The sequence below is a fragment of the Mesoplodon mirus genome, assembly GCF_964341445.2.
Source record: "Mesoplodon mirus genome assembly, chromosome: 15".
Taxonomy (NCBI): Eukaryota; Metazoa; Chordata; class Mammalia; order Artiodactyla; family Ziphiidae; genus Mesoplodon; species Mesoplodon mirus.
In genome coordinates, this window is record NC_138991.1 from 62,931,221 (window position 1) to 62,983,390 (window position 52,170).

General features: G+C 42.9%; 1 protein-coding gene across 5 annotated transcripts; it reads right to left on the minus strand.

Moving 5' to 3' along the window:
* Positions 1-5,460: 5,460 nt before the first annotated feature.
* Positions 5,461-49,550, minus strand: CLUAP1 (clusterin associated protein 1). 5 transcript variants are annotated; one of them, XM_082644230.1, is made up of 14 exons: positions 49,416-49,550; positions 46,952-47,063; positions 45,974-46,058; positions 43,185-43,364; positions 40,471-40,566; positions 38,217-38,300; positions 33,902-34,035; positions 26,892-27,033; positions 24,774-24,846; positions 23,600-23,677; positions 12,576-12,683; positions 9,833-9,888; positions 9,493-9,549; positions 6,285-6,525 (listed from the first exon to the last, which is right to left on the minus strand). In XM_082644230.1, exons 1-14 carry the CDS (start codon positions 49,435-49,437, stop codon positions 6,379-6,381), a joined length of 1,374 nt encoding a protein of 457 aa, XP_082500356.1. In that variant the 5' UTR covers positions 49,438-49,550; the 3' UTR covers positions 6,285-6,378. The 5 variants fall into 5 exon arrangements, with proteins under 5 accessions (XP_082500360.1, XP_082500356.1, XP_082500358.1 ...); XM_082644232.1 differs by lacking the exon at positions 23,600-23,677; XM_082644231.1 differs by lacking the exon at positions 9,493-9,549.
* Between the last annotated feature and the right edge of the window lie 2,620 nt (positions 49,551-52,170).

Genomic DNA, 52,170 nt, shown 5'->3' on the forward strand with positions numbered 1-52,170 from the left:
ACAAAAAAAGTTCTCAAGGTTTTTGCCATCTTTTATCCATTACAAAATCTCTGATTTTGTCTGCTATATGTCATTTGGAATCTGGTATAGTGGTTATCAATAGCACATTAAATGTCAATGCCATAATATATATTAGGCTTCCCAAAGCACTACTGTGGCTACAGCTTCCCTGTAAAGGCAAGAAACCCGAGCTTCCATGTGGCATAAATTCCCTCAGATGTCTGTCCGTGTTGAAAGGAAAAATATTCCAAATGGACATCACAGCTCTCATCGACTAAATAACCAAGGAAAATGCTTATGAAAATTATAAAGTAATTATCACTTTTAAATTTGAATAGGAACTATGTTCCAAATGTTCCTTTAAAAATTAGTATTTGGGCAAGAATCATCATTGGATGATAAAACCATGGATGAAAGCCTATTAAGGAAGAAAATCACACAGTCTCAAAGTATCACCCCACAGAGGGGTATTTACAAAGGTTCCTTAAAAATGGAGACATTTTGGTACTTCCCTGGTGGCACAGTGGCTAAGAATCTGCCTGCAAATGCAAGGGACACAGGTTCCCCTGTGTCCCTTCCTCTGGCCGGGGAAGATCCCACATGCCACGGAGTAACTAAGCCCGTGTGCCACACCTACCGAGCCTGAGCTCTAGAGCCTGCGAGCCACAACTACTGAGCCCACATGCCACAACTACTGAAGCCCACATGCCTAGAGCCTGTGCTCCGCAACAAGAGAAGCCACTGCAATGAGAAGCCCGTGCACCGCAACGAAGAGTAGCCCCTGCTCGCTATAACTAGAGAAAGCCTGCGTGCAGCAATGAAGACCCAACACAGCCAAAAATAAATAAATTAATAAAAAAAAGGAGACATTATGCAAGTGCTGCCTTAGCAAAGTGATCGAACTTAACATCACAGATAATGGGACAAATGGACATCATGTGCTCCCATTGTGATGCGCGGAGGAGGACACATCACTGATGTATTTTATTCTTGCCAAAAATGTCTACTTGAATCTAATCATGAATGAACAGTCAGACAAAATCCAAATGGAGGGGCATTCTGGGGGAAAAAAAGGAAAAACTAGCCGCACCTCTTAAAAAAACGTCAACATCATGAACAATACAAAAGGCTGGGGACTATTTTAAATGAAAGGATATTATTAAAGAGTCATAACAACTTAAGATCTTTGACTGGATCCTAGACTAGAGGGAAAAAATCAGCTATAAAGAACATTATTTGGAGGTTGGGGACATTTGAACATAGGTCTAGTTATAGTCTTCACTGGACTACTGGTTTTGAAAGATATTTTTGCTGGGTATAGAATTCCAGGGTGACAGTTTTTTCTTTCAGCACTTTCAAGATGTTGCTATACTGTCTTCTGGTTTGCACTGTTTCTGGCTAAGTTGAGAATGTGACAGACAGTAGTTGCAGTAGCCAAATGCTAGAGAAAGCTGTGCCTTTGCAGGAACCTAGCACTGGAGAAAACTCAGGGGCCAAAGCAGTGGAGAAAAAAGTGTGCTCTCCAGGAACTTCGAAAGCCAGCCACACTGGGAATTGGAAGTAAAGGCCCCTCTTCTCTCCTTCAAAGTCTCTCTAGCACCCTACTGACGAGGTTTAACATCTTGCTGACTAGCAAAGGAGAGATATTTAAAACGAATAGCTCCACTATCACAGAGCAGGCCAAAAGGTGAATTTGGAGCTGAGGCAATAAACTGATAATCAACACAATGGGATTTTGGGGGTCTTTTTTGTATTCCATTTTGGACAAACATGCCCTGTGTCTTCAGGATCAGTAATGTTTTCTTCTGCAGTGTCTAATCTGATCTTAATCTCAGCTTGCACAGTTGTCCTCTCATTTTTTAAAATCTCTAGCAGTACTGTGTGAGACTTTCTTTCCATCTTCCATATCTCACAACCTGCTCATGCTTTTCTCTACCATCTGAATATATGGAATACAGTTATAACTGTTTGAATGTCCCTTTCTACTAATTCTATCAACTGTCATTTTTGCGTCATTTCTTGGTCTGTTTCTTGACTTTTCTTATTATACCTGGTAATTTTTGATTTGATCCCAGACACTGAAAATTTTATCTTGTTGGGTATTGACTATTTTCATATTCCTTAAAATATTCTTGAGCTTTATTCTGGGACACAATTACCTAGAAACAGTGGATCCTTTCAAAACTTGCTTTGAAGATTTCCTAGTCAGGATCAGCCATCCTTTAGTCTAGGGCTACTTTGACTCAACTTCTAAGGCAATGTCTCAGTATTCTGGGTACTCTACCTGATGCCCAAGTCAAGAGAACTGTTTTGGGCCATATCTACAATAGACACTATAGAAATCCAGGTGTAAAAGACCATGAAATCAGCCTTAGCCTTCTTACCCCAAATAGCAGCACCAACCCAAATGGTTATCTGGTGTATATGTTTTCAATATACAATACATATTTAAGCAGAATGGCTCCTAATGCAAACTTTGCTTCATCATTACACACACAGTCACTCCCTCCCTCTCTCTCTCCCATAGACTCAACCCCTCTCATTCCACAAGCTAGTTCCCTTCAGTTAAAAAGCCATGTTCATTTTCCTCTCTGCCCCTCCAAAATGTTCAAAATGTTCTTTGATCCCACATTTCCCTGGCTCTGCCTTCTCTTTTCACTTATGACCACCCACTTTCTAAATAGTCATCAATACTCACTTCGAATCCCAACCTCTCTTCAACCCTCACCTGCTATCTTGCTTTTCCTTGTTGAGGTCACCAGAGATTTCCTAACTGTCCATTTCAGAGACTTCTCTGACTCAAGCTCACTTACAGCAAGGACCTCACATTGTTCACCTCTCCCTTCTTGGGAAATTCTCCCCTGCCCTGGATTCCATAACATTACCATCTTCCAATCCGTCCACCTTCTCATTACCACTCTTTGAAAAACTAAACATATTTCTCCTGATTATTAAAGGAAAAATACATTCACTTTAGAAAATCTAGAAAATACTTTCCCAGTCTCTCCTGGCTCCTTGTGGACTCTCCCCCTAGACACAGGCGTTTCTCAGGCTTCCACCCTTAGCTCTCTTCTCATCCCACATGTTCTCCCCTGAGGAATCTTATACACAAATGATTCTCAAACCTGAATCTCTAGCCCTCACCCCTTTCCTGCCTGTACATTTATCTTTTTAAAAAATTCATTTTCTGAAACTGAGCTATTTGTAATGAGGTGGATAGACCTAGAGTCTGTCATACAGAGTGAAGTAAGTCAGAAAGAGAAAGACAAATACCGTATGCTAACACATATATACGGAATTTAAAAAAAAAAATGTCATGAAGAACCTAGGGGTAAAACGGGAATAAAGACACAGACCTACTTGAGAATGGACTTGAGGATATGGGGAGGGGGAAGGGTAAGCTGTGACAAAGCGAAAGAGAGGCATGGACATATGTACACTACCAAACATAGGGTAGATAGATAGTGGGAAGCAGCCGCAGAGCACAGGGAGATCAGCTCGGTGCTTTGTGACCGCCTGGAGGGGTGGGATGGGGAGGGTGGGAGGGAGGGAGATGCATGAGGGAAGGGATGTGGGAACAGATGTATATGTATGACTGATTCACTTTGTTATAAAGCAGAAACTAATAAAAAGAAAAAAAAAAAAAAAAAAGAAGGCAGACCAAAAAAAAAAAAAAAAAAAAAATTCATTTTCATCAGGACAAAATGTGTAGTAATACACAGTTTAAAAAGTCGGAGTACTAGGCTTATTATGGGAAAGAACAATCTCCTGTCCTATTCCTCCCCTTCTTGAATACCTCTCCACCCAAAGCTAAATGTCATACATACACTAGTTTTTGTTTTATCATTTTAGAGATTATCTACTAACTTTCTATTATGGGAAATGGCACTTGTACGTATATCACCACTTTCTGTTTCTCCATCCTTCCAATACAGTTACAGCATGATTCTTGGGTAAATCATTATTTAGTGTTTATTTTATGATTTCATTAGTTCTGATGATCACTGCTGAGCCATTTTCTTCCTATATAATTTATTGTTCTTTCTAGAATTAAAAGTTGCATCATTTTAAACTTTCTATGTCACTACTGCTTAATTTTTCCAAACTATCTAATAGAAAAGTAAAATCTGAATACTGTTTCCTACAGACATATCGGTTATCCTGTCAGTTCCATTTTCCCCTAATGACATTACTTCTTGAGCCCTTTGTCTTCCTGCTCCAGTTGCATCCTTATAGAAAGGACTTCTGTTCTGGGTAGGAGACAGAAGCTTTTAGTTCACTTCCAATTCAGCCAGTCCTGTGTTCTAGCACACATGAGTCCCCTGGGCCAATCTAATAGTTGTGATATTTACGCAGTATGCTGCTAACCTAAAGGGACACACCTTCCTTTCAGACATTTGACACTGATGTTACAGTTTAAAATACTAGTGAAAGAGATCTTGTATTTCTTCTTCCTGCCCCAGATAAAAGGGAAACAGTTCTTTAGAATTCCCAACGGACATCCTTGATGGTTATCACCACCAATAAAAACTGAGGACTTAAAAAGTTCCTATACATTTTCTGCCAATACACGTTTTTTAAAGCATTTTAAGAGGTCCTTTGATTACAGAGCAAAACGAAAACAAAAACAAAAACAAAAAAAACAAAAAAAGCTGTCAGAAATGATCTAAAAGCTAGTTTTTCATTGACCTAATCACACAATCTTCTCTGGGGCCTGAGTGTGCTCTGCTGCTTGACCAAAACCAAATGACACCAAATCATAAGGCACCTGCACACATCTGACTCCCGGATCTGTCAGAGCAACAGAAGTACATTAATAATTACGATCCATACTTGAAGCTCCTTTGTTGAAAGACGCTGCTCAAGTAAGGAAACATCAGACCACGCAAGACTCTGCACAAAGTCAGTTAATCAAGGGATGAGGGATGACAAGAAGCAGGTGAGACAATGACTGGCCGCTGCAGCTCTTGCCTCCACCTGTGGACGTGGTTTGGGTTGGGCTCCCATGTTAATGCCCGTTAGAAGAAAGCATCACATAAGGGAAACAGAAATACAGTTTTTGTTTTTTAAAATAAAAGTCAGGTCAACTCAGGTAAACCAAAGCTATGTCATCCAAGGAGATGCAATGGCTCTCTTGTGCCTTAAAAGCCACGGCATCTGAGGGGGTAACGTGGCTCCTGATACACCTCTTCCCTGTTAGCTTATAGTTTCAAAGATGGCACATCTCAAATTACTGGTGAATTAACTGAATGCTGAATGCTTTTTTTAAAAAAGGGGGTAATCTCTTATGTAAAATTGAGGGAAAGACAGAGAAAAAAGCAAAGATAGAAATAACTGTCACATAGTCTCCTGAAATTCACATGTAATATAATAACCCATTAACTCTTCTTAAATAAGTATTTATATGTTATGGTACAAATACATAATTATACTTTCAAATAAAACAATAATATAAAAATATGGTATTAAATAAGTTTATTGAGAGAACTTCACAAGTCTTCTGACTTTATAATTGAAAATAAATGAAAACTCCTCTGTGCTTTCCATATTAACAAGACAAAACCAAACTCCACCTATCTGTCACTTCTCCTTTCACAGAAGGGAAATTCTTCTAGTGCTATTCTATCAAATTCAATTCTGGTTTATTTTTTTAGGTCAGAAACATGAATCCGTACCAAAACTTTTTCCTTAATTTGCTCCTTCCTAAGGAGGAATGTCAGCCTTCTGAGAGAAAATGGAGTATGTATGATCTGGAGCATCTCTCTGTTGCCTGATTTTCAAGGAAAGCTAGTTTTCATCCGAGTTAGCTGATTTTCCTTCAGAAAAGTTTAGTTAGTAAAATACATTTAAAGCTTGGTATTGTGAGCATGCAGAAGAAAGAAAATAAAGGCTAGAATCAAAAGTTGATCTAAAATAAACATTCTGAACTGTATGTGATGAATAGCCAGACACTCCCCCACAACTCCTGAAATGAGTCCTGTGCCCAGTTCTAGCCCCAGGTCTGGACTCAAAGGTCCGGCTGACTTTTAGAGGAAAAGTGTGACAAAAATAACAGGCAAGACTTACACAGCATTGGCTGTGATTTCTCAAGGTTTTGTCCTGTGGATGTGAATCACTAACAACACATGCAGTTCCCAAGTTTTAGGAGATAGATAAGGGAAAAAAAAAATCATCTTTGGGGCTTGCTCCGGTTCTTGTTTAAGCTTTGGAGTGTGTAGAGTAACACACGGGAGGCTAAAGCGGAAACAGGTTTTGCTTCATTAACAATGAGTCCTGCTGCCTTATCCAACAAAATGCCTATTTCCTTCTGACCCTTTAATTTCCCCTTTACCTACAAATCTGAGGGTTTTAATCTGCCTGGATCCCTTGGCAAGAAGGTCAGAAGTCATTGTCACTCTCATCCAGGGGCTCAGGTTTCCGGACTCTTTGACTGGGCTTAGCTGGTGAGAGAGCAATGCTCTCGTCCTCCAAATCGTCGTCGTCTGCATCATCCTCCATGTCAATCTCACTGTCCTCTGAGTCTTCCTACAGGAGAAGACAGCACATACAGCTGAGGGTCCCGCCCCGCTACTGACATCATGTCAGCAGAGACCCTGCCTTGCTTTTTGACTAGCTCAGTAACCAGCAACACCCACATGAAGGAAGAGCTGGCCAGAGCAGCAGTCAGGCTGTGGGGGCATGAGAACGGGGCCAGTGTCTGTATATTGCTGGCTGAAATACATATATAAATGTGTCTTCCAACCAGGAACCCTCAAACACCAACGGGCAAGCCAAGGCTGGAGCTGTAAGGTGGCTTTCCCGCCGACGTCTCAGGAGCACCACTGGATGTGCACGGAGGCTCACTGGAGGCCCAGAGACCCACCAGTAGACAGCAAGAAGGGCAGGGGCTTGGTGGGGGTTGCTTATTTGGGCTTTTGGATGGAAAGCCGCTCAGGAACTGGGTGTAAGGAGCAAAATAAAAGACATTCTTTCATCATCTAGATCAGGGTGACCAACTCAACCAGCTTTTTCATACTGCAAGTCCTGTATCCCCAGTAAACCAGGATGGTCAGTCACTCTATATAGACCATTCCCACCGGCACACATACATGCTGCAATCTCCTTCTTCTTAAAAACACAAAATAAAAAACCCTAAAATGTAACCCCACCTTCCTCTGCAGCTACTCTGCCCTGTTCTCCTGTGGCCTCACAGCAAACCCCCTGAACGAGCTTGCACTCACGCTATCCCTGCTGGCTCCCCTCTCGCTGCCCTCTAAGCGCCCACTAGCCAGGCTCTCACTCCCCCGACAAGTTCCCCAAGACTGAAACATTCAATGGATTCAGATCCTATGGGTAATTCTCCGTTCTCCTGTTTGACCCATGGCTGCATCTGACACAGGACTGCTCCTCCTCCCCCGGAACCCCCTTCCTGTGCTCCAGGCCCCCTCCTCTCAGGTGCTCGCCCCACCTCACTTTCTTGTCTTCTCGGTAGAGCTTGCCTGACCTGCTTCCTCGCCCTGACCTCTGCAATACAGGGTCGGCCTTGGGCCTCCTCTCTTCCCTTTCTACTCTCTCTCCCCGAGCAATCACATCTATCCTCGTGGTGGTCTTTGGGTGGCTCCCCCAAATTCAATCTCCAGCTGAGATCTGACCCTTGAAGTCCTCAACACCAGCATGTGGACATCTAGCAGGCAGCTCACACTGAGAATGTCCAAAACCAGACTCTTGATCTGCTCTCAAGTCCCCTCCTCAGGTCTGCCCCCCTCAGGAAATGAAAACTATGCTTTCAGCCAATTAAGCCACAACCAGGGCATTTCTCTCTTTCTCTAACATCTCATGTCCAATTAACAAAACCTAATGGTTCTCACCTTAGAAACATCCAGAATCTGACCACATCTCACCAGTCTGCTGCTACCGCCACCCTTGCTTCTGAACTAGACCCCTGCAAATGCCCCCCACCTGGTTCCTCTGAAACTCAGGTCAGCTCTCCTGGGTCTCCAGCACCTCCCCGCTACACTCAGAGAGCACAAGCCCTCGTCACATCCTGCAAAGCTGTGCGTGGCCCCTGCTGCCTCTCCTGCTGCTCCTGCCCCAGTTCACTCACTCCCAGTCACGCTGCCGCCTCCGGCCCTTGAATTCAGGAACCACGTTTCCTAGGCCTCACTGCCCCACTGCAGCATCACCTTCCTCTTACCACTCAGCCCCCTGCCCAATGTCACCTCATCAGAGACCTTCCCCGACCAATCAGAAGACATCGACCTCCTCCCTCATCCCTGTCACTCTGTCCCCTGAACCTGCTTTATTTTTCTTATCACCATGACCTCTGATGTATCTGCTTGATGACCGTTGGAATGTAAGCGTCAAGAAGGCAGGGGCTTTGTTCTGTTCACTGCTGTATTCCCCTAACCCCTAACGGTGCCTGGTACGTAACAGGCACTCAACAAGCACCTGGCAAGTGAATGAGTGAACAGCTGAAGGACAAGCCCCTATGCTCGGGGGGATGTGTGGAAACAGCCTCCTTGAGATAAATAAGTGGCAACAGGCACAGAGGAGATTTTAAGCTACAAATAAGGCATTTACTCAGAAAAGTAGAAAGCTATACAAATGATCAAGCAAATCATAAGAAAAGAGGCCAGTGTCATGAGTTTCCACACCAGACTTTCCCTAATTCTGTCTCAGATGGGTAAGATGGATGGATAGAAGCTATTTAGCCATCCATCCCCTAACTTGTTAAAAAAATTTGGAGGTAGTCTCTCTGCTTCTCTACAGACTGTCTTCTATGAATTAAAGGCCCTATCTTCTCTGTGCATCTTGCCCAGCAAATCTGAGTGACCTCTCCCCTCCTGTGAATTTCTCTAAAAGTATTCACCATTGGTACCTAATAAACAGAACTGTTGTACAAGAATATCAGCCCATGCTACGTGCATGCACTAGTGCTGTGCTCCAGACACGCATGGCATTCAGCCTGATGCGAGGTCTGCGATCTCCATCAGTCCAGTCACCTTTGCCTCTTGGGCCTCACAGCCCTTCCAGGGACTCAACAAAGAAGGCACGCCCAGAGCGATGGATGGTGCAGCCCCAATAACCGGACCCCAGCAAGGATGCCTTGATTCCCCATTCCATTGGTTTCCCAGTCAGTTATCCACTCAACAGTGCTCAAGGCATCAGCAACTTCATGTCACACTCTGGGCCCTGGTCTCGAGAGAGCCTGCCTTTCAGGTTCCCTCCCCAGAATGGAGCTGAAGAAAAGCCTGGTCTTGACCCCGGCCCTCAGCAGAATCCCTTCTCTTCTAGGTTACAGTTCAGGGGCCTGATAACCTTCCTTGTCTCTTGGCTCAGTGTTCACCCCGCCTCCTCATTAGCACAGGGACCTCTAGGTAACTTCACCACTCACTGTGGAACCCATCTGAGTGGCTTCTTGCCCCAGACACAAGGCATCACTCTTGGGGAAGGCTCTCTGCTGACCGTAAGTGGCTCACACACACACACATGGAGGTGAAAAAGAAAACCAACCTGTTTCCTGGAGCTGGAAGTCTTGCATTTACCTAAGAGAGCTGGTGCTGCTTCCATCTTTGGAAAGCGAGAATGGAAAGAACAATGAGAAGAAAAAAAAAAAAAGTAGGGCAAGCACGTTCATTTGAAAAGAAAAGAAATGAGCCAACAACTAGCAAAGAAGAGAGTCTAGCTCCTTGGGAGGTTGAACTCCGCCACAAACCCAGCGAAGGGCTGGGCTGAGAAGCAGCACATTGTGCTAAACTGGTCAGATACACTTAGCTTCTCGGCCAAACTAGCCTACGAGGCTGGCCCAAGACAGCCAAGACCAGGATAGCTCAGGGAGCTGGTCGGGACTCACATCGTCGTCCGAGTCTCCACCTTGCATTGTGCCCACGACACGTTTGCTGGGTCGTCCTGAGGAGAACAAAAGCATGAAGAGAGTATGAAAACCTTGTAGGATACAGGACAGGAAATGGCCTTCAAGATTTGCTTTCCTTTAGAAAACTGGGAAAAAGAAGAACCACATTAAAAAACTGACTTAAGAAAAAAAAAAAACTGACTTAAGTAGGTACTTCCCTGGTGGGCCAGTGGTCAAGGCTCCACGCTCCCAATGCAGGGGGCCTGGGTTCGATCCCTGGTCAGGGAACTAGATCCCACATGCATGCCAAAACTAAAGATCCTGGGCTTCCCTGGTGGCTCAGTGGTTGAGAATCTGCCTGTCAATGCAGGGGACACGGGTTCGTGCCCCGGTCCGGGAAGATCCCGCATGCCACAGACCGGCTGGGCCCGTGAGCCATGGCCGCTGAGCCTGTGCATCCGGAGCCTGTGCTCCGCAACAGGAGAGGCCACAACAGTGAGAGGCCCGCGTACCACACACACACAAAAAAACTAAAGATCCTGCATGCCACAAATAAAGATCCCACACGAGGCAACGATGATGCCACATGTTGCAACTAAGACCCGGCACAGCCAAATACATAAAAGAAGTAAATAAATACTTTAAAAAAATAAAAATAAAAAACTGACTTAAGTAGCATCCAGCTAATCAGAACCGTGATAGTAATAGATTTTCTGCATTTCCACTTTTAAAAAGAGGAAAAAGGCATTAAAATATAAGCACAAATCATAAATCAGAAAAATAAATATGCATCCTGTAAATATTTTAGGGAAAAATCACTGAATCCCATTATTAGTATACATGCAATAGAACAGATGTGCTCTCTGTTGAAAAAATAAATATATTCTCCTTTTATGGGCCAGTGTCACTTGTACTTGGATCTATGTCTGAGCTCCAAAAAGTAAAAAAATTTAAGTATCACATTAATTTATCCTTCAAAACACCATCATTATCTAAGTGATTCTCCCCTCCTCCTCTGGAAGTCAATGTTGTCTAGATGTGACTTCTGCAAAAACTCAGGAGCCATCCTTGCTGGGTGAAGGCAGAGAGCTGCACATACCCGAAGGCTGAAAAACGGCCACCGGTGATGCCAGGGCCAGGCCTCAGAAGAAAGGCAGTGAAGGCAGCTCAGAGGAGCTCACTCAGGGCAGGCCTGGAGATGGCCATCAAGAGCTGTTTATGGACACACTCCCTTGGTCAGATAAAATGCAACTCTTGTGTTGTATGAAGAACTTATTTATAGTTTTTGGAAATGAACCCTGTGATTTTACTTCTGCAGGCTGAGTGGTCAGCAGGAGAATTTAGGAAACCAGTGCCCTTACTATGTTTTATTGAGCCAATTCCATACCTTTTTAGAGCCTTGGCCCCCATCTGCAGAATGGGAGTCATAACCTCTAACCTCTATTTATATCATGAAGCTCTTAAAAAATAAAAGGAAGAGAAAGGAATCAGAGCATCTAATTATCCTATAAAAAAATGAAATGTAATAAATAAAAATAGCTAAGCCTATAAGAGAAAGCAGTTAATATAGAAGTTAATATAAAACAATAAAGATGATTTACAACTTAGAAGTATTATATACATAAAAATGCAATTTTGTTCCAAAAATTAACAGAAATGCTTTATAGGCAAATATAGGGCAAATATAGATACTAAATGTATCTACCAAAATAACAATTTATATAACCTTTGACCTAAGAATTCCATTTTTAATGATGCAACCTAAAAAAACACTTGCACATATGCGGAAAGATGTACATACAAAGGAAAGAGTGGAAATACTTAAATATCTATCAATATGGAATGCCCAAATAAATTATGGGTACAGCCACAGGATGGAATACTATGCAGCTGTCAGAAAGAATGAAGCAGATTTATATTTTACTGACATGGAAAAGGTTCCAGTATATTTAATAATAATTTTAAAAAGCAAGTACAGAACCACACACAATCTGGTCCCATTTAGGTTAAAAAATGTTTCAGGTGATCTTTGTGTCCACATCTGAGTGTGTGTGTGTGCGCTCGTGAGTGGACATGTGTAAATGTGTGGAAAGGTAATTTGGAAGGACACACCCCAAGCCACGGGCCATGACCCCTGCAGGTGAGGGAGTGGGACATGAGGAAGACCCCAGGGGAGCACCCACATTCGCTCCACATATGTTATTGCTTGAATCTTTTGCAGTAAGAAGGTAGAAACTAGAACTTTTTTTTTTTTTTGGCCACACCTCACAGCATGGGGGATCTTAGTTCCTTGGCCAGGGATCAAACCTGTGCCCCCTGCAGTGGGAGCATAGAGTCCTAACTACTGGACCGCCAGGGAATTCCCAGAAGAACTTTTTTTTAACAGCACAGATGCTCACATAAGTCTCTTATTTGTGCATTAATTCTCTGACCATAAGGGATGTAACTGCACTGAGAGCAGTTTGGACCCAAAAAGGGCAGAATTCAGCTGATCAGCAGAGGCAGTGTGTTATGTGGCCTCTGTGAGAAGTACCAAACCATAAATAAGACTGGCTATTCTTGGGGCCAAATGTAAGAGTATTAGCAGCAAAGATGACCACTGACCAGTTTAAGAGCCAAATCCTGATAAACAACAGGGCAGTGTGCTTACGGGCCTCGAAACCAAGCAGCCTTGACCCAATCCCGGCCGTCATTTCCTGTGACAGGGCGTGGGGCGGAGGCCAAGCAAGAGCCACCGTGGTACCTTGCAAGAGCGCCTCCATGGCTGTCCGTGGCTTGGACAGCCGTCTCTCTTCTAGTTCACTGTCGGATTCATCGTCCTCCTGGATGTCAATGTCGGAGTCATCATTACCTGGCAGTGACACAAGTAGGCAAAACAAAAGGGCAGCTCCGTCATTGCCTCTAAAACAGCTTCTGTCCAGTAAGGCTCTTGTCAAAAGCCATCTGTGCTTCTGAGCCTTTCTTTTGATGCATTTGATTTTACAATGTTCTTGGGAGTTGCTTGTAGATACTTAGTGAAGAGTTAATGCAAACAACCATAGGCTAGTTTTTTTATAAACAATTTTCCAAAGCAAGAAAAAAGTGGGTCAGTTATATCAGTTAGAAACATTATTCCAGTATGTAAAACTAAAAAACTGAGTAGCCAGCTGTCAAGGTAGCTGGGAGTTCTTTGTTAGTTGGGGGGAAAAAAACATCTCTGTTCAGTCTTAGGCCATGTCACCAGAACTCAAACTCCTTGAGGATAACACGAGGGCAGTGGAGCCCACTGAAATGGTCAACAACTGCACCAGAACAAGCCTGGAGCAAGAGGGAGATGGGCCAGGAAGGGCCTGATTGGGCTGCCTGGGAAAGATGGCTACCTGGTGACTGGCAATGAAAATTGGTGCTCGTGATATTCCTTACTGGAGAAAATTCATTATAAAGGTAAACAAAGGTCATTCTCAATGCAACGGCCTTTTACAGTAATTTCTTAAATACTCCTCTGGAGTCTTCTGCAGGTTGAACATTTCCTAATGTAAACCTACAGAAGGAGAGTTTCCACAGTGGGGAGAAAAAACTTTCACTGCCCAGCTCAACTGCTCTGTGCCCAAAGAGTGACAGAGGTTTTAGAAGGATGGAACTGGAAGAATGCAGTTGCTGTTCTGTTCACTGACTCTTAAGACAGTTTGGAAGTAGAGTAACTGTTCATCTACAGAAATGCTTTGCGTAACTCCTGCTGTAAGAGAGTAATGAAATGGAAGCTGCATCTAGCTGGGCACTGAGGGAAAGTTTCCTGCTTCCTTTAGCCCTGGAGAGAAGAACTGTACTCTACAGCATGAAGGGGCAAAGCTGGGAGCTGGAGAAAGTGTCAATAACGGCATCCCGTAAGGACTTCAGTATAATCGATCCAACAACTACCACCTTATAAAAGCTGTTACAGAGAATGTGATTAGATATTAACTAGATATTAACACAAATTAATGACCACAAAGTGAAATCACTCTTCAGGTTAGTTCACTTTTTACTTCCTCCAGGAAAATTATGACATTAAATCCTCACCCCATGCAATATAAAGCAAATGATATCATGAATTTTAAACCAACATTAATACAGGTAACTTGGGCTCAGTACGACTTCTTCTGACAAGTCACAGCAATAGATTGAGGACCAAGCACGTAAACTAAAGTTAATACATGCTGACACTGAAATCACCGAGTTGTCAGTGACACGTTAAAATGAGTATGGCCAACTAGGGTGCCGGGATGATTCAACAGGAAAATAATAGACTTTCCAAAAAGTAGTGCTGGGACAAATAGACAGCCACACACAAAAGAATGAGGTTGGCCCCCTACCTCACACCATATACAAGAATTAACTAAAAATGGGTCAGAGACCTAAATGTAAGAGTTAAAACTATAAAACTCCTAGAAGGAAACAGAGGGGTAAACCTTGGTGACCTTGAATTCAGCAGTTTCTTAAATATGACACTAAAAGCACAAGCAACAAAGAAAAAAACTGATAAACTGTACTTCCTTAAAACTTGTAAAGCAAAGGACAGCATCAAGAAAGTGAAAAGACAGTCCAGAGAATGACAGAAAATATTTGCAAATCAGAAATCACATAAGGGTCTAGTATCTAGAATATATAAGTCAACAATAAAAGGAAAACCCAATTTAAAAATCTGCAAAGGGCTTGAATAGATCTCTCCAAAGAAGATATACAGACAGCCAATAAGCAGATAAAAAGATGCTCCATTTCATCGGCTATCAGAGAAATTCAAATCAAAACCACAATGAAATATACTTCATATACACTTAAACTGTAAGCAGTTCCTTTGTAAGTTTCTCCTTTTAGATCAACACTGTCCAATAGAAATATGCCAGCCCCAGATGCAATCTAAAATTTTCTAGTAACTACATTAAAGCAAAAAGAAACAGGTGAATTAATTTTAATAATGTTTTATTTAACCCAATATATGTAAAATGTCATTTTAATAAGTAACCAATAGGAGACTGGTTCAAGATGGCAGAGTAGAAGGAGGTGCTCTCACTCCCTCCTGCAAGAGTACCGGAATCACAACTAACTGCCGAACAATCATTGACAGGAAGACACTGGAACTCACCAAAAAAGATCCCCCCCATCCAAAGACAAAGCAGAAGCCACAGTGAAATGGTAGGAGGGACGCATTCAAAATAAAATCAGGGTGGGCTTCCCTGGTGGCACAGTTGTTGAGAGTCCACCTGCGGATGCAGGGGACACGGGTTCGTGCCCCGGTCTGGGAGGATCCCACATGCCGCGGAGCGGCTGGGCCCGTGAGCCATGGCCACTGGGCCTGCGCGTCCGGAGCCTGTGCTCTGCAGCGGGAGAGGCCACAGCACTGAGAGGCCCATGTACCACAAAAAATAATAATAATAATAAAATAAAATAAAATAAAATCAGGGGCTTCCCTGGCGGCACAGTGGTTAGGAACCCACCTGCCAAGGCAGGGGACACGGGTTCGAGCCCTGGTCCGGGAAGATCCCACATGCCACAGAGCAACTAAGCCCGTGTGCCACAACCACTGAGCCTGCGCTGTAGAGCCCACGAGCCACAACTGCTGAGCCCATGCACCTAGAGCCCGTGCTCCGCGACAAGAGAGGCCACTGCAATGAGAAGCCTGCGCACCGCAATGAAGAGTAGCCCCCTGCTCATCGCAACTAGAGAAAGCCCGTGCGCAGCAACAAAGACCCAACGGAGCCAAAAATAAAATAAATAAACTTACAAAATAAAATCAAATCCCATAATTGCTGGGTGGCTGACTCACAAACTGGAGAACACGGATACCACAGAAGTCCACCCACTGGAGTGAAGGTTCTGAGCCCCACGTCAGGCTTCCCAACCTGTGGGTACAGCAACGGGAGGAGGAATTCCCAGAGAATCAGACTTTGAAGGCAAGCAGGATTTGATTGCAGGACTTCGACAGGACTGGGGGAAACAAAGACTCCACTCTTGGAGGGCACACACAAAGTAGTGTGCACATCGGGACTCACGGGAAGGAGCAGTGACCCCATAGGAGACTGAACCAGACCTACCTGCTAGTGTTGGAGGGTCTCCTGCAGAGGTGGGGGGTGGCTGTATCTCTCCGTGAGGACAAGGACACTGGCAGCAGAAGTTCTGGGAAGTACTCCTTGGTATCAGCCCTCCCAGAGTCTGACATTAGCCCCACCAAAGAGCCAAGGTAGGCTCCAGGGTCGGGGTGTCTCAGGCCAAACAACCAACAGGGAGGGAACCCAGCCCCACCCATCAGCAGACAAGTGGATTAAAGTTTTACTGAGCTCTGCCCACCAGAGCAACAGCCAGCTCTACCCACCACCAGTCCCTCCCATCAAGACTCTTAGATAGCCTCATCCACCAGAGGGCAGACAGCAGAAGCAAGAAGAACTACAATCCTGCAGCCTGTGGAACAAAAACCACATTCACAGAAGACAGACAAGATGAAAAGGCAGAGGGCTATGTACCAGATGAAGGAACAAGACAAAACCCTAGAAAAACAACTAAATGAAGTGGAGATAGGCAACCTTCCAGAAAAAGAATTCAGAATAATGACAGTAGGATCCAGGACCTTGGAAACAGAATGGAGGCAAAGACTGAGAAGATGCAAGAAATGTTTAACAAAGACCTAGAAGAATTAAAGAACAAACAAACAGAGATGAAAAATACAATAACTGAAATGAAAACTACACTAGAAGGAATCAATAGCAGAATAACTGAGGCAGAAGAACGGATAAGTGACCTGAAGACAGAATGGTGGAATTCACTGCTGCGGAACAGAATAAAGAAAAAAGAAGGAAAAGAAATGAAGACAACCTAAGAGGCCTCTGTGACAACATTAAACACAACATTCGCATTATAGGGGTCCCAGAAGGAGAAGAGAGAGAGAGAGGACCAGAGGAAATATTTAAAGAGATTATAGTCGAAAACTTCCCTAACATGGGAAAGGAAATAGCCACCCAAGTCCAGGAAGCACAGCGAGTCCCAAACAGGATAAACCTAAGGAGAAACATGCTGAGACACACAGTAATCAAATTGGCAAAAATTAAAGACACAGAAAAATTATTGAAAGCAGCAAGGAAAAAACGACAAATAACATACAAGGGAACTCCCATAAGGTTAACAGCTGATTTCTCAGCAGAAACTCTACAAGCCAGAAGGGAGTGGCATGATATACTCAAAGTGATGAAAGGGAAGAACCTACAACCAAGATTACTCTACCCAGCGAGGATCTCATTCAGATTCGATGGAGAAATCAAAAGCTTTACAGACAACCAAAAGCTAAGAGAATTCAGCACCACCAAACCAGCTCTACAACAAACGCTAAAGAAACTTCTCTAAGTGGGAAACACAAGAGAAGAAAAGGACCTACAAAAACAAATGCAAAACAATTAAGAAAATGGTCATAGGAACATACATATCGATAATTACCTTAAACGTGAATGGATTAAATGCTCCAACCAAAAGACACAGGCTTGATGAATGGATACAAAAACAAGACCCACATATATGCTGTCTACAAGAGACCCACTTCAGACCTAGGGACACATACACACTGAAAGTGAGGGGATGGAAAAAGATACTCCATGCAAATGGAAATCAAAAGAAAGCTGGAGGGCTTCCCCAGTGGCGCAGTCATTGAGAGTCCGCCTGCTGATGTAGGCGACACAGGTTAGTGCCCCAGTCTGGGAAGATCCCACATGCCGCGGAGTGGCTAGGCCCGCAAGCCATGGCCGCTGAGCCTGTGCGTCTGGAGCCTGTGCTCCACAACGGGAGAGACCACAACAGTGAGAGGCCCGCGTACCGCAAAAAAAAAGAAAGCTGGAGTAGCAATACTCATATCAGGTAAAATAAACTTTAAAATAAAGAATGTTACAAGAGACAAGGAAGGACACTACGTAATGATCAAGACATCAATCCAAGAAGAAGATATAACAATTATAAATATATATGCACATAACATAGGAGCACCTCAATATATAAGGAAACTGCTAACAGCTGTAAAAGACGAAATCGACAGTAACACAGTAATAGTGGGGGACTTTTAACACCTCACTTACACCAATGGACAGATCATCCAAACAGAAAATATTTAAGGAAACACAAGCTTTAAATGACACAACACACCAGATAGATTTAATTAATATTTATAGGACAGTCCATCCAAAAACAGCAGATTATACTTTCTTTTCAAGGGTGCGTGGAACATTCTCCAGGATAGATCACATCTTGAGTCACACACCAAGCCTTAGTAAATTTAAGAAAACTGAAATCATATCAAGCATCTTTTCTGACCACAACTCTATGAGATTAGAAATGAATTACATGTAAAAAAATGTAAAAAACACAACACATGGAGGCTAAACAATACATTACTAAATAACCAAGAGATCACTGAAGAAATCAAAGAGGAAATCAAAAAATACCTAGAAACAAAGGACAAGGAAAACACAACAATCCAAAACCTATGGTATGCAGCAAAAGCAGTTCTAAGAGGGAAGTTTATAGCAATACAATCCTACCTCAAGAAACAGCAAACATCTCAAATAAACAATCTAACCTTACACCTAAAGGAATTAGAGAAAGAAGAACAAACAAAACCCAAAGTTAGCAGAAGGAAAGAAATCATAAAGATCAGATCAGAAATAAATGAAAAAGAAATGAAGGAAACGATAGCAAAGATCAATAAAACTAAAAGCTGGTTCTTTGAGAAGATAAACAAAATTGATAAACCATTAGCCAGACTCATCAAGAAAAAGAGGGAGGGCCTCCCTGGTGGCGCAGTCGTTGAGAGTCCGCCTGCCGATGCAGGGGATACGGGTTCGTGCCCCGGTCTGGGAGGATCCCATATGCCGCGGAGCGGCTGGGCCCGTGAGCCATGGCCGCTGGGCCTGCGCGTCCGGAGCCTGTGCTCCGCAACGGGAGAGGCCACAACAGTGAGAGGCCCGCATACCGCAAAAAAAAAAAAAAAAAAAAAAAAAAAAAAGAAAAAGAGGGAGAGGACTCAAATCAATAAAATTAGAAATGAAAAAGGAGAAGTTACAACAGACACCGCAGAAATACAAAGCATCCTAAGAGACTACTACAAGCAACTCTACACCAATAAAATGGACAACCTGGAAGAAATGGACAAATTCTTAGAAAGGTATAACTTTCCAAGACTGAACCAGGAAGAAATAGAAAATATGAACAGACCAATCACAAGTAATGAAATTGAAACTGTGATTAAAAATCTTCCAACAAACAAAAGCCCTGGACCAGATGGCTTCATAGGTGAATTCTATCAAACATTTAGAGAAGAGCTAATACCTATCCTTCTCAAACTCTTCCAAAAAATTGCGTAGGAAGGAACACTCCCAAACTCATTCTATGAGGCCACCATCACCCTGATACCAAAACCAGACAAAGATACTACAAAAAAAGAAAATTACAGACCAATATCACTCATGAATATAGATGCAAAAATCCTCAACAAAATACTAGCAAGCAGAATCCAACAACACATTAAAAGGATCATACACCATGATCAAGTGGGATTTATCCCAGGGATGCAAGGATTCTTCAATATATGCAAATCAATCAATGTGATATACCATATTAACAAACTGAAGAAGAAATACCATATGATCATCTCAATAGATGCAGAAAAAGCTTTTGATAAAATTCAACACCCATTTATGATAAAAACTCTCCAGAAAGTGGGCATAGAGGGAACCTACCTCAACATAATAAAGGCCATATACGACAAACCCACAGCAAACATCATTCTCAATGGTGAAAAACTGAAAGCATTTACTCTAAGATCAGAAACAAGACAAGGATGTCCACTCTCACCACTATTATTCAACAGTTTTGGAAGTCCTAGCCACAGCAATCAGAGAAGAAAAAGAAATAAAAGGAATACAAATTGGAGAACAAGAAGTAAAACTGTCACTGTTTGCAGATGACATGATACTATACATAGAGAATCCTAAAGATGCCACCAGAATACTACTAGAGCTAATCAATGAATTTGGTAAAGTTGCAGGATACAAAATTAATGCACAGAAATCTCTTGCATTCCTATACACTAATGATGAAAAATCTGAAAGAGAAATTAAGGAAACACTCCCATTTACCATTGCAACAAAAAGAATAAAATACCTAGGAATAAACCTACCTAGGGAGACAAAACACCTGTATGCAGAAAACTGTAAGATGCTGATGAAAGGAATTAAAGATGATACCAACAGCTGGAGAGATATACCATGTTCTTGTATTGGAAGAATCAATATTGTGAAAATGACTCTACTACCCAAAGCAATCTACAGATTCAATACAATCCCTATCAAATTACCAATGGCATTTTTTTACAGAACCAGAACAAAATATGTTAAAATTTGTATGGAGACACAAAAGACCCCAAATAGCCAAAGCAGTCTTGAAGGAAAAAAACGGAGCTGGAGGAATCAGACTCCCTGACTTCAGACTATACTACAAAGCTACAGTAATCAAGACAATATGGTACTGGCACAAAAACAGAAATATAGATCAATGGAACAGGACAGAAAGCCCAGAGATAAACCCACACACCTATGGTCAACTAATCTATGACAAAGGAGGCAAGGATATACAATGGAGAAAAGACAGTCTCTTCAATAAGTGGTGCTGGGAAAACTGGACAGCTACATGTAAAAGAATGAAATTAGAACACTCCCTAACACCATACATAAAAATAAACTCAAAAAGGATTAGAGACCTAAATGTAAGACCGGAGACTATAAAACTCTTAGAGGAAAACATAGGAAGAACACTCTTTGACATAAAACACGGCAAGATCTTTTTTGATCCACCTCCTAGAGTGATGGAAATAAAAACAAAAATAAACAAATGGGACCTAATGAAACTTAAAAACTTTTGCACAGGAAAGGAAACTACAAACGAGATGAAAAGACAACCCTCAGAATGGGAGAAAATATTTGCAAACCAATCAATGGACAAAGGATTAATCTCCAAAATATATAAACAGTTCATGCAGCTCAGTATTACAAAAAAACAAACAACCCAATCCAAAAATGGGCAGAAGACCTAAATAGACATTTCTCCAAAGAAGACATACAGATGGCCAAGAAGCACATGAAAAGCTGCTCAACATCACTATTTATTAGAGATATGCAAATCAAAACTACAATGAGGTATCACCTCACACCAGTTAGATTGGGCATCATCAGAAAATCTACAAACAACAAATGCTGGAGAGCGTGTGGAGAATAGGGAACTCTCTTGCACTGTTGGTGGGAATGTAAATTGATACAGCCACTATGGAGAACAGTATGGAGGTTCCTTAAAAAACTAAAAATAGAATTACCATATAACCCAGCAATCCCACTACTGGGCATATACCCAGAGAAAACCATAATTCAAAAGGACACATGCACCCCAATGTTCACTGCAGCACTATTTACAATAGCCAGGACATGGAAGCAACCTAAATGCCCATCGACAGATGAAGGGATAAAGAAGATGTGGTACATATATACAATGGAATATTACTCAGCCATAAAAAGGAACGAAATTGAGTCATTTGTAGAGACGTGGATGGATCTAGAGACTGTCATACAGAGTGAATATATGTGGAACCTAGAAAAGTGGTGCAGATGAACCAGTTTTCAGGGCAGAGATTGAGACACAGATGTAGAGAACAAATGTATGGACACCAAGGGGGGAACGTGGCGGGTGGGAGGGGTGGTGGTATGATGAACTGGGATATTGGGATTGACATATGTACACTAATATGTATAAAATGGATAACTAATAAGAACCTGCTGGGGCTTCCCTGGTGGCACAGTGGTTGAGAGTCTGCCTGCTAGTGCAGGGGACGTGGGTTCGAGCCCTGGTCTGGGAGGATCCCACATGCCGCGGAGCAGCTGGGCCCGTGAGCCACAACTGCTGAGCCTGCGCGTCTGGAGCCTGTGCTCCGCAACGGGAGAGGCCACGATAGTGAGAGGCCCGTGCACCGTGATGAGGAGTGGCCCCCACTTGCCACAACTAGAGAAAGCCCTCGCACATAAACGAAGACCCAACACAGCAAAAATAAATAAATGAATTAATAAACTCCTACCCCAACATCTTAAAAAAAAAAAAAAGAACCTGCTGTATAAAAATAAAATAAAATTCAAAAAAAGTAACCAATTTTTAAAAGTATTAATGAGTAATTTTACTCTACTTTTATAGTAAATCTTCAAAATCTGGTGTATATTCTCCACAAACAGCACATCTCGATTCGGACTAGCCACGTTTCAAGTGCTCCAAGAACACCAGCTCATGGCCGGGTACCGATGGTGCAATTCTAGACGTGGAGATCCCTGAGTGCCTTTTCCATCACTGTGCACTGGCACAACACCCGTCACACAGTAGGCATGTGGTAAATGTGCATGACATGCATGAACATCTGCTCTCCACTACACCATAAAAATGGAACCACAGCAAGGTTACTCAGTTGCTTTCTAGAAATTCCTGGTCATTTTATAAATTCAGAGGATTCTTTAAGTTCCTAATGCTACAGTGCTTGAATCCTACCGAGGATAGAGTTATAAATTTACCCCCAGCAACAAGGTTTAAAAGGATGGTGGGAAGATGAAGAGTCGCCCTTGAATTTTATTACAGGGCATCCCAGCAGAGCACTTTGCCTTTTTAATCTCTGGGGCCTGTGGCACTCTCCCATCTCTAATTACTCAAACTTTCTCTTCCTCAAACCTCTTACTCCAAATCCCAAAGCCAAATCTGAGATGACTTTACCTCCTGCTTAACAGGGAAGACAGTCTCCATCAAATGTGAGCCCCTCAAGCACACGGCCCACCTTCCAGCTCATCTCATCTGCCTCAGCTCCAGCCCCATGTGTTCATACTTTTCCTCACTCAGCGAAACTCACTGAGTCTCTCACAGAAAGGCTGGGACTTTCCCCATCTGATGGCTCCCTTCTCCCCAGCTCTACTGATTTAGCCTTTGCTTAAACAGCATCTCCTGGTGAGGTCTACCCTGACTCCTCTTTAAAACTGCAATTCTATTACACCTTCCCTATGCCCCTTACCTGCTCCACATTTTCCCCCATGGCATTTTTCACCTTCCACAAACAGCTTGCTTATTGTTTGTCCCCCAGCATGTCATTAGCACATCAAATCGTTTAAGGCAAGGAACCCTGTCTGCTGTCCACTGCTATGTCCTTAGCACCCAGAACAGATACTCAATAATGCTTTGCTGGGTTGAATCAGCTACCTGCAGAGTGGCCTGAACAAGATGCTCTCTTCCAGCTTTTGGATTTTGCTAATTCTTGCCCCGATTCACATCTATGTACTATTAGATTTTTCTGTTCAGAGGAGTCTTTCACAGATGGAGAAAAGTTCAGGTCTTCCTTTATATCCCAATACTCTGGGCAATGTTCCCACATGTGCAGAAAAGCAAAGAAAGACAGGGCATCTTAAGAAGCTTAGGATGAATAGAACTGAGAATGGTCCTTTGTAAATATTTCCCTAACTTCTTTGCTCAAAAATTACTAAATTAAGCACTTTCCTTCATTAAGTTGGTTTAAACTGGAACTTATTTTTCCAAAAAAACTAAATCACACATACTCATGAGAATCTCTGTCCTTCATGAGATCCTAAACCTATGGATCACAAAATTAAAGTCTGAGTTCAGAAGAATAAAGCAAGATCACTGAGAAAGGTCTTAATGTGCTGGTCCAGGGCAGAGCAGGATGCAGCCAACCAACCGGGCTCTTACCTGTGCTGGGCCTCTCGGAAGGGGATAAATTCCATGCAGGCTTATCACTTAGGGCTGCTTCAGGCACTCCTGGCCGACCTGGAACCATAAAGGTGAGGGGCTGCTTTCGCTAGAAAGGCCCTTGGAATTTTCTAAACTTGCCCCTAGAGAATTTCACAGCAGTCCCTACTCTTCTTCCAGAGTTTCCTGACATTCAGGAGAGAGAGGCATAGAACAAGTATGACAGGAAAGAGATACAAAGGGAAAAGGCAGAGAGAGCACACCTGCTGGGACAGGTACACTTCCCGCCAGCCTGAGAGAAAAAACCATCACAGGAAGAGAAACAAGCAAGAGAAGTAACTCTGTGAGACAAAGCCATCAATTCCGCGTGAAGATCATGTGCTGCTACTGCTCCCAAGGCTGACTTGACACCTTGGTGAAGTTCATGGATGAAGTGTGCTACCCAGACATGGGGAACATTTCTTCCCAGAATCTAGGTCTCACAAGTTGGTAACCCCCATTTCTCTACAGTTGAGAGCCTAGATGAACGACTTTGGATTACTGGGGGACATATGACAGGTGTGTGTGAAGTGGGGGGACTACCTTCAAGTAAGTACACTTGTACTGCGTCACAATACTTGCTTTCCCTCAGTTTGCCTTAAAATAAGGAACCCTACAAGACCTCTAAGAGAAAATTTTCTTGTATAATTATATGCAACTCAAACTAATTGTATCATTTAAACAGGGGAAAACAGTATTTCAGTTGGCACGAAAACCAAATGTACTTTAAATGCTATGTAATTTAAAACATTCTCTTGAGCTCCTGAGTGAATTAAAATGGTACCTGATATAAAAGTTGTGAGAAAATTGCCTTTTGAAAATAAATAAAATACGCGTGTAAGTTTTCCGAGGCTAAAAACTCTAGTCCAGAGTAAGCACGTCCATTTAAAAAGTGTGGGCTTGGGCCTCCCTGGTGGCGCAGTGGTTGAGAGTCCGCCTGCCGATGCAGGGGATACGGGTTCGTGCCCCGGTCCAGGAGGATCCCACGTGCCGCAGAGCGGCTGGGCCCGTGAGCCATGGACGCTGAGCCTGCGCATCCGGAGCCTGTGCTCCGCAACGGGAGAGGCCGCAACAGTGAGAGGCCCGCATACCGCAAAAAAAAAAAAAAAAAAAAAAAAAAAAAGTGTGGGCTTACTTCTGCTCTTGAGCAATCGCTTTTCTTCCTCCTTTAGCTTGTTCTGCATCAGACGGAGAGTGTTTTCAGCTTCCTATGGAGCAGGAAAAACAAGATCCAGAAGAAATGACACTTTCTGTACTGTTTTATTATTCTTTACCATGTAAGTACTGCTAAATTTGTGATATAGAAGCAAAAAAGACTAAACTATAGGAAGGGGAAGAGAACTAACGCTGCATGGGAAACTCAACACCCCTTCTCCGTCATCACTCTGGCAGCCCGATGAAAAGGGGGGCTCCCAGAAGTGACACCACTGGCCCAAAATGGGCCTCACTGGTCCCCAAAGCCAGGCTCCTCCCACTACACCTCACTGCCTCTGAAGAAAACTGACAACACAACAAGATGCCCGTCACGTGTGCCTGTGTGGGATGTGGACACAGGAACAGATGTATCAACTATGGGGCCTCTTGCTCTTAAAATAAAGTACGAATTTTATCATTTTTCTGCCCTGCACAATTCTAACCCTGAAAGGGGCTAAATGGTACGAGTGATCAGATAGGAAAAGAAAGAAAGAAATACTAGTTTTAATTCCTAGGGTATAAAAAAAGCTAATACTTGAGTTAGGTTACAAAATGTGTCCCTGATTATTGTCAAAAAAGAGAATGGGAGGGACTTCCTTGTGGTGGTTCAGTGGTTAAGACTCCGCACTTCCACTGCAGAGGGTGCGGGATCCACCCGATTGGGGAACTAAGATCCCGCATGCCGTGCGGTGCGGCCGAAAAAAAAAAGAAAAAGAGAGAATGGGAGAGGAAATTGGCTTTTAAAAACGTGCTGTTGTTCTAAATGTTAAAAAGGAAGCACTGTTTCATGCATGAGATATTTTGAGGGACCAGGTATTAGAAGCATGGGGAGTAGCTGTGAGCACAGAAGAAAAAGAGGGTAGGTACTTGCTGAAGGGAGGATGGGCAGGAAGGTGCCCCTCAGAAGTAACCGGGGCCACCCACTCGCATCCTGAGGTGCGTTCTTTGGTACGTTCTCTGAGCCCAGGGGTGGCCCAGACAATAGTACAAAATGATCAGCTTATTTTCACTGTCTCTTTCCCAGACACCCAATGTTTAAAATGTCTAGAACTCCAGGGTCTTTTCATTGCCCTCAAAACATGCCTGTCCTGGACCCTCCACTCCTCCATGGCCTGCCTCTGCCTTACAGGAAGAGTGGCAACGGGTTCCTCATCCAGATAAACATGTCCAGATGAAGGTGTCAGTTAGAGCCAGCCCTCTTGGCAACAAAGTAGCGTCACCTAATTCAAATGTCCAGGTTTGTAATAAGGCTAGGATAACCTTTATACCAAAAGCTGTCAAGGACAGCATGAGAAAGGGAGACTGGAGACCAGTTTCACTGTGAACATAGATTCCAAATGCCTATTTTAGGGTTAAGCAGAAATATCCCTAGGGGATAAGGGCAATTCAAAATGACACCAACTTTGTCCAATTCCTTTGCTCTGATTCCATATTTATCAACTGATGCTGGGATCTGAACTACTCTTTCCTAAATGGCCTTACACATTGGGATGAAAGGAACCTGAAAGACAGCTGGTCAGTTTATAGGTCATACATATTTCCCACCATAATCAATAAGCTACAATTCTTCTTTATAAAGTAGTTTCTGAAAAGCTACTCTGGGTGATTCAATAAACCAGGACTTGAAAATCTTAAAGTGAACTGACCAAGCAAGATCTGTACACAAGACATGTTACATAATTTGTGGGACTCAGTGCAAAATAAAATGCAGTTAAAAATTACTAAGAATTTCAAGACGGTGACAGCAGAGGATTAAAGCAAGCCCAGGCGCTTCTAAGCTTGCAGCTGTATCCAACTGCACAGGTCATGTCCCAGCCCTGTCTGTAGTCCTAACTGACCAAACTCTGGTGACAACCTACTACCAAAGATTTGACAACCTTGGAGCCCAGGCTACACAACCAGAAAAACAGAAGAATCACATGAGCAATCCTTAGTCTGATCAGGGAGAAAAAACATTCACCTGATATTCTTTTCACAGTGATATTTACAAACTGGCATGTCAACAAGTACAAAGTAACACACCAGAACGAATGGTCATACAGAAGGACTAAGCACTCACCTCAAACCTCTCTTGCTCCATCCTGCGATGATCCTCGAGTTGCTGTTCCAGATAAGCCAGATTTCGAAATTTCTCTAGATAAATGTCATACTGCTTTTGCAATTCATCCTCAGTCTTCTCATATTCATCCATAAAGGCTGGCCTAGAAAAAAAAATGAAATAAAAATTGAAAGATTAATCAACATACAAAAATACAGTAGTTTGAAATTGGTATTCAGAGCTCCAGATTCCATCCTGGTTTTCTTTGGAAAGCCTTTAATTAGAGAAGGTTCTTCATTCTTGTAACTAAAGCAAATTTCCCCTTTTCTCTTCCCTCCCCACAAAATGAAGATACTTTTAATCAAAAATTAAGACACGCTCTTTGTAAAAACTAGAAACAATCCTGAAAGTATTAATAAAAATAAAATTACTCATAATCCCATCACTAGGTATTAGCACTTAATATTTGACATACATCCTTCCAGACTTTTCTATGCATAGATACATACAGAAATGCATTTCTTTTTAACAAACATTAAGTATATTATCTTAAATGAAGCTCTGAGGTCTTTTTTCCTCACTCAATATGGCACATATTTCAATACAGAGTTAAAGAATAATCATACATCATACACATCTCTAAAAATCAATAAATTAAATATATGCATTATCTTAGTTGGGCATAATATTCTGTTTGAATGTCCAAAATTTAATCAGTCCCCTAAAAAGAGAAATATAGGTTGCTACAAATTAAAGCTAAGTTTTTAAACAATATAAAACTTAAAACTAAAACCACACCATAAAAACCTGTTTCAATTGGTTTGCTGAATTTTTTTCTCTTATTATTGATCTTAAAGGGAAAACTTTGTTCTTTTAAAAATATAAACAGATAGGGACTTCCTTGGCAGTCCACTGGTTAAGACTCCGAGCTCTCAATGCAGGGGGCACAGGTTTGATCCCTGGTCGGGGAACTAAGATCCCGCATGCCGCACGGCACAGCCAAAAAAATTTAAAAAATAAAAACATAAACAGACAAACTAGAAAATAATATATAATCTTTTGGACTAGAGGAAAACAGAGAAATTTTTCTATTAAAAGGATCTGAGACTTGTGGAACAAAAATCACATTCACAGAAATATAGACAAGATGAAAAGGCAGAGGGCTATGTACCAGATGAAGGAACAAGACAAAACCCCAGAAAAACAACTAAATGAAGTGGAGATAGGCAACCTTCCAGAAAAAGAATTCAGAATAATGATAGTGAAGATGATCCAGGACCTCAGAAAAAGAATGGAGGCAAAGATCAAGAAGATGCAAGAAATGTTTAACAAAGACCTAGAAGAATTAAAGAACAAACAAACAGAGATGAACGATACAATAACTGAAATGAAAACTACACTAGAAGGAATCAATAGCAGAACAACTGAGGCAGAAGAACGGATAAGTGACCTGAAGACAGAATGGTGGAATTCACTGCTGCGGAACAGAATAAAGAAGAAAGAATGAAAAGAAATGAAGACAGCCAAAGAGACCTCTGGGACAACATTAAACACAACAACATTCGCATTATAGGGGTCCCAGAAGGAGAAGAGAGAGAGAAAGGACCAGAGGAAATATTTAAAGAGATTATAGTCAAAAACTTCCCTAACATGGGAAAGGAAATAGCCACCCAAGTCCAGGAAGCACAGCGAGTCCCAAAACAGGATAAACCTAAGGAGAAACATGCTGAGACACACAGTAATCAAATTGGCAAAAATTAAAGACACAGAAAACTTACTGAAAGCAGCAAGGGAAAAACAACAAATAACATACAAGGGAACTCCCATAAGGTTAACAGCTGATTTCTCAGCAGAAACTCTACAAGCCAGAAGGGAGTGGCATGACATATTTAAAGTGATGAAAGGGAAGAACCTACAACCAAGATTACTCTACCCAGCGAGGATCTCATTCAGATTCGATGGAGAAATCAAAAGCTTTGCAGACAAGCAAAAGCTAAGAGAATTCAGCACCACCAAACCAGCTCTACAACAAACGCTAAAGAAACTTCTCTAAGTGGGAAACACAAGAGAAGAAAAGGACCTACAAAAACAAACTCAAAACAATTAAGAAAATGGTCATAGGAACATACATATCGATAATTACCTTAAACGTAAATGGATTAAATGCTCCAACCAAAAGACACAGGCTTGATGAATGGATACAAAAACAAGACCCACATACATGCTGTCTACAAGAGACCCACTTCAGACCTAGGGACACATATACATTGAAAGTGAGGGGATGAAAAATATATTCTATGCAAATGGAAATCAAAAGAAAGCTGGAGTAGCAATGCTCATATCAGATAAATAGACTTTAAAATAAAGAATGTTACAAGAGACAAGGAAGGACACTACATAATGATCAAGGGATCAATCCAAGAAGATGATATAACAATTGTAAATATATATGCACCCAACATAGGAGCACCTCAATACATAAGGCAACTGCTAACAGCTATAGAAGACGAAATTGAGGGCTTCCCTGGTGGCGCAGTGGTTGAGAGTCTGCCTGCCGATGCAGGGGACACGGGTTCGAGCCCTGGTCTGGGAAGATCCCACATGCCGCAGAGCAACTGGGCCCGTGAGCCACAACTACTGAGCCTGTGCGTCTGGAGCGTGTGCTCCGCAACAAGAGAGGCCACGATAGTGAGAGGCCCGCACACTGCGATGAAGAGTGGCCCCCGCTTGCCGCAACTAGAGAAAGCCCTCACAAAGAAACGAAGACCCAACATAGCCAAAAATAAATAAATTAGTTAATTAAAAAAAAACAAAAAACCGTAGAACAGCTATTAAAAAAAAAAAAAAGAAATGAATTACAGGGAAAAAAACGTAAAAAACACAAACACATGGAGGCTAAACAATACATTACTAAATAACCAAGAGATCACTGAAGAAATCAAAGAGGAAATCAAAAAATACCTAGAGACAAAGGACAATGAAAACAGGACGATCCAAAACCTATGGGATGCAGCATAAGCAGTTCTAAGAGGGAAGTTTATAGCTATACAAGCTTACCTCAAGAAACAGCAAACATCTCAAATAAACAATATAACCTTACACCTAAAGAAACTAGAGAAAGAAGAACAAACAAAACCCAAAGTTAGCAGAAGGAAAGAAATCATAAAGATCAGAGCAGAAATAAATGAAATAGAAACAAAGAAAACAATAGCAAAGATCAATAAAACTAAAAGCTGGTTCTTTGAGAAGATAAACAAAATTGATAAACCATTAGCCAGACTCATCAAGAAAAAGAGGGAGAGGACTCAAATCAATAAAATTAGATATGAAAAAGGAGAAGTTACACAGACACTGCAGAAATACAAAGCATCCTAAGAGACTACTACAAGCAACTCTACACCAATAAAATGGACAACCTGGAAGAAATGGACAAATCCTTAGAAAGGTATAACTTTCCAAGACTGAACCTGGAAGAAATAGAAAATATGAACAGACCAATCACAAGTAACGAAATTGAAACTGTGATTAAAAATCTTCCAACAAACAGAAGTCCAGGACCAGATGGCTTCACAGGTGAATTCCATCAAACATTTAGAGAAGAGCTAATACCTATCCTTCTCAAACTCTTCCAAAAAATTGCAGAGGAAGGAACACTCCCAAACTCATCCTACGAGGCCACCATCACCCTGATACCAAAACCGGACAAAGATACTACAAAAAAAGAATATTACAGACCAATATCACTCATGAATATAGATGCAAAAATTCTCAACAAAATACTAGCAAGCAGAATCCAACAACACATTAAAAGGATCATACACCATGATCAAGTGGGATTTATCCCAGGGATGCAAGGATTCTTCAATATATGCAAATCAATCAATGTGATATACCATATTAACAAACTGAAGAAGAAATACCATATGATCATCTCAATAGATGCAGAAAAAGCTTTTGATAAAATTCAACACCCATTTATGATAAAAACTCTCCAGAAAGTGGGCATAGAGGGAACCTACCTCAACATAATAAAGGCCATATACGACAAACCCATAGCAAACATCATTCTCAATGGTGAAAAACTGAAAGCATTTACTCTAAGATCAGAAACAAGACAAGGATGTCCACTCTCACCACTATTATTCAACATAGTTTTGGAAGTCCTAGCCACGGCAATCAGAGAAGAAAAAGAAATAAAAGGAATACAAATTGGAAAAGAGGAAGTAAAACTGTCACTGTTTGCAGATGACATGATACTATACATAGAGAATCCTAAAGATGCCACCAGAATACTACTAGAGCTAATCAATGAATTTGGTAAAGTTGCAGGATACAAAATTAATGCACAGAAATCTCTTGCATTCCTATACACTAATGATGAAAAATCTGAAAGAGAAATTAAGGAAACACTCCCATTTACCATTGCAACAAAAAGAATAAAATACCTAGGAATAAACCTACCTAGGGAGACAAAACACCTGTATGCAGAAAACTGTAAGACGCTGATGAAAGGAATTAAAGATGATACCAACAGCTGGAGAGATACACCATGTTCTTGTATTGGAAGAATCAATATTGTGAAAATGACTCTACTACCCAAAGCAATCTACAGATTCAATGCAACCCCTATCAAATTACCAATGGCATTTTTTACAGAACCAGAGCAAAATATGTTAAAATTTGTATGGAGACACAAAAGACCCTGAATAGCCAAAGCAGTCTTGAGGGAAAAAAAACGGAGCTGGAGGAATCAGACTCCCTGACTTCAGACTATACTACAAAGCTACAGTAATCAAGACAATATGGTACTGGCAAAAAAACAGAAATATAGATCAATGGAACAGGACAGAAAGCCCAGAGATAAACCCACACACCTATGGTCAACTAATCTATGACAAAGGAGGCAAGGAAATACAATGGAGAAAAGACAGTCTCTTCAATAAGTGGTGCTGGGAAAACTGGACAGCTACATGTAAAAGAATGAAATTAGAACACTCCCTAACACCATACACACAAAAAAAACTCAAAAAGGATTAGAGACCTAAATGTAAGACCGGAGACTATAAAACTCTTAGAGGAAAACATAGGAAGAACACTCTTTGACATAAATCACGGCAAGATCTTTTTTGATCCACCTCCTAGAGTGATGGAAATAAAAACAAAAATAAACAAATAGGACCTAATGAAACTTAAAAGCTTTTCCACAGCAAAAGAAACCACAAACAAGATCAAAAGACAACCCTCAGAATGGGAGAAAATATTTGCAAATGAATCAACGGACAAAGGATTAATCTCCAAAATATATAAACAGTTCATACAGCTCAATATTAAAGAAACAAATAACCCAATCCAAAAATGGGCAGAAGACCTAAATAGACATTTCTCCAAAGAAGACATACAGATGGCCAAGAAGCACATGAAAAGCTGCTCAACATCACTAATTATTAGAGAAATGCAAATCAAAACTACAATGAGGTATCACCTCACACCAGTTAGAATGGGCATCAACAAAAAGTCTACAAACAAATGCTGGAGAGGGTGTGGAGAATAGGGAACCCTCTTGCACTGTTGATGGGAATGTAAATTGATACAGCCACTATGGAGAACAGTATGGAGGTTCCTTAAAAAACTAAAAATAGAATTACCATATGATCCAGCACTCCCACTACTGGGCATATATCCAGAGAAACCATAATTCAAAAAGACACATGCATCCCAATGTTCACTGCAGCACTATTTACAATAGCCAGGTCATGGAAGCAACCTAAATGCCCATCGACAGACGAATGGATAAAGAAGTTGTGGTACATATATACAATGGAATTCAGCCATAAAAAGGAACGAAATTCAGTCATTTGTTGAGACGTGGATGGATCCAGAGACTGTCATACAGAGTGAAGTAAGTCAGAAAGAGAAAAACAAATATCGTATATTAACGCATGTATGTGGAATCTAGAAAATTGGTACAGATGAATCGGTTTGCAGGGCAGAAGTTGAGACACAGATGTAGAGGACAAACGTATGGACACCAAGGGGGGAAAGCCGCGGCGGGGTGGGGATGGTGGTGTGATGAATTGGGCGATTGGGATTGACATGTATACACTGATGTGTATAAAACTGATGACTAATAAGAACCTGCTGTATAAAAAAAATAAAATTAAAAAAAACAAAAGATCTGAGGCTTAACAAAAATGAATTTATGCTTGAAAGGCAGAAGTTTTTAATGAGATAAATCTATCTGGTGGCCCTGATCCAGAGGCAGAAGGGGCGTGGGCTTGCCCTTGGCAAGGAGGAAGCCTTGATGCTCCCTCGGTTGGTCTGCTGCCCCCAGGTGCTGCCTTCCCGCAGATCTCAGGACAGGAGCCAGAGTGTGGGCCAGGCACGTGTCCCCAGAAAGCAAGACACATTCAGAGAGAATACAGCAGCTGGAGAAAGGAATGAGTAAAGAGAGAAAAATAAAGGGAGAATGAAAAGGGAGGAAGGGCAACACAGAAACAAAGCAAAGGAAGGAGGGTACAAAGTGAGAGAAAAAGGGAGGGCACAAGAAAGAGGTGCGGTGGGGGGAAGTGTGGGCTCCAAGAAAATGTGAGGCACACACTTGAAAGGGAAAGTCAGAGGAAGGATGAATTACCAGTGAGGAATTATAGACTGTAAAATCTACTCAAACCAAGAAATGGGAGTATGTTTCTGTTTCCACCTAATTTATGGCGAGACACAGATCTGAGGAGCCAGGCCTTGTATAACTTTCGCCATCTGGATTTACTTACTTTGCCTTGCGTTCCAAGAAGCTATAAAAGCTAGAAGGGAGGTTCAAGAACTAAGCAGTTTTCCAGACATATTGAAAGCAGTAAAGAGAATGAGTTTAGCAGTGTGCCTGTTAAAAACACACGTACATTCTGCAGCAGAGACATCTTTATGCCGGGCTTTTCCCACTGCTTGAAAGGTTAATACCACTGACAATATATATTCCCTCAGTCTGCTTTAACCTGCAGAGACAGTGTTCTACTCACTCTTCAGGTGTTCGTATCTACCTGACACTCTGCAGAGTCTGCAGTCGCTTCCGATTTCTCTCCAGCTCTAATTTCCTCTTGTCAATTTTGGCTTCTAGGTTAGCTTCATCAGAGGCCACATTATTGAGCAGGTCTTTCGTCTTCTGAACCTGCACCTACATTTAACAGGAAATGAAGGAGACAAATGTGCCAATAAGGACCACGACCTGACTCTTGGAAGAGCAGGACTTCTCAACCCCTCAAGCCCAGCAACACCTCACTAAACAGAATCAAGGGGAAGCAAACAGAGCAAACCCTCCCCAAAGCCATCACTCGTTTAACCAACTATTTCCAGGAGGAACATTACATAGGCCCAGAAAGAATCATCTACTTTTTTTTCCATGAGAAAGTGTTTCCAAAGAGGGACCCAAAACCTCCTGCCACCTCACTTGTTTAGATGGTTACACCTCACTCTGAAGGGTTGGTTTGCCTTCATTTACATAGTTCAGGCTACTCCCCAGCTACAAATAACTGACTTATACAATACATGCACGCACAAGCTTTATCTTAGCTTTACTTAGAAGGGAACAAAAAGAAACGCCGCCTGGTCCCAGCTCTAATGCGCTGCTTGCTGGGACTGAGAGAAGGTTCCTCTCCCCCTCCCAGGCAGCTGAACCGCAGACTGAACAGAGAAACCACTCTGTTAGGAGAAAGTGGCTCCCTGGGTGGCTTTGTTGTGACCCAGCCTTGGGGAGAGAGCCTGGGCAGCAGTGTGACACAGGCCCCTGGGCAAGGGGGCAGCGTGAAGGGGAAGAGAGATCACTGGTGAAAACCACAGGCCTCCCCATCCTCCCATAAGAGCAAGTTCATCTGAGCCAGGGCTAGTCTGAGTAAATGCACTGTCTTCACACTCATGTTGTCTGGGAAGCGGGCCAGGTCAAGGCCTGTGGCTCAGAGATGCAATCTGCTGCCCTAGGAATGACATCTGCAACGCAACCAGCCAAGTGTAGAACTGCTCCCTGCGCCCCCAGGCTGGGACTATCCAACTCTGCTGTTAAGTTCCAGATGGCCAAGGTGGAGTCCTCCCCTCCAGGACTTTACACATGTGTAGCCCCATGAAGGTTTACTGACTGTTTACCTGCAGGCCTCTGAAACACTATGCGGTCCACAAAGAAATCAGCTAAGGAGCCCAGACACGCTCCACGACTCTCAGAGACAGTGCATATTTGGAAGTAGTCACTTTTATCAACACTTTATGGCTTAATTTTTTTTGCCTAAGTACACTAACCATTTCGAAGATGCTTTCATGAAGATTAATCATATCACTAACCACTGATTTGCTGCAAGTACTTTAAAAACCCCAGCAGAGATGTGAGTTCACTCTCAGAGGAAGACAAGGTGGGTCGCCTTTCTGAACAGACAACTCAGGTTGATGGCAACTATTTCTCTGAATCAAAGTCAGATTAAAACCTAGTGAATCTATCTGACTTCAAAAATAAAGATTTTTTTTTTTGCAGTATGTGGGCCCCTCACTGTTGTGGCCCCTCCCGTTGTGGAGCACAGGCTCCAGATGCACAGGCTCAGCGGCCATGGCTCACGGGCCCAGACGCTCCGCAGCATGTGGGATCCTCCCGGCCCGGGGCACGAACCTGTGTCCCCTGCATCGGCAGGCGGACTCTCAACCACTGCGCCACCAGGGAAGCCCCAAAAATAAAGATTTTTAAAAAGGTTCTGTTCCTCAGAAAAGACAAATGTGATAAACACAAAAAATTTTCTCTAGCTTTCTGAAATAAATGGCCTATATTTCATAATCCCTTTTAAGTATCCATGTTGTTGTTTCGCTTTTGTTTTTAGAATTATCAAATATCATGTATATTTTCCAGCAACGAAAAGATATCTTAAGAGGTGTTCACCAAGAAATGAACTGTGCCCTCATTTGGTTGTTCCATTTTTAATACTGAGTTAGTGCTAAAGGCACATTCATGCCATGCTAACCTGATTCAGCCAGAACACTGACAAGCGCAGAAGTATTATCATTAGTTTTTTTTTTTTAATTTAGAAACAATCAGGAACTTACAAACAGCTGAAGTATAATACAAAACATTTTTTCCTAACCTAGGTGAGAATGAACTGCTGACCTGAGGCTCCATCACTGCTAAATACTTTAATGTGTGTTTCCTGAGAATAAGGCCTTTCTTCTAAATAACCACAACACAATCATCAAGACAGGAAATGAACTCTTGACGCACCACCCCCATCCAACCCTCAGACTCACTGTCCCCATGAAGTCCTTAACAGCAGATGGGAGTGACCCCTGGCATTCAGTCATCAGGTCTCCTTAGCCTCCTTCAGTATGGAATGGCTCCTCAACCTCTCCTGGATGTTCATGACAGGAACATGAACTTTTCACTGTTGAAGAGGAGGGGCCAGGGAATTTACAGAATGCCCCTCAATTTGCCTTTGTCTGATTAGCTTCAGATTACACACCCGTAGCAGGAATAGCACAGATATCACTGAACCCTGCATCCCATCAGGCAGGCATAATTCTGGCTTGCTCCATCACTGGTGATATTCCTTTGGTCACTGGATTAAGAGGGTGTCTGTCAGGCTTCTCCTATGACGTTACTCTTTTCCTCTCTGTAATTAATAAGTATTTTGTAGGGAGCTACTTTGAAACTATGTGAAAAACCTGCTCTTCATCAGTTTTCAATGTATTCATTTATCAGTGAGAACTCAAGATCTCCCATTTCATTCAATGGTCTACAATCCATTACTATAATTCATTCATTTTGATGCTTATCCTGTCCCTGGTGTGGCCAGGGGAAGCTGGCTTCTGTGTCCTTCTGACACTCTTTGAGCACTTCCTTGCTTTCTGGCACAAGAAGATCTTGTACTTTCTTTTTTTTTTTTTTTTTTTTTCTTTTTGCGGTATGCGGGCCTCTCACTGTTGTGGCCTCCCCCGTTGCGGAGCACAGGCTCCGGATGCGCAGGCCCAGCGGCCATGGCTCACGGGCCCAGCCGCTCCGCGGCATATGGGATCCTCCCAGACCGGGGCACGAACCCGTATCCCCTGCATCGGCAGGCGGACTCTCAACCACTTGCGCCACCAGGGAGGCCCGATCTTGTACTTTCTTGTCCCAGCTTTGGAAACAGCCATCTCTCCTGAAGAGCCCTGCTTCATTTTAGTGGAGAATGGCATTTAGAAACCAAGATCTGGGTGCTAGGTATGCTCAGAGCTAAGGAGTGTATGAATGTGTATGTGGGTGTGCATGTGTATGTACATAAATATACTACATACATATGCTACACGTACATACACACAACAAAATTTATTCCTATATCTATCTACATATTGAAATGCATGCATTTAACCAACACCTCCTATTTCAGGGTTCAATCTAATTTTCTCCCTTTTCATATCTGTAACTCCATTCTCCAACAGTGAGAACCTTGGCTTCCATTATCTTTAATATATTTACTTATTTGATCAACCTGCCTGTATGTAACCATCTCCCATCTTGGCTACCCTGCATGTCTCACCCTGCTGAGGCTCTGACTGTCTGTGCTGGGCTGTGCAGGGAGTATTAGTGTTTTATGATAAGACTACTATAAAAACCGATCTTAGAGTTTTGTACAACTCACAGCAAATTCTTGTTTTATAACTATTCTTAATTTACGTAAGGCCCCCCTATCTGTGTCTACTGAATAAAATGAATCTCTAATAATGGCTGAATACCTACTATGTGCCACGCACTGTCATAATGAATGCTCACAAGGATCCCAGGTGGTGGGCACTGCCATTCCTCCCATTTTATAGATGCGGAAAGTGAGGCACAGAGAAGTTAAGTAACTTGCCTAAAACCACACAGAGGGGTTCAAACCCAAGTAGTCTGAGTCCCCCTCACTTTCTGCTTTCCAAATGAATGATTTAGGTGAGATAAGCAAATAACAAATGATCATGGGTAAGTAGTAAAGGATGACGATCATTCTATTTATACAGTGCTGTTTAAAGTTGAGAAAACCTGGAAATCATTTAAATGCCCAGCAGTGAGGAACTGGTTAAATCAAGTATGAAGAGTCCATAAAGTATTTACTAAAATTACTGCAGAATTTAAGAGAATTATTAAATTAATAAAACTGGCAAAATTTTAGCAACAGGAGAAATTGTTCATATTTGTAATGAGGGGAAAAATAACAGTAAGTCACCAACTATTCTAGAATGTGCTCTAAATTTTTCACCTCCCCACTAACCTGTCCCTTCTTTGTTATGAGGCCTGGCTTGTTCTGTCCTGTAGAGCCAGGAACTATTTTCCAGTCCCAGGCACAAAAACATTAAGTAAAAGCGAAGTAATCTTACCAAAATATCTTTTATTGCAATTCTCATCACTTTTTCAGTCTCAATTATTTCCAGAGGTCTGGCAATTGCTTCTGTTCTCTGTTCCTATGGGAAACAATGAAGCGAAATTATTTTTTCAGAAGACGAATTCTCAAGACCAATTCCCCTGTCTAGATATGGCTTATGGACTGGTTCTCAAAAGCTTCATTACTGTGTGGGTCTCTGACGCAAAAGCACTCCTGTCATCACCTCCTCCAAGTGTCTTCTGTAATCCTCCGGCCAGCCTAGCCTCTCTCCAGTGCTCAAGGGTCCCCTCTCCAGCCATAGGCCCCCTGTACCCTAACACCATGGGAACCTGAACTCACCATCTAGAATCTTTTCTCCCAAATTTGCTTCTTTTACTTGCATTCCATTCAGGTGACCCCAAGCCAAGTGCAGCTCAACTTGCTGTCTGAACCCCCTGCCAGCCTGTACAATCTTCTTTGTGATCATGTCCAAGTTGCCTATCACTGACAACTGTAACTAATGAGAAGAATCAGCTCGGCCCTGCCCCTAGCACTAACCACTAACCATCAAGGGAGGCATCTGTGCCTATCATATCAGTATTGGAAATTTCCGAGACATGGGACTTCATTGCGGATGCAGTTATGGGGTTCCTGGAGCACTTTATCAAATCCTGTCTCGTGCTTCCTTTATTCCACAGTATACATTACCTCCCCCACAGTGGAAAAGTATTGAGGGCAGGGACCGTGACTTACTCAAGGACACAGAGCACAGTGCCCTCCTTGCCTGTGGTTGGTGTTGGTTCTCAATGAATATTTTGTTGAGTGTATGAAAAACATATATTGGATAGGGGATCTTCCTCAGATCATGACTGTACACAGAATTTGAGAAGTCCTACATTCAGGGTCTCTTGGCTTCCATGGCAACAGTTCGGCCTGATTGCTCCATCAATTCATTACAGGACAGTGCTAAAAGAGCCCCCAGGGGAATCCTGGTGAGCCTCACAATGAAGCCAGGGCTCTGCTGGCAAATAGCAAGTGACCAGCTCCTGTCTCTGGGACTGTGAGGAACACGTGTAGACATGTGCACTACTGCACTATAAACAGAAAACATGGAAAGCCGGGAGCTGCCTCACTGCTTATCTAAATTAGCTGTCAGACATTATGTCAGGTTTGTTCTGCCAACTACACTTCACCAGGTGGCAATATATCAAGAGCAGGGATGGTGAGCTAGCACCAAGTCCCCAGCTTCCAGTCTGTTCCTAGGGCAGAAATGAAAAATGCCATTACACTGTAGCAGCAATGCCAGAACACAGGCAAGGCAGTGAGAGAGCAGTCATGGATGATACACCTGATGGGAATGGAATGAACTAAGTGCATTTAATTCAAAAACATTAGATGTGAGCATGTATGCTTCAAATGCCATAAATCCTCACAGGTAAGAATTAAACAGCACTCCATTTCTTCTCCAACCAGTAGGTCCCAAACTCTGCTGCTCGCTGGAATCACCTGGAGATCTTTAAAAATCTGGCTCTCACCCCCAAACATTCTGATCCACTGGTATGGGGAATGACCTGGATGTCGGGTGATTTAAAAAGCTCTATAGGAGCTCCAAGGGTGTTTTACGAACCCACTCTTCAACAGCTCGTTAAACACAGTGGACAGAGCATCCTCCTTGACTGGCATGGGCTAGAATAAGGACTGCAAATAAGTTTCAACTGTAACATCAACTTCAAATGATTGGTAGTGACTGCCTAGATTAATGACTGGTTCCCAAACTCTGCTGTACGTTAGAACCACCCAGGAGACTTAAAACTCCCAGTGCCCAAGTCACATTTCATACCAATGACATGAGCATGGAAGCCAGACATCAGTAGTTTGTAAAGATCCCCAGGTGATTCCACTGGGCAACAAGATTTGGGAACCACAGGCTCAGAAGAGCATTTTGTTGGGAAGAATGCCAAGGCTGAGTGTACTGGGGGAAAGCATCATGATCAATAAAGTCGGCCACAGGCACAAGGAGGAAAGTTTCAGCAACAGGCACATATTTGCTATTCCTGAACTAGATGTCAAAGGTATTAGAAACAGACCAGAGCCCACCAGAAGCACGAACAGCAGCAAACACCATATGTATATTACTTTCCCACACAGTAGCTCATTTAATCAGGTACCGTTTAATAAAATCAAAAGAACAGGAAAAAACAGAATTGGAAAAGAAACCTTGGAAATCTGCTTAGCTAAGGAGGTAACTGAATTATCTGAACACTGCTTACCCTCAACTCCACCTCCTTGCCCAGCAAGTCATACAGAGATGCTCCCTTGGAAGTGATTTCAGAAGCAAGCTGCCTGGCTGCTTTCAAATCTGCAATCTGGAAGGAAAATATCAAAAACAGAAACTTCAGTGACAGGTTTTTATTAGGCATTCAGAAAGAATCAATCTGTTCATATCGGTTCCCACCTCCAGTCAGGATACTTGACTTACTTGACTATAGAACACATTTTCCACAAGACACATATTTACATCCTGGAGAAGAGAGTTCCCAAAATGTCAGTTTAGGAAACACTGATCTAAGTACAAATTAGACCAATTCCAGGCCACCTGAAAAACCCAAATGTCATGTCAAATGTACTCTGCAACAAGGAGGTGTGGGGGCTGTGAACGTTGACACGCTTCCTATAATAACGGACCCTGGCGGTGGTGGGGTGAGCAAAGGAGGGGCAAACTGAGGGACACATGCCTACCGCAGAACCCTGATGCCCTATGTTTAATCCTCCCTGTCCCCTCATTCTCTGCCTTCAGGCTGCACTTCACTGGGCTGCTGTGAGCTCAAATGAGCTCACAGGCATGAAGGCCTTACAAGCTCCCACAAGGCACTGCTGTGAAGATGATGATGATCTGGCCCTGGGCACAGCTTCTTTCTTAGGATCTACACGTCACACCCTCTTCCATGAATACACTAAATTTCCAAAGAGCCCAAACATTTCTCAGCTCAGCTCCCTCTCCCTCTCCCTCTCCCCAAAACAACGAATTCCCACTCTCTTTCATTTTCAAACCACTGACAACTCCTGCTCTTCATTCACAGCTGGTGACTTCCTTCCCATTTCTTCAGTCCTCAGGACTCCTCTCGCATAGCTGCTTCCTCACCAGCAGCGAGTTCCCAGCTTCCTCTCTGGGAGTCCTCTCATCCGCCCCACTTCTCAGCACTGGAGTTCAGCAGAGTCCAGCCGCACACTGCCCCCCACCCCAGACCTCCCTTCCACGCACACTCCCCACAAGCTCTCAGCTCTGATACCAAGATTAAAGCCGTGAGCTGAGGCTTAACATCTCCACTTGGACACCTCGTGGACATCGCAAACATAACATGTCCCAAACCAAACTCCTCATCTTTCCTGCCAGACCTGCTCCTTCCAAACTCTTCTCCAGTAGATGGCAACTTTGTCCTTGCAGGAACTCACACCCAAAACTTTAGAGCCATGATATCTAATATCGTGCCCACTAGTCACGTGTGGCCATCTTCAATGTTAAACCATACAAAATTTAATAAAACTTAAAACTCAGTTCCTTGGTTATGCTGGCAACACGTGGCTAGCGACTACCGTATCGCGTGGCAGAGACACAGAACACATCCACCAGCAGGGAAAGCGCTACCAGACAGAGCTGCTTCAGGACCTTCCTTGTGCTGTCTGCTTTCTTCCAACCTACACCCAATCCATAAGACCTACCTTCAAAATATGCTCTAACCTCTGACCACTTCCTCCCAGTGAGGATCTGGCTCCTGTGTATGGTTTTTCAGGCCTGACCACAGGCAATCCCGGAGGCTTTACCTGGCAGGCCTCCTGGGGAAAGCTGCGCTCGAACACCAGTGCCCTGCAGTCTCTGAAGAGAGTTGCAGTCAAGGAACCAGGCCCTCTGGCCAGTCATGTTCTCATAAAGACCTGCATTCCTAGGTCTCTTTATCTGAGGCCTTGGGTCCAGGTCCTCTTCAGTGCCTCTGCTGAGGCCTCCTTATTGGGGAAGGCGGGGCAAACACCTTCTCCCACACCTCAGGGGGCATTAAAACTGCCAAAGCAGTCTTATGAAACAGGGAGTTGACACTTCCTCTGGCTTTAGCCCCTTGCTTATACCACTGCAGTTAGTGATTAAAGACACAGCTTTCATGTTTGGCTTGTTGCTTTAATCGAGTCCTCCGACGCCTGGCAGTTCACTCTCTCCCCAAGCTCAGCTGAGCACCTGATGGCCACTCTGCTCAAAGGCGCTGTCACCTCCTGCTTTCTAACAGGTCTCTGGACTTCCACTTTTTTCCCCCCTTCAGTCCGACTCAATCCAGCAACCAGAGTGATCCTTTTAATATGAAGTTTCAAGTTATGTACTTCTTTGTTCAAAACTCAACGATTTTCCACCTCGGAGTCAAAGTCTTGACAGTAGCTTTCCAGGGACCACAGGCCTGAGGCTGCCTCCCATCCCAGCTCTCATCACATGGCCCCCTTGTGTTTCCTCAAACACACACAGCACACCTTTCCACTGAATGGTTTGCTCCTTCCCTCCTTCAGATCTCTGCTGAAACCGTCACCCAATCCCTGAGGCTGTCCTAGCCCTCTATTTAAGACACCTCCCCCGGCACCCCAGCCCCTTCCCTGCTTTACTATCCTCCACACATGCAGCCCATCTGACCTGTCACTCCTTCTGCTTTGCGGTTTACAGTCTGGCTCCCCAAACTGAGCCGCGGGAACAGAGGATTCCTGTCCTTGGTATTCACGCCTGTATCCCCAGTGCTTGAAGAGTGCCTGGCAGATAGCAGCAGGCTTTCAATAAAAAGTTGCGTTTATTGTCCCTTCTGCTTTGATCCAAATGCTGACGAGCACAAAACTGACAAACGGCCCTCAGTCAAGGAGTAAGGAAAGAAGTGATGCTGTATTGATACAGCCCATTTCAGAGTTTGAGAAATAAACATTCCATCCCTCACTACAAGCCTTGCATTGTCCTTACCTTTAAGCTAAGGTCAAACTTGAATTTGCTGATATCTTCCTCTCCTATTTTAGAGTCCTCCATACCTTTGGTCTTCATAGCATTATAAAGGACAGAGGTGATCTTCAATAGTTCTTTCACTGCATACCCGTCTGCTTGATAAAGCTTCTTAGTATTGAGCTTTATATGTGCCTTAGTGGCCTATTTTCAGATTAAAAAAAAAAAGTTTAAGACCCATTCCACGTAAAATCTAAACCAAATTCCATGTAGGTCATTTGAAAATGTCACTGCCAACAATAGGGATATAACCAAATCATTTTAAGAATCAAACTTTCGGGACTTCCCTGGTGGTGCAGTGGTTAAGAATCTGCCTGCCAATGCAGGGGACACAGGTTCGAGCCCTGGTCCGGGAAGATCCCACATGCCACGGAGCAACTAAGCCCGTGCGCCACAACTACTGAGCCTGCGCTCTAGAGCCTGTGAGCCACAACTACTGAGCCCGCGAGCCACAACTACTGAGCCTGCGAGCCACAACTACTGAAGCCCACGCGCCTAGAGCTGGTGCTCTGCAACAAGAGAAGCCACCGGAGTGAGAAGCCCGTGCACCACAACAAAAGAGTGGCCCCTGCTCGCCGCAACTAGAGAAGGCCCATGCGCAGCTACAAAGACCCAACACAGCCAAAAATAAATAAATAAATAAATAAAAGAAAAAAGCTGTAATGTCTTAAAAAAAAAAAAAGATCTAACTTTCAAGTTACTCATATATTGCAAGTGGGTATATTGACTGATACAATCTTGATGGAGAGCAATTTGGTAAATGACAACAAAATTAATTACAAATGCATATGTCCTTTGGCCCAGCAATTCCAACCCTAAGAACTTATGCTAGGGATATACATATTCACAAACAAAATGATATGTATAGGTTTTTTGTTACAGCATTGCTTCTAAGAACAAAAGTTACCAACAACCTACATGCCTACCTGTATAAATTACATAAGTTATGGTATAAAGATGCAAGCAATACTACTCAGGTGTAAGAGAGGATAAAGAAATTCTATGTGTATTTGAAAAGTTCTCCAAAATGTACTGTTACATGAAGACAAGATTCTAAACGGTGGTGTGCAGTATGCCACCATTTATGTAAGAGGAAGGAAAAGGCATATACAATCTATTTGCTTAATTATGTCTCAAAAAACTCTGAAAGATATTAAGAATAGTGATCACTGGGAATGGAACTGGGCTGATGGCAAACAGAATAGAAAGTCATTTTACTCTATATTGTTTCATGATTTAAAAAAATTTTTGAACCATAAAATATATTACCTATTCAAAAATAAGTAAATAAAATTCTTTTTTAAAATCTGCATGTTATTTTATTTCCATTAGAAAAATATTATCTATATAAAATTTTGGTCCAGTTTCTTCTCCTTTAGCTCTACTAGGTGTGAATCCTTAAATACTTTAATTTTACTCAAGTAAAAGCAGGATCATATATCTGACATGAAAAATAAATATTTCACATCATTAAATTAATTGGGTTTAATTAGGTGTGCTCTTTATTATTTCTCAGGAATAGTAACTCATCTTTCTTGTATGTTACTTCCCTTTACTTTCATTTATCTGAGTAACCATGTAATGCATGTCTCTTTTCCCACATGCAGTAGTACGAGTGTTATGTAAGCGTAATTTGTAACGTCAATAACTAGATTCATCATTAATCTTCAATTTATGTTCAATTCCCCTTATTATATGGTATTTCCATAATAACTTCAGATATTTCAGTCAACCTTACACTTTGCAACAAAGATTGTAAAAATTAACAAGTTAACTTAAAAACATTATTAAAATTCCAGACTAAGTAACCCTGGGCCCACTTAGAGTGATGCTGTCACAAGATGTCCTGGAACAGCTACTGCTTCAATTTCAACACGGCCTCCTTTGGGCAAAGCAGCAACCTGGTAAGCAGCTCTCACAGGAAAACTACTCTGGAAATATTGTCTGTAGATGTCATTGACAGTATGTCAGCCAGCAAAACAGTTGTTTTTATCACATTCGTGAACTCACAGCCTACTGCTTTCAGAATTTCACCCATGTTTGTAAGAGCCTGTTTAGACTCTTCTGCCACCCCTCCTGGCACAAGCTGTCCACTTGCAGGGTCCATGCCTAGCTATCCTGAAACGTAAATGGTCCTGCCAACTAACACAGCCTGACTGTAGGGACCAATGGCCGCTGGGGCATGGGACTCTAAATTTCTTAACAAATAATGAATTAAAAACAAAAAACCCAGAGAACTTTGTTGGTAAAATGGCTCCACAGAAATCTGGTAATGGAGTGTGTTTAGAAATCTGGGACTTGCCTGGTGGCCCAGTGGTTAAGAATCCGCCTGCCAATGCAGGGGACATGGGTTTGATCCCTGGTCCGGGAAGATCCCACATGCCATGGAGCAACTAAGCCCATGCACCACAACTACTGAGCCTGCGCCCTAGAGCCCGCAAGCCACAACTACTGAGCCTGCATGCCACAACTACTGAAGCCCGCGTGCCTAGAACCTGTGCTCCGCAACAAGAGAAGCTACAGCAATGAGAAGCCTGCGCACTGCAACAAACAGTAGCCCCCACTCGCCACAACTAGAGAAAGCCTGTGCAGCAACAAAGACCCAACGCAGCCAAAAATAAAAATTAATTAATTTTTTAAAAAAGAGAAGGAAAAAATACTTTAAAAAAGAAATCTGAAAGCAGCTCTAACTAGGCTTCATCTCCTTCTAATGTATTTAATTTTACAACTCCATCAAAAAACTGTGAACCAACCATGAACTGGGCAATTGCCTTAATGAAGAAAACTCGGTCTTGTTCAGTCTCAACATCAGAAGGGATGTCAGTCTGAGGTTCATACCTATTGCAGAGAGAGAGAGACAGAGAAGACACAAGGTAATTAAGTATAAAGTTCACAAAAGAGAACGTAAAGCAACTGAGAGGACAGTGGATCTGTAACAGGAAGCTCTCTGAGTCCCCAGCTAAGGCAGTAAGAGCTAAGAAAGGCTTCAGAAGCAACACAAAATACCAAACATTCAAGAGAACAAATCTTCACCTAAAAATAGGTTTTACAAATTTCAAAAATCAAATTCGGGGCTCAGCTTACAAAATTAAATCTATTTCAGACTGCAAAGTTTCATTAAAATAATCAGAACTATTACTCTAGCTGCCTGCCCTTGACCCAGTGGAGTTCCTTTCTTCGAGTAACTGATGACACACCGGGGTCAGCAGACGGCAGCCCTTGGCCTCTTCCTGTACAGCCCGCAAACTAAAAAGGGTTTTTACATTTTTCAAAGGTTATAAAAAACACAAGGAAGAATACATGACAGAGATCTTATGTAACTTGCAATGCCTAAAATATTGACTATCTCCTTAGCAAAAAAGTTTGCCAACCTGAATCATATTAGATTTTTCATACAAAATGAAATCTAAATTGCTTCCAAGCCAGGTACTCAGCAGAATGTGTGAGGAGGTCCTGTCACTCCCTGATGAAGGTGAGGGGATGAAGAGGAATGCAGACCAGCACCCCTGTGTCGGCTTTCTACTGAGAAACATTCTCCTTTTACCGCTGCCTGGTACACTCCCTTCTCCCACAGCGTTCTTTAAACTCAACTGATTTTTAACAGGTTACAACCAAGTCTGTCAAATTTTATTGAACTTTTCCTTTTGCTTCACAAAAGCATCCTGTTTCTAGGTAGCTAATGAATAACATCTCATATTCTTTCTTAGACCTCAGTAAAGTGCAGTTCTAACCTTTTCACAAGCCAGAGAAGCACTTCAGATACAAGTCCAAAATTTGGTGTGCGGAAATTTTCCATAGAAATATGTCGAGGGTATCCCAAGGCTCTCATCATCTCTGTAAAGTCTGTCCAAGGCAAAACACAATGTAGTCAGTTCCTCGTCAAACAGCAACGACTTACGAATGCAGACACTTTCTTTGCTTTTTCTTCTTACTCCCAACCTACTGACACTTTTATGGACTATTTATCAACTCTCTAAGAGGGAAAGAAAAAAAGAGATAAAAGTTAAAATACCTAATCTGCTTATTTAAATTCAATGGGAGAAGAGGAAACTGTACATTGAAATGGGGTTTAGGGATTGGCTGTGAATTTAATTTCTCTCTTGGATACCTCATTTATCTCTTGGATATCTTTCTCTTTACCACTCAAAATGAGGACTACCTGGTCACGGTTTAAATGTTAACCATGGGGTCTTTTTTTTTGGGGGGGGTGATGGTGGTAGGGTGAAGTTTTGTGTGTTATTTCTGTATTTTTTGTGTTATTTCTGAGTTGACTTTTTTTTCCCCACTGAGCATATAGGACCTTAATAACACAAAATTTAAACATTAGTTGCACTGTATTTAGAGAAATCTTCAAGAAAATGATTGAACTATTGAGCAATATTTAGATGTATTATGAAACAGACTAAGAAACAGTAATACTAATACGTGTTGATACCAGATGCTGCAGTCACTAAGCTTTAAGCAAGACTTGGAAATAAAACATCTTTTTAGTTCCCACGATGTGCTAAGACCTGTATTCAGTGTGCTTCTGGCTAAGTAATGTCTGTCTTCACTCTTCTTGAAGGTGGATATTCAAGATGTCCCAATGACATTCACAAATAAGCTACTTGGGCTTTGGAGATTAGTCTGGATTTCACAAGACAACAGAAGAGAAGGCATACGCAGAGGAAAGAGAAGCAGAGGGCCTCTGTTGCTGTTTTGGGGGATATTTAAATACAGCAATGGAAAATAAAGCAGCAGCCTTCCCATCACACAGTAAGCCCTAAACACTTCTTGCCGCTAAGTAGCAGTGCAGTTCTGTTAATTCTACAGTATTATTGTCAAAATGGAGACAATCTGAATAAGAATCTTACCATGAATTGCATAATGCACAGCATTCATTTAAGGTCAAAATGCTCAGAAATCCCCTTCTTGTACACTTTTCCCAACACAACTCCATTCAACGTCCCCTAGCAGAAGGCTGGCCTCCCTCAACTATGAGGAAGGAGAAACTTGTCTCTACAACATAAGGTCACCAAGAACCTCCAAATCCCAGAGGGCACAGATTCACACAATAGTGCTAATAGGCATCAATAACATGTGATGCCTCTTCCTATATATTTCCATTATAGAAAAAAGAGCAATTCACAACTGAAAGGAGTAATCTTTAATGGGGAAATTTCAGGCACCAGCAATTGTTAGAAAATTGGCCTTAAAGAGGCCCCTCAGATCACACCAAATTGGCAATCACCTGCTACACCTATGCAGGTGGAACCAGTTGGCTGAACTGCTTCAGATTCAGAAAATGAAAGCGTATAAAAGGCAAGAGATTCATTCACACAGTCCTACCTTTTGATCCTTGCTTCCACCCAGTTCTAGCTGTGTGACCTAAAGCAAACTACTTTACCTCTCTGCCTCAAAGTATTTCATCCAGAAACTTATACGAACCACCTTACTGTTACAGTGAGGACTAAAATAAGATATTGAATGTAAAATGTCTGGTGTGTAACAGGTGTCCCCCGAAGTAGTAGTAACTAATTCTCTTTTCCCCATTCTTCCACTTCCCCACCCTCCTAGCAAAGCCTTGGGTTCCCTTCTCCCCACCAGCCCCTTTAGAAAAGATGCAAGCTTTGGAGGTTAGACAACCTGATTTCACACTTCAGCGCCAGCTCTTACCACCTGGGTCCCCTGACCTGACCTCTCTCTGCCCAGTTCCTCATCTCTAAACACAGGAGCACAGTTGTTCAGAGGAGTGAATGAAACGATGAACACACATAAGACAGTAACTAACTACCTGGCAGATCATAAAAACTCGAAAAAACAGAAGCCTCAATTATTATTCACCAGCCCCCTCCTCGGTTGCTGTTCGTTTCCCGGAGCTCTAAGCTAACCCAACTCAAAAACGGTCTCTGCGTTTTCCAATACAGTAGCGAACAGACCCATAAGTCAATTAAAATTAGATAAAATTAAAACTTCGGTTCCTCAGCCGCACTAGCCGCATACACATACACAACCTCCCATCATCGCAGAAAGGGCTATGAGACAGGGCTGGGGCGCTCAGCCTGGGGGGCGGCGGGCCAGGGGCGCCCCCGAGCCGCAGAGGCCCGGGAGGGGGCTCCAGCGCGGGAGCCTCAGCAGGGTTTAGACAGGGGACCCGGCGGGCCGGAGCCCCAAGTCTCGGGAGGACCGCAGGTCACAGAGGTCAGGGTTGCTTACTGCGGAGGTCGCGGAAAGACATGGCGCCCTGCTCCTCAGGACCCGGGAGTCTCCTCCGCTCGCCCCTCAGCGCTCACGGGTTTCTATGGCAATGCACGGAGCCGTCTACAGCGCGCAGCCGGGGCCAAACAGGACTGGAGGCGAAATGGCCGTTCTGTGTGCGCATGCTCCATGCGCACCAGAGAAAGAGCAGCCGGCAGGGGGCGTCCCGCGACGCTGAGGGAGGGGGCGTGGGGTCCCGCCCCGCCTGGCGACAGTGCCCACTTTACACGGTTTGCAGACATTTGGCACTGGCTGACACGTTCTAAGGACCTACTAAGTGCCGGACGCTGTGCGAGGCACCCTACGTACTACTTCTCATTTCCTCCTAAACTCCTCTAGAAAGAATGTACATAATATCACGAAGCCGGGTCTCCAGCCTGGGTCCTGTGCCCAGCACACTTCTCTCTGGCATGTGTAAAATGGCTGGCCGCGCCCGCGTCCGAAACCCGCAAGAAGCGCCTGCAGTGTGAAGCAGTTGAGGCCACAGACTGCGAGTCGCAGGCAGGGGCTGACCGCGGGACGGCGAGAGCAGGCCCGACAGCCATCTGCGCGTGCGCAGCCGTCTAGCTCTTCACAACAGGCCGGAAACTAGCCCGGGTCTTCGCGCGCCGGCGGTTGTCCTGGCAACCGTGAACTCTGGCAGCTGGAGCTGTAGTTGTTCCCGGTGGAACAACGGGGGCGGCTCCGGGGTGAGGACCGCGCCCAACATGTGGCCAGATAAGCTGTGATCTAACTTGGGAGTCCTCTCTACTGGGCTGCCACGGTTGGGGATAGGCGACAGCAAGGGCTGGGGAGGTGAAGTGAGCTGAGCCCAGAAGGGTAGGCGAAGACCAGAGACTACCAACCCGTGGGACGCCCTCCGCCCCTGCATTGGTTTTGCCGAAGTAACAGACACATAAAGGCACGGGACCTCAAAGAGAGTCCTGAAATAGATCCACATATACATGGTCATTAGAACAAAGATGGTAAAGCCCTAGTGGAGAAAGAATAATCTTTCAGCAAATGGTTTTGGAACAGTTGGAAATGCAAGTAAATGAACCTCCACCCTTGCCTAAGAGTAAAACCTAAAAAACGATTGGGTTTGGGCTTCCCTGGTGGCGCAGTGGTTGCGAGTCCGTCTGCAGATGCAGGGGACGCGGGTTCGTGCCCCGGTTCGGGAAGATCCCACATGCCGCGCAGCGGCTGGGCCCGTGAGCCATGGCCGCTGAGCCTGCGCGTCCGGAGCCTGTGCTCCGCAGCGGGAGAGGTCACAACGGTGAGAGGCCCGCGTACCGCAGGAAAAAAAAAACAAAAAACTATTGGGTTGGCCAAAAAGTTCGTTAATATCGCACATAAAAACCGGAATGAACTTTTTTTCCAACCGAATATAATTTTTCCAGAAGAAAACTTATGGGGAAAACTTTGTGACTGGGTTAAACAAGAGTTCTTAGATATACCCAAAGTGTCATCCTCTAAAAAAATGTTTTTTGATAAATTGCACCTCATCAAAATTTAAAACTGCTCTTCAAGACAGTAAGAACATGAAAAGATAATCCAGAGTCTAGAAAAATAAATTCACAAAACACAACTGATAAAAAGCCTTCTATCCAAAATACATAACAAACTCTCAAAACTCAGTAAAGAAAACCATGCAATTAGAAAGTAGAGAAAGGAACTTCCCTGGTGGTCCAGTGGTTAAGACTCCAAGCTTCCACTGCAGGTGGTATGGGTTCCATCCCTGGTCCAGGAACTAAGATCCTGCATGCCACATGGCCCAGTCAAAAATTGTTTAAAAAAAATTAAAGACAAGAAAGTAGACAAAAAACTTAAAACAGATACTTCACAAGGGAAGATATGGCAAATGTCAACAAAAAAATTAATCAATAGTCAATCTAAGAAATGCATAGTTTATTTGGGCCAGCCTGAGGATTATAATCAGGGAGACAGTCTTTCAGAAAGCTCTGAGGATGTTCCAAAGAGGAAAGGGGGAGGCTAGTAAGTAGTGATTTTGACTAAGGGGTAGGTGCAGTCAAGCATACATCTTGGTAGAAGGTTACTGTTATTCACGAGGAGCAGATATCTTACTTAATGGTTGTAGTGCTTTTCTAAGTATGGGAAGATGCAAGAAACTGAGTTCATAAAATTTTCTCCTGAAAATATCTGAGAGCTAGTTCTGCCAGTTTTCCCAGAGCACAAAGTGCCTCATCCTGATACTGGCCCTGAATTTCTTTCAGGGTGTGTTGTAAATCAGTGACTATAGTGACTAATGACTCAATTCTTGTAGAACTGGATGGTGAGCAACATTCTTTGTTTTACAATCTCCTCCTTTTCCGTCTTAATTTCTACCAAGGTTTGGGAAGCATTTCATGACCAGTTTGTCCCACGGCTCTAGGAATGCTTATACCCAGGTCAAGCAAGGATTTCATTGATAGGCCACGCAATGTGCTATCACTGGACTGTTAACCGTAGCCAAAAGCCTCTGGACCACCTTGCCTGTCTTTCTAGTCTCTTATGGTCCAGAAAATGGTTCTCTCTTACTGCTTCTTCCCGTATCTAGAGTTACACTATTAATATCATCAATCTTGGAACTTCCCTATATGTCCGTTGGTTGGGACTCTGCGCTTTCACTGCCAAGGGCCTGGATTCAGTCCCTGGTCAGGGAACTAAGATCCTGCAAGCCACGCGGTGTGGCCCAAAAACGAAAAAAATCTTCAATGTTATAGAACTATATATT

Bases quoted from the DNA above. Each gene is read 5' to 3' on its own strand.
- CLUAP1 (XM_082644230.1), bottom strand. From the start codon at position 49,437: ATGTCTTTCCGCGACCTCCGCA. The intron at 47,064-49,415 runs GTAAGCAACCCT...TGCCTTGGACAG, and splicing joins GTCTTTCCGCGACCTCCGCA to ACTTTACAGAGATGATGAGA. The intron at 9,889-12,575 runs GTACCACGGTGG...TGTTCTCCTCAG, and splicing joins CATGGAGGCGCTCTTGCAAG to GACGACCCAGCAAACGTGTC.